This window comes from Balaenoptera borealis (genome assembly GCF_965194805.1).
Source record: "Balaenoptera borealis genome assembly, chromosome: 6".
NCBI lineage: Eukaryota > Metazoa > Chordata > Mammalia > Artiodactyla > Balaenopteridae > Balaenoptera > Balaenoptera borealis.
The window spans coordinates 12,450,864-12,522,952 of NC_138863.1; the positions used below are offsets into that span (position 1 = coordinate 12,450,864).

The window sequence follows — 72,089 nt, forward strand, 5'->3', positions numbered from 1 at the left end:
TAGGTTAAAATTACCTTTAGATTTAAAAACAGAAAATGCCAGGCAAAGCACAACTGAACATGCAATCAAAGAAGTTATTGTTTTACAAGCTGGGAAGCCCACATTCTCGACATTCCTCTCTAAAATACACAAGACCCTTGAGACATCTTTCTGCTGCCTCCCACCTTTTATGTATTTTCAATAAAACCTGAGAGCTCTTTAAAACACACCCCTAGAATATTTACATATAAACAAATAACATTTTCAGATTTTTATCTGTATATACAGATAAGGTTAGGAATAAAATTTTTGGTAAAAATTCAATAAACAATGTTTTTTATTTTTTATGTAATTTTCAAAGGCTACTTTCCATTTACAGTCATTACAAAATATTGGCTATATTTCCCATGTTGCACAATACATCCTTAAGCCCATCTTACACCCAATAGTTTGTACCTCCCTCTCCTCCACCCCTATATCCCCCACTCCGCAGGTGATAACAGCTAGTTTGTTCTCTATATCTGTGAGTCTGTTTCTTTTTTGTTATATTCACTAGTTTGTTGTATTTCTTTAGATTCCACATATAAGTGATATCATATAGTATTTGCCTTTCTCTGTCTGACATCTTTCACTTAGTGTAATGTCCTCCAAGTCCACCCATGTTGCTTCAAATAGCAAAATTTCATTCTTTTTATGGCTAAGTAGTATTCCATTGTGTATGTATATATATATCTCACCTTCTTTATCTTTTCATCTTTTGATGGACACTTAGGTTGTTGCCATATCTTGGCAATTGCGAATAATGCTGCTATGAACATTGCAGTGCATGTATCTTTTTGAATTAGTGTTTTTTGTTTTTTTCAGATATATACCAAGGAGTGGAATTGCTGGGCCATAGGGTAGTTCTATTTTTAGATTTTTGAGAAATCTCCATACTGTTTTCCACAGTGGCTGCACCAATTGACCTTCCCACCAATGGTGTGAAGGATTCTCTTTCCTCCACATCCAAGCTAACATTTCTTATTTGTGTTCTTTTTGATGATAACCATTCTGACAGGTGTGAGGTAATATCTCATTGTGGTTTTGATTTGTATTTCCCTGATGATTAGTGATGTTGGGCATCTTTTCATGTGCCTGTTGGCCATCTACATGTCCTCTTTGGAAAAATGTCTATTAAACTTCTCTGCCCATTTTTTAATCCTTTTTTTTTTTGATGTTGAGTTGTATGAGCTGTTTATATAAGTTAAACGTATTAATCCCTTAACAGTCATATCATTAGCAAATATTTTCTCCCATTCTGTACATTGCCTTTTCATTTTGTAGATATTCTCCTTTGCTGTGCAAAAGCTTTTAAGTTTAATTACGCCCATTTGTTCATTTTTGCTTTTATTTTCTTTACAAGACAAATCCAAAAACATATTGCTATGATTTATGGCAAAGAGTGTTCTGCCTATGTTTTCCTCTAGGAGTTTTATGGTATTCAGTCTTACATTTAGGTCTTTAATCCATTTTTAGTTTATTTTTCTTTATGGTGTTATAGAATGTTCTAATTTTATTCTTTTACATGTAGCTGTGCAGTTTTCCCAGCTCAGCTTATTGAAGAGACTGTCTTTTCTTCATTGTATATTCTTGCCTCCTTTGTCATAGATTAATTGCCCACAAGTATGTGAGTTTATTTCTGGGTGCTCTATTCTGTTCCAGTGATCTATGTGTTTGTTTTTGTACAGTACCATACCGTTTTGATTATTGTAGCTTTGTAGTATAGTCTGAAGTCAGGAAATGTGATTCCTCCAGCTCTGTTCTTCTTTCTTAAGATTGTTTTGCTATTTGGGGTCTTTTGTGTTTCCATACATATTAAAAAATATTTTGTTCTATTTCTGTGAAAAATGCCATTGGTATTTTGATAAGGATTGCATTGACTCTATACATTGCATTGAGTAGTATGGTCATTTTAACAATATTGATTCTTCCAATCCAAGAACATAGTATATCTTTCCATCTGTTTGTGTCATCTTCCATTTCTTTCATCAGTGTCTTATAGTTTTCAGAGTACAGGTCTTTTGCCTCCTTAAGTAGGTTTATTCCTAGGTATTTTATTATTTTTGATGTGATGGTAAATGGGATTTTTCCTTAATTTCTCTTTCTGATCTTTTGGTGGTAGTGTATAGAAATGCAATTAATTGTATATTAATTTTGTATCTGCAACTTCACCTAATTCATTGATGAGATCTCGTAGTTTTCTGGTAGCATCTTGAGGATTTTCTATGTATAGTATCATGTCATCTGCAAACAGTGACTGTTTTACTTCTTCCTTTTCAATTGAGATTCCTTTTATTTCTTTTTCTTCTCTGATTGCATTGGCAAGGACTTCCAAAACTATGTTGAATAAAAGTGGTTAGAGTGGGCATCCTTGTCTTATTCCTGATCTTAGAGGAAATGGTTTCAGCTTTTCACCATTGAGTATGATGTTAGCTGTGAGTTTGTCATATACGGCCTTTATTATGCTGAGTTATGTTCCCTCTATGCCTGCTTTCTGGAGAATTTTTATCATAAATGGGTGTTGAATTTTATCAAAACCTTTTCCTGCATCTATTGAGATGATCATATAGTTTTTATTCTTCAATTTGTTAATGTCATGTATCACATTGATTGATTTGCATATATTGAAGAATCCTTGTATCCCTGGGATAAATCCCACTTGATCATGGTGTATGTCCTTTTAATGTATTGTTGGATTTGGTTTGCTAGTATTTTGTTGAGGATTTTTGCATCTATGTTCATCAGCAATATTGGCTCATAATTTTCTTTTTTGTGATATCTTTGTCTGGTTTTGACATCAGGGTGATGCGGGCCTCATAGAATGAATTTGGAAGCGTTTCTTCTGCAAATTTTTGGAATAGTTTTAGAAGGATATGAGTTAACTCTTCTCTAATTGTTTGTTATAATTCACCTGTGAAGCCATCTGGTCCTGGACTTTTGTTTGTTGGGAATTTTTAAATAATTGATTCAATTTCATTACTGGTAATTGGTCTGTTCATATTTTCTATTTCTTCTTGGTTCAGTCTTGGGAAATTGTACCTTACTAAGAATTTGTCCATTTCTTCTAGGTTGTCCACTTTTTTAGTGTATAGTTGTTTGTAGTAGTCTCTTATGATCCTTTGTATTTCTATGGTGTTGGTTGTAACGTCTCCTTTTTCATTTCTGATTTTATTGATTGGAGCCCTCTCTCTTTTTTTCTTGATACCTCTGGCTAAAGGTTTATAAATTTTGTTCATTTTTTTTCAAAGAAGGAGCTTTTCATTGATCTTTTTATTTGTATTTGTATTTATATTTGAAATGACAAGAAATGGACCTCCAGATTTTCTAGGACCAGAAATTGCCCACTATTTCAAAAAAGAAATCAAGAACAATATGATTTATTATTTACTTAAGGAAAAGATTGAAAAAATTCTATAGATATTGAAAGGTAAGCACATAATAAAGCCTTATGTGTTACATTTTTTTAAGTGAAAAAGTGAAAAATAATTGCTTTGCAGAATGATAAGGTATCCGTGGAATATATTAAAATACAAGCTAATTGGCAGCTAATATAGGTATATCTCAGGGATATACAACTTCATGGTGGCCTTCAGTTCATTGATAAACACAGATACAAAGGTGCAAAATTATGTAAAAATAGAATATGGTAATGATAAGTCAAATAAATGGTATTGCAAAGGGCAATAGGACTTGGGAGGAGAGAATCAATGTGGGCTGCAGAGTTAAACAAAATATTGCTGAATCAATGAATGTGAGCCAGACTAGCTGGGTGGATAGGGTTTACAGTGCAGTGGAATAAAACAAAAACAGGCTTTTCAGGAAAGAGCAAATCTGGAAGGCAGTACCTGACTGGGATTCTGTGACAAAGGCAGATTAGCTGGAGTAGAAGTTTTATGTATCTGAGGAGAGAGACAAAGATCAGTGTAAAGTTTATACTGAACATACAGACTCATGTGTAACCATAATTTCACTTAATTTTTCATGCTACTATCACTTTAAAATTCAATAGAGGAATTTCTTTCTCTGCCTGAGCTTAGATGACAAAGCTAATAAGAAGTCCAGTGGATCTTTAAGTCACCAAACAGATTCTTGATTCAGAAGTCGGAATGTCCAGAGGCATTTAATATACAAAACTACAAACTTGATTGAAAATTAAATTTTATTGCCTCCCCATATTGGGAACTGCAGACAGGGAGCCAAGGGTGGGGATGTGGTCTTCATTGCCTCCACCCTTCCTTCCCCACCTTACTAAGAGCGTTTTCTGATTCCAAGCCCTGCCCCAGCATCAGGGGTGGGGTGGGAACCAGCGGGGAATAGAGACAAGAGATGGGTCTCACTTGACTCTCACTGTTGAGAGATGACTCAGGTTCTCTGGGTCTGGCAGGTGTTCCAAGCTGCCTCTTCCCTTGTAAGTATCTACCTGGGTTGTTTAGAGGCTCCCACAGGAAACATGTGACTGCTGCCATGTTGCAGGCCAGCACTTCCACCTCAATCCTGGTGACTGGCCACCATTCACAGACTCTGTCTGGTTACATCAATCCTCCGGCTGTTCATGGTGTAGGATACTCATTTTTAGAGTTATCAGTAACTCAGACTGGTTCATAACCTTTCTCCCACAAGTCTACATTTCTACAGACCAAAAGAGGCCCCAGGGAGAGTCTTAGGTCTGTGTTAAGTCTCCATTCTTGAGTAAGTTATATATTTAGAATATGTCATAATATCTGACATATTTAAAAACACATCTTACAAGACTTTATTTTAAATGTCATGGTTTTTAGATACTATTGTTGCATCTAAACCTTTGAAAGTGGGAAAAAGAATTCTTAAAAGTTGCATGGGTTCATTATAGCGATCTGAACAGCTCTGTGCCTACGTATTGAGATCATACACACACAAACCCTTGAGGAACATTGATAGTGGTTTTGCCTAATGGATTCAAATTTATATAGAACAAAAGTTCTTAGGGTTTTTGGTGCCGTGGATTCTGCAGTATGGTGAAGCTTACAGACCCAGAAGCCTACAGACTCAGAAAAATGTTTTTAAACACAAAATAAAATACAAATAATTCCAAAGGAAATCAATTTTATTGAAATACAGTTATCAAATTATTAAAAAGTGATATAATAGTGTATGCATTTCTTTATTACATAACAAGAAATAGTGGCAGGTCCAAGAATATTATTTTTTGAAATAGTGGTGAGTGTAAACAGTATTTCAAAATACCTCTAAAACTGAAATGTGATATGTGATATTTGTGATTTCTGTTGGTGACACAGACAAAGGTATTGCAAATACTGCTGTGGTTTGTTTCATAAATTGCTACTTAAATAAAGTGCTAAATTTCAGTAAAAGAATAGGGAAAATAAAGTTTTCTGAATTCCTTCCCCAGTCAAAAGCAATCTATTTGCATTTTGTCACTACCTCTTTCAGTGAAATATTGCTAGTTGCTCTATTGAGGATGGTGAGCCGGTAGAATTCAATGAAAGATATTACCCTTTCCTTGAATCACTCCTTCAATTGATTCCTCCCATCCCTGCTTTTCCCCTGGGAGATTGTCACAGACTTTTTACACCACTCAGCTGGGCCTGGCTTCCCCCATCAGCAAGGTGTGGTCCCTAGCTATTGAAAAATATTACCATTACACAGAAAGGCACTTTATTTTTTCTTAGAATTTCCCTGCACATTGGGTACTCATCCACACTGGCTATGACTTTTGAAACAGCAGGAAGGATTCTATTGAACCAACAGTTTTCCTTTTGCCTAATAAGATGATGATGGCATCACAAATAAAACGCCTCCCCTCCCTCTTGGAAATGAAGGCCTCCTGATGGGATTTCCACTTTGCCTCTTCAGCAGTGTGAAATGACCCAGGGCAAGACTTAATAAGTGGATGTCAGCCACAGAGTAAGCAGAAAAAAATGATAAATGGACCACTGGACCACCTTAACCACGGTGTAGTTTGGCCAAGGACTCTGCATTTGATTCTGTAGTTTTTCTGCGTTAACTATGGTCAGGGAATCCCAAGTAGTTTCAGCCTGAAGCTATTACTTCTAATAATTGAGACTGATGAAAGGTCGTTGTATTCTTACAGCTTAGCTGTGACATGCAATATATCACTTTGCTTCTGTCAAAGAAAATATTACACACTTCACTGGCAAAAGGTTGGATCCTGAGTTTTTCCTCCCCACACTGTCTACAATGTATTTGCTTGAGTTTACCAATAAATTTCACATTTAAAATGTTGCAGAAAATTGCCTGGTGCCAGAATGAGATCATTCAGGTATAAAGCAAATGTGTCGGCATCATCAGGAAATTAATTACATGAAATGATTGACACTTTGCCACCAGAGGGGAAGTGTTACACACAGCCTTGCTCCTTTGAACACAAAGCCATAGATTCCTTGTGAAAAACTGCTTACTGTACTAAAATAGGAAGAATAATTTAGAGTAAAAATCAACAGCTTAGAAAATTGTACATTCATAGGATTACATAGTGGTTATTTTCTTTTCCTACTTATGCTTAAAATATTGGTAGCTGCTGAATTTTTATGTAAGAGCTGGCACCCCAGCCATCAGTGCTTGGGAATTTTTTTTAATTAGCAAGATATTTTATTATTGTTTGGACAAATGAAGAAAATCTGCAATAAAAATAAGTTATTTATGATAGAGGAAATAGCAGATAATAAAATTGAGGACATCTGTACAAAGAGGTATTCAGAGGAAAATTCATTGTGTCAAATTCTGTATAAATTGAACTACCCATACAGAAAAATAGATAATATGTGAACTAAGCCTGTAACCTAAGAATTCTCTCAAGGTCTTAAAGATTTCAAGGAAAACTGACAATAAGGATAACAGTAAAAATAAGCATATTTTTTAAAAAGAGAAATAATTTAATAAATCCTAGAATTATTTACTTATGAAACTTTAGACAGACACCTTAAATTTTAATTGAAAAAATCAGCTAGAAGTAAAAAAAATAATAATAATTTATATAATTAGATGTAGAATGCTATAATGGAAGCTTTCATTTCCTGTTACAAAAGTGGGCTCGGGTGGGCTGCTGGCTATATTCTCCTGAGTCAATTCTGGAGAAACTACAGAAGCTCATGGGACACATGGGTAAGGAAGACTAACAAAAATTGAGGAAAAAAACCCCAGAAAAACATGTTGAGAATCCAGCCTACCAAGAAGCAGTGCCTATAAAGGGAGGACCTTGATGTGTCTGCAGCCAGAGCACAGGGTAATCAGGGGCAGGTCAGAAAGAATAAGTTGGAGCAAAGCTTTTTAGTTCTGCTTTTACTTTTCAATGCATTACCTTGACATCATTGCCACCTGTTCCTTTGCCATGAGAGATGTCGGGACAGCCCAGGCCACTGGTGGTGTTGAGTAGTAGGACTGCAACTGATGAAGGGTCTGGCTTGCTGCTGCCCTCGGACATTCACTTTTCAGTCCTCTTTCTCCAAACCCTCTAACTGGATTTATAGACTAAACAGGAAGCCTCTTTCCAAACTGCTTATTCAAAATAGTTTAAACATGCATCTATGACTAAAAGACTGGTATGTAACAGTTAACATGATTCTTGGGGTCCAGGTCTCTCTGCCCTGGGGCACATCCCCTCCTCTCTCCATATATAAAATGGAGGGGCAGACAAGGGCCTAGCCTTTGGGCTTATCCTAATACATATTTCTAGAAAGAATAACTGGTACTCGCAGCTACTTGTGTACCCAAATTCCTAAGGGTGAATGGATAAATGAACAGTGGTACAGCCAGACAATGGAATATTACTCAGCACTAAAAAGAAATGAGCTATCAGGCCATGAAAAGACATGGAGGAAACCTTAAATGCATGTTACCATGTGAAGGAAATCAATGTGAAAGGCCTACATACTATATGACATTCTGGAAAAGGCAAACCTTGGAGCAGTTGTGGTCATGCGTGGGCTAGGGAAGGGATGAATAGGTGGAACACAGTGGAATTTTAGGGCAATGACACTTTTCTGCACAATACTACAGAATACAAAGAAGTACAAATAAATATATGTGTGATAAAAACAAATGTAGCAAAATGGTAATTGTACAATTTAGTTTGTGGGCATATGGGTGTTCATTCTGAAATTCTTTCAACTTTCCTGTGTGTTGGTAAACTTTCAACATAAAATGTTGCAGGGAGAAGGAGGGCTAATAGAATAGGGCAGAGGAACCATTCCTACCTTTTGTGTGTGTGTGTGGACCTTGTAATAGGTTGGAATCAAATACATGAACCAAATACGAAGGACAATTTTATGTATTAAAATTTTTGTGATTCTTTTAAGATGTATAGTACTTTAATTTTTTAATGAATAAACTATATTTTTAGAGCAGTTTTAGGTTCATAGCAAAATTGAGCCAGAAGTACAAAGAGGTCTTATATATATAACCTTCCCCACTATCAACCAGAGTAATACCTTTGTTACAACTGATGAACCTGAGGTGACACATCACTATCATCGGGGCCATAGTTTACACTAGGGTTCACTCTTGGTGTTGTACCTGTCACTATACAGTTGCCAAAACACCAAAAATGTACAATTAATATTGTATTGTATTGTATACTTGTTTTTATCACACATATATTTATTTGTGTTTCTTATTTTTTAAATGCATTTCAAAGTAAGTTGAAGACTTTAGTGCATGTCATTGTATACATATCATTAGTATACACATCATTAATTAGAACTCAGTGTTTATGGTTATTCTTTTTTCTTTTCAGGTAATATCTATATACAATGAAATATACAAATCTTAAGTGATCATTTGATGACCTGTTAGTAAACAGAACATGACTGTATCTCCAGAGTTCACTGACGCTCTTTCCCAGTAGATCTCCATCTCCATGCTCATAATAAATTTGTTTTGCCTGTTACAGAACTGTATAAAGATGGAATCTCTGAGTGTGTAATTTTTTGTGTAAGACTTCTTTCACTCAGCACACAATTTGTGATTCATCCATGTTAGAGTATATATTAGTGGTTTATGCTTTTTTATTGCCTGTAGAATCCCACTGTAGAAACCCACTGTAGAAACATAGAATAATTTATTTATCCATTCTCCTATTGCTGGACATGTAGGTTATTTCCTTTTTTGAGTTATTATGAATAAAGCTGCAATGAACAATTTTGTGCAAGTTTTTTTTGGGGGGCATATGTTTCTTTGGAATCACTGGGTCATAAGCTAGGTGTTTGTCTACTTTCTGAAGAAGGTAGGAGAGATTTTTCTAAAGTTATAACATTTTATAATGCCATCGACAGTATATGAGAGTTCCAATTGCTACACATTCTTGCCAACATTTAACAGTATCTGTCTTTTGATTTAAGTATTTTATTGGATATATGGTTGTATTGTATTATAGTTTAAATTTGAATTTTCCTGATGTCTAATGATATTCAGTGCTTTTTAATGTACTTATCGTCCACTTGCATATATTATCCTTTGTAAAGCATGTGTTTTAATTTTTCCCATTTTCTATCTGGCAGCTTGTCTTTTTATGATTGTCTTATAGGATTTGTGTGTGTGTGTGTGTGTGTGTGTGTGTGTGTAAAATATATTCTTCTTACCAGACCTAAGTCAGGCATATGAATTGCAAATATTTTCTCACAGTCTATAGCTTGTCTATTCATTTACTTAAAGATGTCTTTTGATGAGTTGAAGATGTTAATTTTTATGAAGTATAATTTATCATATTTTTCTTTCTTGGATTTTGTTTCCGTGTCTTTTAAAAGAAACTTCTTTTGCCTATCCTCAAACCACAAAAATATCTTATGTTTTCCCTTAAAAGCTTTATAGTTTTAGCTTTTATGTTTAGGTCTGGGATGCATCTCCCTTAATCCAACATCCATTAATGTTTGTGGTAATTTAGAGGTTAAGGTTGATTTGAATACCTAGTTGTTCCAGTACCATTTGTTGAAAAGCTTTTCCTTTCCTTTTTGGAATACTTTATCACCGTTATCAAATATTAAATGATTACATAGCATGAATCTATTTCTGGGCTCTCTATTTCATTGATCTAATTGTTGACCTTTTGCCAGTACCACACTGTCTAGATTACTGTATTCTTATAGTAAGTCTTAAACTAATATATAATAAGAGACTTTTGATTCAATTTTTAGTCAAAATAGATATATAGATAAGTAATATGATAATCACATTCACTTAATAGAAATATTTTTTATTACTTAAAACTTGGAGGGGAAATAAAATGGAGAAAAACTGTTAATGAATAAATCAGAGAAAAACACATCACACGAATACAATCAATGCATATCACCACTTTACTTATAATAAAAAGGACTGAGGTAGCACTTCACATATTCCAAAATGGCAGCATTTTAAGTGATTATATTCATTGTTGACTGCATTCATATACAATTAATTTGGGTAACAGATTGGTGTCTTATATCTGGATACAATATTGGAATATGTATATAAAGACTGAAAAAAATAATTTTGTCTTTTGACCCAGTAACTCCATCTTTTGGACTCCTCTCCAGAGGTGGAGAGCAATTCATATGCTCAAACACTCCTGAAATTTCTTTATAATTTTGGTACCTCAACTAATTTCAAATTTCTTTTTGTAATTAAAAAAATCGGGCTTTTGAGAAATGTTCACAGATATAGGGAAATGCTCAATATGTGAAAAAGGCAGGATTAAACATGTATGTTAATTTTCTAAAATGAAACATTTATACATACAGGGCAAAAAAAGTTCTGGGAGGAAATATTTCAAGAATTTGACTATTATTTATTTAATACCCAGTATTTTAGATAGTTAAGATTCAAAGTAAGCTTTGTTATCTACTTTATACTTTTCTGTCCCTTCTGTATTTTATAATGGGTATTTATTTTTATAATTTAGCAAGATAAACCCTCTTTAAAAAGTTAATTGGCATAAGGAGTAACAAAATACTGTGACAACACAGGTCCTCAGAACATGTCTGAAGTATAGAACAGGTAATTACTTACAGATGAAGGAAATAGGGTGCATTGGAAATAGAAAGATCCAGCACTCGAGGGCTTTGCAAGGAAGAGCTTAGTTGGACACATAGGCTCTTGTCTCTTTGGGCTCTTCTACTCTTCAACACTGCCTCTTTAGATAATTTCCAAATAACTAGACCATTCAACCAACTGGGTTGGTCATATCCAGTAACAGTTGGTTAATAGTTCTTCAAAACTCCCTGCTATTCTATTTGACTACACAGAAGAGCAGAAGCTAATGATACCCATACCTACAAATTTGTTTTGTCTTCATATAACGACTTTACCGTGCTTAGCACCTTGTTGCATATAGTCAGAATGTGTATATTTATTTAATGCCATTATATAAGATCTTTGGGGGCTCATGGATAAAGCTAGCACAGGCAGAACCAATAACTAGAACTGTTTCACGAATGACCGGGGTGAGGCACTCCAGCAGCCCCTGGAGCTGCTTCTTGTGTACTGTGCCTGCTCTCGGAGCATCAATCCACCAGCTGGATCTGAAATTTTAGCAGCCTCTTATTGCCAAGCATAATGTAGTAGATGCTGTTGGAGAGAGTAAGAAATAACATTTAATTAAGTATAAATTGTTTTAACAATAAGCATTCACATATAATGCTCTATAACCAAAGCAAATATATATATATATATATTTCTCATCTTTGATTCCTTTTGCATCCGTTGACAGAGTGCCTTGGAGGATGACCCGTATTTTGTCAAGTTAGTGACCTGGACTTATAATTGGGAGAATGGAAAATGCATAAATATATCAGAGACTTTCTTGGAACTGGGCTGGTTTCTATCAGATAGATGTTTTTGTGTTTTAAAAATCCAATTGGTATGCCTGTTTTATAAGCATAAACATGTGCACAATAGCTATAAAATAAGTAAATGTCTTGGGGGAAAGTGCCCAGGGTAGCAGGTTATATGCAAAAGGTAAACAAAATCCAATTTGGCTAACCTCTCCTCATCCCATGGAAGGTACTAATCACAGTAAGACTAGACTGAGGAGAAAACGGATTTGATTTTTCTGTTGCAAAAAAATTTGATCTTAGTTTTAGTGACTGGATAACAATGAGAATATCATGAACAACACACAGTATATAAAACTAGTGAGATCTCATTTATAATTCAACAAACAACTTCTGGTGAAAACATTATTTTATTCTCAAATGCAGAATGGAATATATCAGGCAACATGTCCTTGAGTGACTGTGTTTGTTGAATTGTCTCATGCAAAGTATCATGTATTAAACCCTGTATTAAACCCCTGTGGTTTGAACAGTCAGGCCCCGCTCACCATGTGGAGAACCTGGAGTTATCGCTTTCCTTGGAACGTTCACACGATCACTTGGTGCTGAGATCTTGGCAAAAATCAAAAGGGGTGACCTTCCACACTGACATTCTTTTATATTTTCATCTTATTTTCATGGTGGGGTGGACTTGTTCATTCCTCTTTCATCCCCTGCTAGAGCGTTCCCTGCTCTCCTGATTTTGCAGACAGAGTCTCTCTCCCACTTGATCATACCATCTGTCTCCACATTACAGTTTACTCTGCATGAGTACCAGGTAGCAGGCGCGATTTTGCCCAATAGCAAGTACAGTGGAAAGTCTTTCACAGGCTCCCCACAATCTGTGAACGTATGATCAGTCTAGGATAACACGTTGTGCTAAAAATATACCAGAGAAATGTTCATGTGGTGATAAACAAGGAACCTGACTCAAGGGAGGGATACGTGCCATGTGCCATGAGCTTCTGAAATGTATGCTTCTATGTGCAACCGGATGACGATGGTCTGTCAGTGGGAGACGACAGGATCAGCTAATGTTTGTTTCTTTATTGCAAGTGTTAATGCACATTTAACAGTGTCGGCATCGTGTATTTGGCCTAAAACCCAAACTGTGAGTTAAGTGAGTGGAAATCTAAAAGTATTTGTCACGAGGTGGCTGGTTTGATAAACAGAAATCTGTATAATTTCCAGGATAACTTCTGACACTGCCCCTTGACGTTAAAAGGAACATCACAGTAGGTCTGAAAGAACAACTTTAAGAGAAAGGATTGTGTCTCCTATGTATTATGCTGCATCATTCATCCTTTATTTATCTATACTACCTATTTAATAGAACTTGACATTATTCCTCAAATATTAGATGCATAGACACCTTAGGCACGGTGATTGTCAGTTTATGCAGAGAAGACTTGCGCAGATCTTTTAATATTTCATTTTATTACCGGATACTGGAAACTGATTTTGTGAACTTAGAACTTGTAACTTGCTTTAATTCATCAGATAATCAATATCTATTTTTATTTAATCAGCTAAAATAGACATTATCTTCATGTCATACCTCTTCTCCACCTCTTATTTCCATTTCTGTTTTCTTGGGGAGGATAAGGATGAGCAATTTTCTGTTTTCTTGGATTGGTCAAATGATGGTGTCTGGGCTTTAATAGCACCACACAGACCTGGATCTAAATTCTGGGTCTGCAGTTGGTGCAGCTATTTTTTTTTTCTTTTTTTAAAGAATTTCACTTATTTATTTACGTATTTATTTTTGGCTGTGTTGGGTCTTCGTTTCTGTGCGAGGGCTTTCTCTAGTTGTGGCAAGCGGGGGCCACTCTTCATCGCGGTGCGCGGGCCTCTCACTATCGTGGCCTCTCTTGTTGCGGAGCACAGGCTCCAGACGCACAGGCTCAGTAATTGTGGCTCTTGGGCCTAGTTGCTCTGCGGCATGTGGGATCTTCCCAGACCAGGGCTCGAACCCGCGTCCCCTGCATTGGCAGGCAGACTCTCAACCACTGCGCCACCAGGGAAGCCCCTGGTGCAGCTATTTTAATTCTAACACTAGTCATAAAGCTTCTGAACCCCAGATGGTATATCTGCTCTCCCAGGTGCAGGGGAGCAGTGTGATGTAGTAGAGAGGTAGTACCCTGGTGGTCAGAAGGTTGCTATTCACACGTGGCCTTCTCCTCCGTATCTGTGTGGTTTTGACCACTGATTTAAATTCTTTGTGCCTCACCTATAGAATTTGGAAAATAATATATATTCCATTGTGTTATTGTGCATTAAAATGCCTGGTTCATAAACTTTCTTATTTGAGTTTGTGATCTGTGGATGTGCCTGAACTGGTGGGTGTTTGTGAATCATCTCACATTGTATGCAAGATTCATTATGTTTGTGGACTTCCACAGGAAAGGGGTCCATAGTTTCATCAACGTCCCAGGGCATCCTGTGGCCCTAAACAGTTTGGAAACCATTAACATAGATGCTCCTTATACTTTTACTATGAGTATCATTTTCAAAAAAATCATTAAACCTTCAAAGTGATAATTGCCCTGGATTACATGTGCCTTGGACATTTGCTTCCTTTTATTCTTGCTTCTTCGGTTTTGTTCAATATCTGCTGCCTAGAGAAATACAAATGCCTTCTGTGAACATTATATATACAACATCACCCCCAGGAGACCACAATATGGTCAATCAGATTCCTTTAATGAATTATTTGGCTGTCATGTCAGCATATAATCAGTCTTGCCAATTGAGAGGTAATTGATCATTAACTTATCTAGAAAAATGAAATTGACAGTAACCCATTATATGCCTGACTGATGAAGCCTAGATGTCACCTAAGGTCTCCTCTCTCCCACACCCCACCTCCTAAGAAAAGAGTGGCAAAGTGAGGCAAGTAGCAAAATAGAAGTTTGACTAATTTCTAGAGTACACATTATTTTAATTACTTTCTCTTTAAATTACATTTGGCCTTTAATTGGTTATTTAAACGTGTAGAAGAATGGGGACACTTTGGATCTGTTACTTTTAAATGATTAAATATAAGATTTCTATTAATTTTGTTGTAGTCATTAGAGTGAAGGCTGTGTTGAGGCAACAAAGAGACCCACAAGACAATGATTTCGCAAAACAGAACTTTGTTTTGTGTCTTCTATGGCACAGGGCAGGAAGAACTTCAAGTCATCCCCTGAATGGTAGGGCAGCTCTGACATCCTCAACGTGTAGCTTTCAAGCGAGGCTTCTCATTATCACTTTCAGCAAGCAGAGAAAAAGTGAGGAGAATCCCAGACCAGGCATTTTCTTAGCGGCATAGCTACACCTAACTACCAAAGAAGCAGGAAGACGTGGTATGCCTGAGTAGCTGTGCAGCCAGATCCAGCCTGGTACTCTAGAAGAAAAGAACAGATTTTTGCTTAACAAGTAACTGTTTCTGTTGGATGGGTAGAATTAGGATTTAGACACATGCATCAAAACTGGGCAAAACCAACTGCTTTGGGGACCTGATGAATGAATTCTTTGTTTCTCTTTCTTCTGGAGGCACTCAGTAATCTTGAGTACTGTAAAGTCAAAATACTCTCATTGTCTGAGAAGAATGGGAAAGCCACTTAAGGAAATGAACTGAACGTAGGTTTGGGTTTCAGCAGGGTAGACAGAAGAGGATGACCAGGGTCCAGAGATAAGTCAGCCCCATTTGGACAAGATAGGTGATTATGAAAGATCCAGGCACAAGGTAATAGAGAGGAGAAGAGGGGGCTCTGACAGCAAGCAGTAAGAATATAGGCATGATGCTCAGGGCTGAGGTGTACATTGCTGTAGCTCCTGCAAGATCTCAGAAGGGCAGGCCAGGAAATGGAGCTGAGAACTAGAGCCACTGGCAGAAACTTAGTTCAGGACAGTTATGCCTGGTTGCTGAACCCTGTTACATGGCCACCAAGAATAAAGCAAGAGTCCACTGACTGTAATCAGGTTGAAAAGAAAACCTGGATCAGCTACAGAGGAGTTTAATAAGGTGTGGTCCAGCTAAGCATGTAGGTTCTTGTTAATCCTTATTCCTAGAGGCTTAATGAAGTCCCACAGGCTCAGGTAAGTTATATCGGCAGGCGTCATTGAAATAAACCCAGCTGCAGATTTAAGGAGCTGTGAGAGGCCAAGGAGCTAACCCATCTCAGCTTCTTGAATAAAACAAAGTAAAATTCTAATCTCTGGATTGTTTTGAAGAGTGAATGATTGCTCTCTAGACAGAAAGACAAAGGTTATAAATTAGGAAAAGAATCAAAGTGAAAAAGATTTCTAAGCAATGAATGGTGTTGGAATAACTAGATACTCACATAAAAAAAAAATGAAACTAGACACAGACTTGACACCTTTCATAAAAATAACTCAAAAATGGGCCATAGATCTAAATTTAAAAAGCAAAGCTATAAAACTGCTAGAAGATAACATAAGAGAAAATCTAGATGAACTTGGTTGGGTATGCTGATGACCTTTTAGATACAACACCAAGGGCATGATACATGAAAGAAATAATGGATAAGCTGGACTTCATTAAAATTAAAAACTCTGTTCTCTAAAAGACAGTCTCAAGAGAATGAGAAGGTAAGACACAGACTTGGGGAAAATATTTGCAAAAGGCATATCTGATAAAGGGCTGTTTCCCAAAATATATGAAGACTTCTTAAAACTCAACAAGAAAATTAAAAACCTGATTAATAAATGGGCCAAAGACCTTAATAGACCTCATCAAAGAAGATATAGATAGCAAATAAACATATGAAAAGATGTTCCATGTCATATGTCACCAGGGAAATGCAAATTTAAAAAACTGCAAGATAACACTACACACCTTTTAGAAGAGTCAAAATCCAAAACACTGACAACACCAAATGCTGGTGAGGATGTAGAGAATGGGAACTTAGACTCATTGCTGGTGGGAATGTAAAATGGTAAAGAAGACAGTTTGGCAGTTTCTTACAAAACGAAATGTATTCTTAACATATGATCTAGAAAGTGTGCTTTTTGGTGTTTACCCAAATGAACTCAAAAGCCTATGTCCACACAAAAACCTGCACATGGATGTTTATAGCAGCCTTATTCACAATTGTCAAAAGTTGAAAGTAACCAAGAAGGTGAGCAGGTGAGTGGATAAATGACCAGTGGTACATACATGCTATAGAATATTATTCAGTGCTAAAAAAATGAGCTCTCAAGTCATGAAAAGACATGGAGGAAACAATGCTTTTTACCAACTGAAAGAAGTTGATCTGGAAAGGTTACTTACTGTCTGATTCCATCTATATGCCTTCCTGGAAAAGGTAAAACTATAGAGACATTAAAAAGATGAAAGTCTTCCAGGTGTTAGGGGAAGGGAAGGATTAATAGGCAGGGCACAGGGGATTTTTAGGGGAATAAAAATATTCTGTATGATACCGTCATGGTGGATACACATCATTATACATTTGTGCAAACCCATAGAATATACAAAGCCAATAGTGAACTGTAATGTTAACCATGGCCTTTGGGTGATTATGTTGTATCAACGTAGGCTCATCAGTTGTATCAAATGGAACACTCTGGTTTGGAAGTTTGTAATCAGAGATAATCAGGGAAGTTTTCATTGTTGAAGTTAAAGCAAGTTAAAAAAAAAAAGTAATACAGAGAAAAACAAATAAACAAACCAAAAAACCCATGTGAAGAGAATGACGAGGGGCCCCAGGCAGAAGCCCGCTAAGATTGGCTGCCCGAGCACCTGCTGCCTCCTACCAGGAGTTCTCTTTTACTGCTCTGTTTTGGAATAGAAATTCGATGTACAGCCATCTTCTTACATTCCTGTTACCAAAGCAAGCACAGAGACATTTGTTTACATATTTTTAAACACTAGAGACTATGATAAAGAGACGAGAAAGAAACACACCTGGTCTCACCTCCCCTGTTCTGTTTATACCTGTGAAGATGGCTCCTGGCGACCCCTGCCCCCTGATGCTCACACCCTTGTGTATTTCTCCCCCCCCTTGAACAGGGGCTGGACTTGGGACTTGCTCCAAGTGAATCAAACACAAGCAAAGTGCAGGGCTGAAACTACCAAGGTTAGACTACAAAAGGACTGTGGCATCTGTCCTCAGCTCCCTTTCTCACTCCCTTGCTGCCTTGTTATGGAGGAAGCAGCTGCCGAGCCTTGAGCTGCTCTGTGGAGAGGAACAGGTGGTACGGAGCTGACTTCTACCACCAAGTGCCAATAGCAGAGGGCAGGCTTGGAGTGGACCCTCCCTGCAGCCCCTGCTGACATTTACACAGGCATCCAGTGAAGCCACACCCAGAAACTGAGATAGGAAGTGTTTGCTGTTTTAAGCTGCTAAGTTTCGGGAAATTTTTCTTCACAGTGATAAATGACTAATACACACCTGAAAGGTGTGCATCAGTGATCCTCAAGCAAGGCGGAGTAAGAAATGCCCTGCTTATCCAAAGGTGCAAAGGCAGAGAAAGCTGGTGGCCGAGCAAGATCCACGACCACCTTCTCCAGTGCAGGGCTGTAGCCGGAAGCATCTGTCAAGCCAGGGACCACATCGTCCAGCCTCACCTCCACCCTTCTCACCTAGGTAGGGCCATGTGACTAGTTCTCCCACTGAGACAGGTGTGGGAGTGATGAGGGGCACTTCCAGGCCTTGGGATGGACACTGAAGTGCCATCTCTACCATCTCTCTGTACCTGCTAGGCTGGATCCCCGAAAGAATAGGAAGAAGAGTGCTGACTCTCTCTCAGAGGACAGGAGCATTTGTTCTCGATTGTCATGAATAGAACATCTGTCCCAGACATGAAATGCACTTTGAATGGGTTAAGTCACTAAAATGTTGGAGCTTCTAGTTTTTGTTGTTGCAGCAGCTAGCATTACTCTAAATAATACAGGGATACAGAAGCATAGTTCAAAAAACTTAGATGAGACACCCCCCCACCCCTGCCCCATGGAGGGTGCTCACATATTCAGCAATGTTTAAAGGCCAAGATCAAATGCGATTATATCTCAGAGCGATTCCCATTATCCCAGGTGGGTGTGGCCTCTAGGGTAGGCAAAGAGGGAGGATAATATGACATGGATTAGAGCTGGGGATCTCACTAAGTCCAGCATCGTCAGGAGAGAGAGGAGAAAGTAAAAGCTTTGCGAAGTTCCTGTTTGTATCTTGTTTTCCCCCTCAAAGCTCATGTGAAGTGTTGGAGAATATGGGTGGTTTCGTATTTTGAACTGACTCTCGGAAGACCAGAAAGGTGGGGAGCAGAGAGACACACACAGAGAGAAAGAGACTGAGAGAGAAACAGAGAGACAGAGGGAGACAGAGAAAATGTTTGTAGGGAGACAGAGAGGTAGAGAAAAAAGGGAAGCAAAAGGGGAGATCATAATCTGGGTAAATATTGTTCTATTTTAGCAAGATTGGACATATCATAAACTGTTTCTGGAAAACCCTAAACTTGAGGCAATTAACTTGGGGTACAAAAAGGAGCTTCAAAAGTGTTGAATTCTTTAACATTTTCCACAAAATTTCAATGCTTACACACCCACATGTTTTTCTGGAATTGATGAGCTCTCAAAAGTTGAAGAACTACTTCTCTAAAGTTACTTTGATCATATTATTTGGGACATTTTGATTTAATCTTGTTCTTGCCAATTTTTTTTCACCTCCTTAAAAGTCTTCCTTAAAAGTTATTACCAAAGGGAAATTTTATAAAAGCCAGATGAAAAATGTGTTTTTCAGAGCATGTTTGAACAATGCTTGTTCTGTCTGTCTCCGCGTTGCTTTCTTACATTACAAACTTGATTCAAACAGGAACCATGTCTTTCTTGGAAACCTTCTTTTATCCGAGTACCCCAAACTAGTCCCATGCAGGATAGAGCGTAAAAAAATGTGATTGGTTCTTGCTGATGAAGTGGCTAATCAAGTTCTCCCAGGACTTAATGCAAGTACTAGAAATATAAATTTTGTTTTCTATTCCACTGCCTAGTTAATAAACTCTGACAGACGCGTGTGATTACTTTAGATGCAGGAAGACAAAACGATGGATGAGAGGAAACAACTGATAAGATGGTATTGACTTAAATAAGGAAGTTAATTTTATATGATGGATATATTGTACATAAAAGCAAGAAGTGAATATGATCATTCTTTTATCCGAATGTAAGGTGACCTATATAAAAGGAGGGACAACTATGGTGATTTAAGTCATGTGTTCTGTGCATGTTGCATGTTAATTACATTATCCCTAATCTAGTTTTTGCTCCACTGCCCTGAACATCTTCCACTGTTACCAAGTTGACCTGAGGACGCCCAGAACAAATAGGACTATTGGTATGATTTCACTACCAGATTAATTTGTCTCCTTTCTCCTAGAGTGATTAAATGACACAATTGTTGGTGCTTATCAAGTAAATGATATGAAAATTAACCACTATTATTACTTTAAGATTCTGGAAGAAGATAATAAAAAGGGAAATAAACACCTGGATGGGAATTTTAGTTAAAACCTATGAAAACCAATTAGTTACTAATCATTTTCTATTCGTGGATTTTTTTAAAAGTAACTTTTACAAATGAAAGAATTGTGCCACTCCTTTGTTTTGGTAGGACCAAATTTATGAAGTTGAATGGCTTGGAGCTAAGGGAGACCTAGAGAGATCATGAGGTGCTGGATTTGGAGTTCTGATCTGTCTATACCCAGAACATGATTCGAGATGTTAGCAACATGAATTTAGGTTGATCACGATGCCAGCGGTTCTCTAAGAATCTATTTGTAAAACTTAACACAGAGAAATGATGGGGAAATGGAGAAACCAGGACGATGCGTGTGTGTTTTTTTTTTAACCTTCTGCATGTCAGTAACTAAACTTGACGACTAAAAGAATCACAGTAAAGAGGAAGATCCTGTTTGCACAATAAGCTTTATGAAAGGAAGGGCACCCAGCAGCTCAGCTCTGAGGTGTCGGTACGAAGTGCAACACAGTTGGAGAGAAACACATTTCCTTACCTCTGACAAGAATGCGCCATGAGTCAGCTGGTGCAGAGAGGACTGAAGAAGAGACAGGGCTCCTTGGTATCTTGCATATTTGCACTTGGGGATGCCCTGGGAGACAGCATTCCTGGCAGGGGAGCAGTGAGCACAATGAGATCACCTCCAGCCACATCCTGGCAGAGCACAACCCTCAAGTAGATGGCAGGCAGTGGACGTCCGTAAGAAGGCCAGTTCAGAAGAGCAAGTGGGCAAGTGGGGGATTTCTCCTAAGCATATGTGAAGCACACCAGGGAGTGGGAGAAGCAGGGCAGGCAAGGATGAGATGTCAGATGACTCTCACGGATTGCCCTAGTAACTGACACTTTGTGCTGCCTCAAGGCAGAGGAGCTGGGCTCTGAGATCTCCTCATTTGTTTGTCAAGTCAGCCATTGCCTCAGGATCTCCTGGCACTTGGTGAGCGGGCACAGTAGCTAAGAGAGGTAAGAGAGACTTGAGGGGATCAGAATAGAGCTTTACCAGTGTTTGCACTACCATCTTAACCAGAAACAACTGGGGCTGACCTTGGAGAGAATGATAGAGGTGCTGAGGGCTTGCAAATCTGTGGTCAGGGACTGGTGAATGTATGTGACCCCAGTGTAAGTGTAAATATGGCCTCATTTATATTTGCAGAGTGGTGAGCCTGGATGGGTTACATATCAATCAAAGAATTTCAGAGCTGGAAAGGACCTTTTGGGCCATCTAGTGAGAATTCTCCTTTTCCATTTTGTAGCAAAGATCCCAAAGGACTAAGAAAGATAAATGATTTGCCAAAACTAGTAGCTTACTAGTGACAAAGCCAGGATTAAAATTCATGTTTTCTGCTCTCAGTCCAATTTTTTTTCAAGTATAGATGATAGATTATTATTCTAGACACATTATGATGTGGAAACATTTTATAATTTGAGGATTTGCAATTCTTTCCCTGAAAATGTGTGAAAGAGTCTATGCTCTCCTTCATACAGTGTGATGGAGCTTTGGCACAATGGACTTATGAATCTTATATTTTGTCTTTTTCTGTTCATATTTTATATTATTTAATGTTATCCTGAATATGAACTATTTTAGTATCTATCTATATTTACCACTGTCTAGCACCCTCATTCTGTAGCACCAGCAACTTGAGTTTTACATTTACCTCTTGTCTTGTTAGAAGAAAGAATGCAATGTCCCCTTTTGCCCCTAGGGCTGGCTTTCCTAGAATAAATCCATTTTACTTTTCTGGAAAGTTGGGCAGCCCATCTCTGACTGTCTAGCACATTGGTTTCTTGAGATCTGATAGAGATTGTTACGCAGCTCATCAAGGTTTACTTCCCTCAAAAGCAGAAGGTGGCAGGATGCCTTCTGTAACCTTATCTGAAAGATAGAGAGAAAAAATAATGCTTTAGGGAGTGTTAGGTTGATCATGGAAGATCCTACAATGCAGCTGTGACTTCAAGTATTAAGGCCAATGGGCTGCTCCGTGAGCATAGCAGCTCTGTGCAGTGCAGAGTGATGACAGAGACATGGCCAGGGAGGAAAGTGAGTGGAGGAAGAGCAAAAGTCATCCTACTGAGTAACCCTGACTGCCTCGGGCAGAGCCTCATTCCTCGCAAGGTGTACCTGGCTTTTCCCTGCCCCAGTTATCACGTGGGCAGAGAGGGTGTTCTCCGTGGTGTCCACACTATTCTTAGGCTTGATTCAAAGGGATCATACAGGGTCACAGAAAGTAGGTTTGGATACAGGACACTTATTTGAATTCCAAATCTGTCATTGGCTCTAGGACATTATCATTAATTTAAATATGCCATATATATATATATATATATATATACACTCTGCTAGACTATTTCACACGTTACACATTACACACATGTATATAGATAGATGTACATATTTGATTTGCTGAAAACTGAGAACAATTCGAGTGCTGGAAATTATAATAGAAATCCCTGGGAGTTCCCTGGCGGTCCAGTGGTCCAATGGTTAGGACTCGGTGCATTCACTGCCGTGGCTGGGGTTTGATCCCTGGTCAAGAAATTAAGATCCCGCAAGCCACAGGGCATGGCCAAAAGATAAACAAACAAACAAATAAATAAAATAAAATTGATTGTGGTGATGGCTGCACAACTCTGTATATATACTAAAAACCATTGCATTGTACACTTTACATGGATGAATTGTATATCAATAAAGCAGTTATAAAAAGTCTTTAAAAAAAGAAATTAGAAATCCTAGCTCTCTTTGGTGACAGTGCCAGCCCTCTAAATTTCCCTCTGTAGCTTCTTTGTCCTTCTATTCTCTACCTCTTGGAGCCACACTTTTTTGTACCGGGTGCTGCATTCATTCTCTTCTTTTAGTTGTCTTTTTTCCCCCTTTTAGGCCTGTCACATCTAAGGTCCTCTATTATTACAGTACAGAAAAATGAATTCTCTCCCTAATAATCATCTTGAATCTTCAGCAAAAATTTAGATCCTCAGTACATTCTATTAGGACAGGTTGTTCTATAATACAGCTTAGCATGTGTTTCATAGAAATGAATAAAATTAAATAAAATGTTGGAGCTTGAAGTAGTCACATTCAGTTATCTGGAAAATCCAATTGTGTAGCACACATTGATTCTATGCCATGGCAGATAGATGAGATAGTACTGTAATTGAATTAAAATGTCTACTATTAGTTTAGAAATAATGAGATTTTTAAAAATACCCTTAGAAGAAAATAGAGATATAGAAGAAAATAGAGATATATTCAAGAAGTAAAAGTCAAGAGGAGATTGAGAGAGTGTAGAAGGCAGCGACTTCTTAGTTCAGCCTATGAGACTCGAGTTTGTGGTGAGGTGGCTATTCTGTAACATTCTGACGTGAATACCTTGGACAGCGAACACCAATGTAGGGCAGGCACTTCATTCTCAGCAAGAGAGCCAACTGGAAGGATTTCAGAGAAGTCTTGGGAATGTTGGGATGGTTTATGATAACCTCCAAAGAAATTGAGAAGGTTCCACTTACTTGGTATTTTAGACTGGCCTGGTATTTAAATTGTACTTTCCATCATTTGCAAGAGACCTTTTCTAAACAAATAAACACACAAACAAAAACGAACCACACAAGTCTTTACATACTTTTTCTTTTGCTATGGCTCTAGGAACTAATTTGATTGTTGACAGATTGTCTTCGGTAGCTATACATGTTAGAGTCTTTCTTGCAGTTAATATTAATTGTGCCCTACAATGCTGATAACAATGTAATATGAAAATTCCAATGAATATATATTTAATATAACATATATATATTGAAAAAATACATATATTTTTATATATATGTAATATACATACTGAAAATAACTCAGTAAACATTTAGTAGATGCTCTTTGCCTAAGTCAAGGCTATTTTTCTCTTTCCCCCTAATCACTATTTAGTTTGGGCATCTACTCTTCCTTCATTTCATTCAGAGCCTAGCTTTAAAAGCAGACCCTGACTGGTCTAAGACCAATCCACTGTGGGTTCCAAACACTTGTAGAAAATAAATCAAATTAGTGGGACACATTATCCTGTTAAAATGTTACAGAAAAGGAAATACCAGAGTGTTTCATATAGATTAGGGTAAGGGTAAGAAAATTTCATACAAGTTTTTTTAAACAGTTCTGTATACCTATGTACTGGGCCTTGATGTAAAAACTATTTTCCTTGTCACAGTCAAAGAGTTTGAAAAACATTGGAGTGAACTAATCATCATGGTCCTGTTTCCACTGTGATTTGTTTATTTGTGGATATGCACCAGAATTTTGAACAATGGCCTCTGTGGGGAAGCTTCCTAAGTATTGTCCAGAAGAGTTTGTTCATGGATTATAGGAATCACAGGGTAAGAGACAACCCCATTTCTTTCTCTATATATTTTCATGTGCAGATAAGATAATCCGAAATTGCTACAGCATCTTTGCAAACACAAGATGAGCTGGCTTGTGGAAGAGCGAATCTTCTCAGTAGGACCAAACTGAAAGATGAAATGAACCTGACTTCTTAGTGACGTCAGTGAACTGGCAAGTGTATTCTGATGCCTTCTTACCTCTGAAGTTCTTGTTGTAAGATAATGCAGTTTTGTAACTATTTAAGCTACTTGGCTTTTGGGTTTCAATTTTTTCAGCTGAATAAATCTTAAGTGACATAACTACCATCTTGCACTTCGGTGCAAACATTGAAACTATGCCTAGTTTATTCAGTAAATTATGTGTTAAGTGACTATTATGTGTGAAGTTTTAAGTGCTGAGCATATAGCTGTGAAGAAGATAAATAAGGTGTTTGCCTTGATAAGTTATATTTAAATTATGCTGGCAAGTAATAAATAATGAAACAAATAAATGAATTTAGATTATGATTGATCTTCTAAAGGAAATAAATAGAATGACATGATAGAGTGATTTATTTGGTTAACAAGTGCTTCTTTGAGCAGGATAATAACTTTTCTGAGAAGGAAGGAGCATTAGTGCTGAGACTTGAATGAGAAGTTAGTCATAAGAAGAGTGAGGGAAAGATCATACTAAAAAGAGGGACAATACACATAATAGACTATGTTGTTAGGAGAGTGTAATCACACACTTTTTCTATTTTTAAACATTCAGTTCTGGGAAGTTTGAAATCTTGGTAAGCTTTCTATTGATCCCTTGGTAAGAACTCTAATATCTCCTGTAATGTACATGTCCAGATACTAGAATTACTGGATTATCCCTCACTAGACTAATTATCCCTTACTTTACTGGATTATCCCTTATTAGAATTGAGTCTTATTCTCTGAACAGCCAACTCAGCACCTGGACATTGGCAGGGCTCAGTGTTTGTTGACTAAATGAATTAATGAATGGAAACTCCTAGGGATATTACCCTTCTGATAATGACTGATGGCTTGTGGAAAACTCAAAGACCGTGAGAAGGTTTATTCAGTTTACCATGATCCACTGCTAGGAGAGTGTGTCGTCTAACCACAAAAAAGAACCCACAGGTATGACTATGCTATTTCTCCTTAATGAATCTCACCCAAGTTACATTATTGCATAGAAAAATAGATTGGTAAAACCCATACCAAATGTTAATGATAAATATCACTGGTTTAGGAGATGTTTTTGGTGGTTTATATAAACATGATTTTATTTTTTCTCCATTTCTGATTTGGTATATTTACATATATATTAAAGTTTGAAAGATATCACTTCTGTGTTAGAAAAGGATCTGTGCATTGAGTGTCTCACTAGTTTCTGAAACTACTTCTGGAAGAACTTCTCCTGATTTCCCTTTCTTCTCTCCATTTCTGAATAATTGATTACTCTTAGGAGTCTCCATTGTACATGTAACATGCAATTCTGAGATGACAGTGACTAAGTTTATTGTAGCCTTATATTGGCTTGTGTCCCTCACTAAATTATAAAACATTTCAATCCAAGATGTAGGTTTTATTGTATTTTTACTCCAGGGTATACCATAAGGCCAGGATACACTGAGGTCTCAATAAATCAAAATGAAAAAAAATGAAAATCAAATTCCCTGTAGAATTAAATTGTTTTATTTTTATTCTATTCACTGAACCTCACTATAGGCACTGTGGTTTCTTATCTCCATTATTGCAACAACTTTCTACCTATTTTCCCTGACTCTTCCTCCTCCATCGTTCATAACTCTTTAGTATTATCGTACAGTATAGGAGGGCTTTAGAGTTGGAAGTTTGAATTTTAGCTGTAACACGTATTGACCATGTGATCATTAGCAAATTTCTTAACCTCTCTGAGTCAGAAGATTATGACTTAAGTGGGAATTTTAAAATCTAAATACTTATCAAAATGAAAGGCATATATTGGCTCTGTGATCAGACTATTCCATTTCTTACTTCAAATACTTTACAATTCTCATTGTTACTTAATTTTATGTTTAATCACTCTCATTTCGTATGTCAAAACTCATGATAAAACTTCCGGAGTCCTCTATGTCTTAATTTTCACCTGAGTGAGAGCTTTCCTCATGGGAAGCTCTGTCCTTCTTCAGTTATGCCTGAAACCAAATGGATAAATCTATCAAATTTGGGGATTTAACTGGCAGATCCACCTGGGCAATAGACAAAAACTATGTTCTCCAATCTGACCTTTATCAGTAATGAAAGTGATTTTTGGTCCCTTTTTAAAATTTTTCAGCTTTTTCATATGTGAAGTAGGGAAAAGTATTGGTATTTACTGAAAACTTTTTGAAGATTCTAACAAGAGCTGGACTATTTACTTTTACCTGGAGTGGTGATACATATTTTAGATACTTTATCTTCCCATAGATAATAATTATTTGAAGCACTGTTTAAAAACAAACAAACAGATTCCTTTGTCCCAATTCAGACCTATAAATCAGATTTTCTAAGAGAGGCCCAATAGCCTGTTATTTAAAAGATACTCTAGGGAAGCCCTATTTTCAGGGAAGGTTTAGGAAACACTGAAATATCATATTTAATATGCACACCAAAATGGATCAAAGAAAGGTTCTTATAAGGAAAAAGAATGGAAACTATCAAGAACTGTGAAGGGTCTCAGATTATATACTACTTGCCATCTAACAAGCCCACCTTCTACAGTTTCTTGAGTGCTGGCAGAAAACACAAGACTACTGAGTCAGAGAAAAAAGGCATTTTATTACCCAGAGCAACAGTAGTAGCAAAAGTGTCAGAAATTTTCTTCTGCTGGTTCCTTAAACTTTTATTTGCAGCGAGAGTTACGTGAGGTCTGCAGAGTAGTGGAATATGTCACGGAAGAAACCTGAGCTCGCTCCAGGAGACATTCTCTCTGTCTTCCTAAGCTGTATGCTATATACCCATCCTTGAGGATTGTCTGGAACTAAAACCTCTGATCTTTTTTTTTTTTTTTTTTTTGGGTACACCACATGGCTTGCAGGCAGCTTAGTTCCCCAACCAGGGATTGAACCCAGGCCCTTGGCAGCAAAAGCTCAGAGTCCTAACCACTGGACCGCCAGGGAATTCCAAAACCTTTGCTCTTAAGATGTGTAGAAACACAGGATACCCATAGAGAATTGTCTCCCAACAAGCTGGACTATGATATTTTCAAGCAAGAGGAATAGCTTAAATAAAGGTTTAGAGAGAGGAAAGGATGGAAAATATAAAGACAACAGCAACAAAAGCTTGAGTTTTGCAGGAGACTGAAGAAGGTACAAATCATGTTTAAATTCAGAAATTGAATAATTTATGTACAGAAGTTCTGATGACTGAATTTGGTTCCTACTGCTATGACTTACAACAGAGCAAAAGCTACCCTGGAAGTATAAGACCAAGGTTAGCTACCTTCAAAGTCCATGACCAAAAATGAGTCTCTCTGTTCTCAGGTTTGAGAGACATGTAGGTCTGCATTGATTGCCTGGCAATTCAGTTCATCATACGCAACGTTCCTGAAGCTATATTATTGCATGCAAATTTCAGAAATAAAATTAAAAAATGGAATGGAATCAGAAAATGAGTTAGACCAATAACAATAGAGATATATAATTGCAAAGTTTACCAAATTAAATGTATTAAATCTTAGAAAATAATAACCTTTGAATACCTCCACAATAAAAAACAGACCTCTGGGTCTTATTATATTTCATTTTATTTTCTAGCTGGGCAACAGTAGTATAGATAAATTAGTTAACTTTTTTGTATCTAATTCTCTGAAATTTCTTACTTAGAAACCTAAATGCTTCCAGTTTTGTTTCATTGGTATCTTTCTTTTTCATCGCTGTTTACTTCACATTTTCTTATCTTGCCATATCCTGTGCCAAAAGTATTGCACATACACATTAATACATACCATCTGGAACATCCTTCTTGAGAAGAGAAAGAAGAATGTGAGGGCTGATGGATTCAATACAATCCCTGGCCAACATCTATAACACCTTCTCCCTCCAAAGAGACTTATGGGTTACAGTAGGTCTCCTTAGATTTAATCTGAGTGCCATTCACCCTCTGCCTTTTTCACAATGAAAGAGTTACTCAGACTCAAAAGGATTTCCTGGATATTTCAGGAAGTGGTGAGATTTCCACCAGACCTTTGAAGCTGAATAGCTTCAGAACTGAAGGAAAGTTTTGTCACAATCTGTGAAATGGGAAGATGTAATAGCAAAGAGGCACTGCTCAGCAATAAAGAAGTGATACTGACTGAAGTTTTCTAGCACTAGCAAAGGTTTGAATACTGTTGGATATATCTCATGAAAGATATAATATCTCAATTAGGTATACAAACACATCGTTTTACTTATTTAAATATCTTTTAAAAAGGTAGGTCTTGAAAGGTCTGTTATAAATATGTTTTTATTCCAAAGCACAGATTAAGATTCAAATACAGGTTTGCATATTCCTGATAATGGCAAAAGTAGTAGATTAAGGGTGAGGCCATATAGATTAAATTTAGTAGCTGAGAAAACCTTACGTCAATAAAGGAATTGGCATTATAGAAATGAAAATCTTTGCCCAACATTGAGGATAGACTACTAGATTAACACATATTTTATTCATCAGATAAACCTACACTTCAGTTAATATTTGCATAATTTTTCTTTAATAATTTTACAAATGAATAAAGATATTATCTTTAGTGAGTAACCTTCAGAAGTAAGGAAATATAAAAGAAAGTCTCTTTTTTTTTTCCCACATATTTACTTGGATGTAGTTCCATAAAGTAGTTGAACACACACATTATTATAATAAAGTTAGACTGAAAAAAATGGCACTTCTGAAGTCTGAACATATGCCCCAACCAGTGGCTGCCTGATTAGGAGGGATATTTTGCTGTCTAAAATATGGACTCATTCTACGAAACCTGGTCTTTTGTCGTTTTACCTGCCTTAGATGAGGGTTTAAGTTTTGGCAGGAAGATCCTTTGCTTCATATGTCAGGAATCATCCAAAAGCACTCAAGAATTCCCTCACTGATGAGGCAAGTATGAAAGTAATTGTTACTCTTCCTGGGGACAATCTTAATTGCAGTCATAGACAGTCCCATCTCCCTTCTTGAGAGGTTTGAGAAGGAATGGTTGGGTTGACAAAATGAGACAAGGTGAAGGAAAGCACTCATATCAAGGCAGGCAAAAGATTATTTCTCAGAAAGAAAGAGAATGCGAACAGTGTACCCAATCAATTGATTTCTTGCTCTTACTACCCCGTGTATTTCATCTGTAACAGCAGTTGGCACTAAAGTACCACAAACAAGCATCATGAAGCTTTTTTCATCTAAATTTTATTGCTTGGCTGGCTCATCCCCAGGAAACAAAGACAGTTCACATGAGTTAGCCATTACATTGACATTTGAATTTGGGAGGGAAGAGCCAACTGAGTGTCTCTACTGTGCAGTAAAAGAATTGCGCTGAGGCTATAAACACCCTTCAGCTAATATATGATTTGGGTAGATGTGTTATTTAAATGGAGTGGTCATTTCTCTCCTTCTCCTCTTCCTCCTTTTCCTCCTGCCCCTCCTTCCTCTTCTCTTCCCTCTCCTTCTCTTCCTACTTTTTTCTCTTCTTTGTACTGAAACTTGATGGGAAGCTAGGTATTCAAAACAGTAGTGATCCAATCAGAGAATGCCAGTCTGAATTGATTCCAATAGTGAGAAGCTACATATAGATAGTGGTAATGTCCCATCATGCCAACTTCCTCCCCTTTCTCCTCCTCCCCCTCCCTCTCCTTCTCTCCTCTTCTTTTTCCTCCTTCTCCTCTTCCTTCTACATTTGTCTTCCCTTATCCTTCATCTTCTTCTTTTGCAACAGCACCAAGGTATAACAGTTACAGAGATTATTCAAAGGAGAAAGGGGAAATGTGATTTTTGGAATCCAATTGCTTAAATTTAATTCTGATTCTATTACTTGCTACTTGTGTGACCTCAGACCAGTTATTTAACATCTGTAACCTGCAGGGGCTGAGAGTAACTATCTCATCATATTATGGAAGATTTAAATGCTCTATTATAAGTAAAGTTCTTAATGTGACCCTAGCCATAGAAATGTGGATTACACGTTAACTATCATCGTATTCTGATATTTCTTTCTGTTCTATTTTTTTTTTAATCCTGTATTTCCATTGCCTTCATAACAAGAACTTGGTCTGTTTGATTGTTTCTGCAATCTAATGGGAAAAATAACTTTACAAATATCATCATATCTTTTAGAATACGAGGGAATATTTATTTTGAAGTTGGCATGAGACACATTTCCTCCCTTAGTTAAATTTCTCTATTACACATAAATCCGAAATCTCTCTTATTGTCTAGTAACTATTACAATATGATAGACTGGAATATAGATCAGGAAACAGACATGCCATAAATACATTCAGTGTTTTCAAAGATGATAATTTTAAATGTGAAACTTGTAGAAGAAATGAAATGAAGGAAATATGAAGCTATTAAAATGGAAGAAAGCAGGAAACATTTGGATTTAATTCCATCTTGGACTCATTCCACCAAAGTTCAACATAATGCAAGTCCTGAGTAAATGTGATTGCTCTCCTCTGCCCTTGGTCTTTTAGTCTTCTTTGTACTTTTGCACCGTAGAATTATGTTAATGCCACATATATTTTAAAAGATCATGCCTTAGGCCAGTTAGTAATATTACTTATTCTTTGAGAGGTTTAAAAAAAGGAAGAGAGAAAAACAGGCTTAATTTTAGAGTCTAGATGCATCTGGAGGGTGTTGTTTAAAGCTTCAAAACACAAGAGAGCATTAAAGGGTGTTGTGTTGGCAGGATGCATTTTGATGAACCAACTCTGAACAGGAAAATGCTTTTGTAAAACACTTAAGAATGGTTTTTCCATAAAAAATCCTTTGATCTAGAGTCAAAAATGTGCCCACTAGGAAATGGGCAAAGCCAATAAGGGATGGCTATTGGGAATGAGAATCTACTTGGCAACTGTTACAGGGAACATATTGATGACTTTTATTTTTAACTATTGCTTTGCTTATGAAAAAAAGCAAATTGAGAAAATCAATTAGACAATGGATGGAAGAGTGTCACCTGTTTGAAACCATCAACTGAATTCCATAAGTTTGCATATGCAAATCAAGTATCACTTCAAATCGGAAACTAATTTTCTGAGGGACTGTAGGGAGATTAAAACCACAGTGAGAAAGAATACCCTAGAAGATGAGTACACACTGTAATTCCTAAAATTGGTTAATCTCTGAGTTTTACAAATGTTCAGGAAAAGATTTCCTAACAAAAATTGTAATACTTTCCAAATGACCTCATTTTAGAATGTTTTAAAATATATATCATTTTTACCTGTAAAGCACATAATTATTTGCTTATTTTAAAAATTATCTAGAAATTATACTTAAGATTAAGAAAAACTTAATTGTGAAGTTATTTTATAGCATATAACATATAAAATCATATCAGCTATTAAATGAGATCTAACAACTGTGAACAAATTACATTTAATATTCTTGAAATTACCCAAGTAAGACTATTTGTAATAAATAAATTTATCTTTCACCATGCTGGAATGGTGACAAACTATATGGCAATTTCGTGCAATAAGCAGTTAATGTCAAAAGACGAACATTTATCAAATGTGATAAATGTCAGTATAATAAATACTTCCAGAAATTTCTAGAAGTAATTAATTATCTGTTATATTTTGGGTGTTATGGATATGCTTGTGTGTGCATGTGTGTGAGTGTGTGTGTGCATGCTTGAATGCATTAACTCTACATAAGATAAAAATGGTTAAATGCAAGTGTAAGTTTTAAATGTTTAATTTGCTTTGCTTTGTCTGCTATATATTTTTGTTTTTAGATTGATAAGCATAGACAAATTGATGATTTTTGCTCTGTTCATAAGTAATGTAGCATAAATATATTTTTCCAGTTTTATGAAAGGATTTTCATGTGTTTTGAAAGTGGACTTCAGGATAAAAATCTAATCTTTTAATTAAAGACAAGCAACTAGATTTGGCTATAACTGTAGGATATAATATGTACTTAACTGTGCACATTAAACTATAATCTTATTGCCCTATCTGATCATAAATCTACCCTGGATTCTCCTATAAGCCTCCAAATCCCCATTGCCTTTGCAAACTCTCATTTATAGAAGAATGTGAACTAACTTAAATGATTTTTTCCATAAAAGGAGATGACATGGGAACAAAACACAAAAAATCACATAGTGATTTTATTAACTTTATTGGTGCAATTAATATTACCCTATTTTATGCTGTTTTCTTATCTCTTGACCTAAGAAAATTTAACTCCCGATCAATTGAATCTTTATGACTTTTTTAGTCAAATATTTTTAATAAAATGTCAATTACCCAATCTTGATAATTGACACGTCTGCTATTATCACAGATCCTTCTGTTGAAGGATTAATACAGACATAACGTGACACTGAACACATGAGTATTTGACCATTAGGAAAGCATAATCTTTTGCAATTTTTTCTCCACCTATTTGTCAACTATATCTAATTGATTATCCCCCTGTAACATTTTATTCTGTTTGTGAAACCCTGTTCTTAACCATCTTCCTCTTCCAAGGGCATATAAATTTTGAAATCGATGGCATAGCTTGTATGGCACACATAAAATTGATAGCCTTCCTTTCTGATATTAGCATAATCTGCCAATTTATTATGAACGAGTGAATGACATGCTTGCGATTAGAACTGGTCATGAAAGGTCCCTTGAAAACTTATTGATGGTGTGTGAGACGTGCTTTTTAATTAAAATGTAGGACTGGGTTGCTAGCCAAACACCCTTTTCTCTTTACTCATCACATTTATTGAGTCATGTATTTGTTTATTTATATTATTTTAAATTAACAAGGGTGAGTCAGTGTAGGGTACAGAAGGCATGTCCCAGAGGGGGAAAAAAAAAAACACAAAATAGCATGATCTTTTTTTTTCAGGGTGAGCAAAAGTACATTGCCTGGAAAAATACTGTAAAAAGATATGAACACTAAAAATGATTACTTGGATGAGATAAATTTTTACCAGGATTACGAGTCATTTTATTATTCTCCACTAATGCCAGCTCAATTGTTTCAAGTGAGGTGGGTTTTCTCACTTTCACCCGCTTTTCTTTCACAAAGTTAGAACTTAAGCAAGAGATCCCCAGCCCTGATTGCACAATATCCCTGGGGTTATTGTGATCTCAAAGGATGTTGTGAAATTCTCAAGGCGAAATTAATTGCAACGTGACTTAGTTTTTTCAACTGAAATGTGTACCATAAAGCAGCCCTAAGAGGAGGTTTGGTGGATGAAGAGGGTGGTGAGGAATCCAACAAACGATTACAGGGTGTCAGCACTGCAGGACTCGGGTGGCTGGCCACGACTTCTACTTTCATCCCACAGACATCTGCGGGTGAGGGCACGAGATGAAAAGCTATGCATCTTCTCTGTAATTTATATTGCCACAAAATTCCACCGTGGCCACACTATTCAGTCCCAGAGAGCTCACACGTACTTTTGTTTGCTCAGAAGAGTTTCCAAAAGACATAAGTATGCACTCTTCTTACTGTGAAAGAGGGTCTTGCTGTGAGTTAGGGTCCGTTTTTTTGTTTGATTTGGCTTGTTTGTTTCAGAAGACAGTATCTGACTTCTAGGCACCTCATTTTATTTTTAGGCTTGACAGACCTTGTTTTAAAATCTGTCTTTTCCAGTAACATGAATTGGATATGTTAAGGAATGAGTTCCTCGTATGTAACATGGGCCAGCACCTACCTCCTAGGACTGGTGTGAGAAAAGTGTTTTAAATACTCGGACAAAATGCTGTCTGGATAGAAGAAACTCCACAAAGATCAGGCCTTAGTGGTTTCCTAATTAGAATATCTCAATTAGAGCTGCCATTTCCACTTGCCTTTGCTGCCCTGAGTTTATCTTCTCTCTGGTTTTACTACAAGTTCTAGGTCACTCACAAATGGAGTCACTCTTTCATTTATCAGCTCTAACCACATATTTCATGAGGTTGCTTTGTTTTCATAGAAGGCAAAACCTGGAAAATGTCCTTCAGGGTCAAATAGTTCAACCTCCCCATTTTTATGGCTGAAAGGAACTAACATTCAGTCGAATTTCACAGTTTTCCAATTAATGTTCAGGAACAATTAGTGAAACACGTGATACTAAACTCCTATTCTCTAGAGCAGACCCAGTCTCGGGCCTTTGCTATATCACCCATCACTTCTTTACATAATGATGTTTTTATTTTAAAGACCTATCACTGTACTTATGAATAAGTGAGGGTGGAACTTTGTGAAAACGTAGAACTATTTCTTTAATTGCTGTAACTAAATTTGACATTTGCTTTCACAGTCAGTTATTGTGAAGAGCTGATTTCATACAGCAATAACACAAAATGTCTTTTGACACCACAGTCAGTGAGCTGTAAATTTGCAACTTTAAGATGGGTGCTAAGCAGACAAAGCGAATTGAGTCACTAACAAGACACGAAGTAGATCCAGTTGTAAATAAGACAAACTGAAAAACTAAGGTTTTGCCCCTGGTACCATCTCTGGCTTGTTTTCGGTTTTAGGGAGTGATTAAAAAGAATTAAAAACGATGTTTGTAAACAGAGGAGAATATACTCAACCTTTAGGTGTGATCAGCTAAACATGAATTATTTGGTGGAGGTATTTTATGGAATGATAAGGAGTAGATCAGAGCTATTTTTTTTTTTTTTAAAGAAATTCACGTTCTTTTATTTATTTATTTATTTATTTATGACTGTGTTGAGTCTTCGTTTCTGTGCGAGGGCTTTCTCTAGTTGCGGCAAGTGGGGACCACTCTTCATCGCGGTGCGCGGGCCTCTCACCATCGCGGCCTCTCTTGTTGCGGAGCACAGGCTCCAGACGCGCAGGCTCAGTAATTGCGGCTCATGGGCCCAGTTGCTCCGCGGCATGTGGGATCTTCCCAGACCAGGGCTCGAACCCGCATCCCCTGCATTGGCAGGCAGATTCTCAACCACTGCGCCACCAGGGAAGCCGGATCAGAGCCATTTAATGGAGTGATACTGTTGCTCAGGTGGCCACCGTAGCTGGCATACTGATCTTTATCAAAACCCTTCTGTGTCTCTGTGTCCTGGGTCTTATGAAGAAGAGCAACTTTCTTGTGCTTTATGATTATGTTGCATCATACTTATTATTGACATCAGTTCAATACCCCTGCAAAAATCCAGTTATAAGATGTTACAGTAAAATGAAATCAGCACACAAGTCTCAGTTCAGGAAGAATAGGTAAGTTGTACTCATGCAAGTCAATTCTATTCTTCCTGAAATTTGGCTGCTTGAATTCTTCAGGCTGACTGGATTCCCTATCATAAGATTCCTTGGGTAGCTTTGCATCATTTCCAACAATTGCCCAGATCTTCTGCTCATTTTCCTTCATTTTCTAGATTCATAGATCTGAGTGTATGGCTTATGAATTGTGGTCATGCACTATGGTTTATGACTAAGGATGTAATGATTTTTGACTTTTTTTTTCCATTTGCACAAAATTAAATTACAGTGGCTCTTTCTTCAATTTCTCATTGAGAAAAGATCTTATATGCATTTTTTAAAATTCTGAACTTTAAAAGTACTGACAGTCTACTTAAGTATACTTTGTACAGACCAAACTATAGTGACTTCAAACTTAGTCTCTAGTTTTACAATAAACTGACATGAGTAAAAGATGTCAGCATGTAATGTAGAATATTGCTAAAATCCCTGGGCTCAATGTTTGTTTAGAAGGGAGCCCAGGAGATGAGATGTCTTTTGAAAGACAAATCCTTATATAGTACATCCCATAATATTGTTTCTCTTATGCTCCTGTAAATTTCCCCTTGTGAATTTCAGTCTGTCCTACTTGATATCACCAAACACTTTTTCTTGATGTAAGACTGTGTGGTAGGGAAGGAACATGGACTTTGGCATCAGAATGGCCTGGATCTGATCCTAAGCTCTGCTCAAACTATTTCTGTGACTTTGGACAAGTTATTTAACCTCTTTAAATCTCAGTTACGTAATCTGTGAGGTGGAGACTTGATTCTTACACTTTAGGGCTGCTTAATGTCAAGTAAAAAGATGTTTGTGCAGCACCAAGGGAGAGACACCAAATCAGTTGTAGCACTAGCCCTGTTATATTATTATTATTATTATTATTATTGACGTGGACCATTTTCAAAGTCTTTATTGAATTTGCCACGACATTGCTTATGTTTTATGTCCTGGCCCTTAGGCCGTGAAGCATGTGGGATCCCAGCTCCCTGACCAGGGATTGAACCCGCATCCCCCATATTGGAAGGCAAAGTCTCAACCACTGGACCACCAGGGAAGTCCCCCTGTTAGATTATTGGAAAGTCTATAGCACTAAGATGTACGAACTTGAGTAAATCTTTTTACCATTTTTGGCCTCAAAACATTCATTCAGCTTTTCATTAAATAATAATTTATTGAACAACTCACCCACGGTTATAGAAAAGAATACTAGCAGTAATTAAGGCAGCTATATTTCCTCTTTCTATTAATAGTAGAAAATAAATTTTTAAAAATTTATTTATTTTATAAATAGGGATATAACATGACAAGCACTGGTCTAAGCACTTTACAAATAATACCTCATCCAAATCTCATAGTAACTCTATGAGTAAGGTATTATTCTTCTTATTTACACATGAGGAAGTGACCAGAGGACTTTAGTAATGTGTCTAAGGCTACAAGGCTAGTGGTGGAAACAGAATAGCCTGGCTTCTGAGTCCTTGCTGTTAATCACTATTACACCCATGCTGTTTCTCCATTAAGAAAAATGTTTTAAAAGAAGTAACTGAATCTGATTAGTTCAAATTGTTCTAAGCGATATGAAGGAGATGCACAAAGTGCTATAAAATGAGAACACCAAAATCTGTCAACAAATCACTTCTTAAGACCCTATTTTACTCTATACTCCATGGAGTCCACGATTCCTTGAGTCTCCTTAATTGAGCTCTTCTCACTATTGACGATTCATTACTAATTGGGAATTGAACAACTACCGCTCTGACAACTTACGTGCTGGATTTTCTGCAAAGAAAAAATAAATGGCCTAAGTAATTATTTTTAAATATTATAATGGAAATGTTACATTAATTTAGAAAAACACGGTCCAGTTCATTTCTATTCTTCAAACTCAAAATCTCACTTATAAAAACATTCTCTTTGTAACTGAATGGTACAACACTTTTAAGCAGTTACCCAAAAAAGCTAATCAGACGTGCTGTGACTGTTGCGAACATATTTGGTAGTAAGGCCTTGCCCTAGTCTGATGGAACCAGTGCCAGGAAAGAAATGTCACTCTAGATCGAATCACAAGAAAAGTAGCCAAGGCTGTTTTTTTCATTATCTTGTGAGTTTAAACAGTTATTTTGTTATTGATATGTTAGAGGTGACTTTTAACAGAAAAGAAAATTGATCTTTGACAGAAAGTAAACTCCTTGACAACAAAATACGTGTCTATCTGATTCACTGCCCTATGTACTATGCCTAGAGCAGTACCAGGCACATAGTAGGTGCTCAGTAAGCATCAGTAGAATGTTGAATTTTGAAGAGATATCTTTTTGGTTACATCAATACTAGTCAACCAAAGTAGTCTTAATGGAATGCAGCATGATGTGGTTAAATTTTAGCCACTACTTCAGGATTCTAGTCCAAGCTTTGCCACCAACTTGGTTTGTGATCTGGAGTGAACCACTTCATCTCCCTGTTTCTCTCCTTCCCCAGATATGAAATATCCATCTTACCTCCCAAAATGCAGAGGAAAACATCCTTTTTGTGACTTGTTCTCAATTTTAGCTTGCCAGGGGCTTATAACTTTATTTTTGACTTCAATTAATATCTTTGTCTTGCGGTAGTAGGAAGAGAAACATAATGATGTACAAGCAAAACCAAATATGCCAAAAGAATGCATGCATATTCCCTCTGGAAAGAGTAGTTGAAGGTTTCACATGGTGAGCAAAAAACCCCAACTGATTAACTCTGCCCCTGATTAGAACGCTGACTCACCATATGACTAAACACACATCAGATACTTGTCTTGGGCTAACCCTGGTTGACTCATAATCTGTGGTTTAAGATGAAGATCTGGCTACATTTGATCTTGTCCTTGCAAGAATTTCAGAGAAGATAATACCCCCTGTGCCAGCAGAATCAACTTGACTGCCACAGAGGATGTACCCAGCACCCATTATTCTGATTCGTTGGAGAAGAAGTTACAACAATAGCAATAGGGTGTAAAATATCACTTTCAAATTTGCACCTAGGGCTGCAGAAGCCAACAGAACTTATACTCAGTTGTGTAGCTTTGAAGGAATAATCATCTGAAAGCATAATATACACTTTAAGAAAATAATCTACTTTCCCATAACGTTAGACACAGAAAATGAAATGTCAAAGAGAAATCACTTCTCTTCTGATTTTATAACCACTTTCTACTTCTGATTTTTATACTGCTGCAGACTGTAATATTTAGAAGCAGAAACTGAGCAGAGTTTGGTGTGAAGAATATTTATCTAGAATCAAAACCTGGGGAAGGAAGGCTCCAGCAGAACAACTGAGCAAAGGGAAAAGTCAAACTTTGAGGCAAGCCCAACAAAGCTTTGGCCAAGCACATGGAGAGCCCTGAAGTACATGTGGTCTGTCAAGACTTGTCCCTCAGTGAGTCAAAATGACTGGATTTTGGCAACCCCCCAGAGCTCAATTCCTGGATATGGGCTGCCCCAGGAACGGTGTGACCTCAGGTAGGGGCCCTCTGTTGCTGAGGAGGACCCTGAAGATGCTGACCGCTGGAGACTGATTGTAGTCAACACCATCATAAGCAGGCAACAGTCCTTCTTTGAAGGGAATGTGGGGGATGAGTCTCCCGTACCATGCATATCAAATAGTGAATAATCTTTAAGGAGGAAAAGGCAGAGTATGGCCAAATTTCTATGACCCAAATGTCATCACCTGAGAATAAAAATCCTATTAAATAATTTAGTATGAATGTCGACCTGGGAAGCTGGCATGAACCTTACTTTCTGTAACCGACAAATCTCTTGAGGGCAAGGACTACATCTCTGAACTGTGTGTTTTATTCCAAAATAGATTAAAGAATCATTAAACACTTATCTAGCAGTGAGCTGGCTCTTCTAATTGGCCATTTCTCCATGATAAGGGTATGACCTTATGCCTCCCTTGTTAGAATTTTCTGTAGATGAAAATCTTAACTTTAATGTGTGTGTATACATTAAATACATAGAAATATAATCTAAATATATATAAACATATGTATATGAATTCACACACATATATCACTCACAAATTATAAACTATAATCATTAGTGATGTAATAGCAATATCTCTTTGGAAATCTTTTTCATAGCTTATATCAAGTATCTCAATCATAAGACATAAACTCACTACCCTACTTGCACTTCACTATTTAATTCTTACATGTAATAAACTCTGATTTTCTTAGAGACATGTCAATATACAGGATGTTTTTATCTAAGACATATGAATGGTATCATTAAGTATACAGAATTTTTTTAGAGTCATGAGTACCTAAGTATGATCAAATATCTCTCTTAGTTATTAACATTTTTTCACGGAATTCCTCCATGGCACAGGACAAGGCAGGAATTAAAACACACACACACGTGCACACACACACACACACACACACTTTGACCAAATATTTTCATTGGTTAAATTCCTCTAGAGAAGCTAGACCACTCAAAGCACACTTTTTTTCATCAATTCCTTCCACTCCATTCTCACCACTAATGCCTTAATTTAGGCCTGCGTCAAATCTTGCATGAGCTCTTGTCAGACCTTCCTAATTTATTTCCACATCTTCAGTCATACTACATTACTACCATTTTTTTACACTACGAGCAATAGTCTTTCTAAAACACAAAGCTGAACATTTTTTTTAATAGATCTTTATTGGAGTATAATTGCTTAACAATACTGTGTTAGTTTCTGTTGCACAACAGAGTGAATCAGCCATATGCATACACATGTCCCCATATCCCCTCCCTCTTGAGCCTCCCTCCCATCCTCCCTATCCCACCTCTCTAGGTCATTGCAAAGCACCCAGATGATCTCCCTGTGCTATGCTGCTGCTTCCCACCAGCCAACTGTTTCACATTCGGTAGTGTATATATGTCGATGCTACTCTCACTTCGCCCCAGCTTCGCCCTCCCACCCCATGTCCTCAAGTCCATTCTCTATGTCCACCTCTTTATTCCTGCCCTGCAACTACCTAACACCATATACAAAAATAAACTCCAAATGGATTAAAGACTTAAATGAACATTTCTTTTTTTTTGCCTTTTGCCTTTCTATAGCTTCCCATTGCCACAGAAGTCACTTTCAAACTTTGAGAAACAACTCCTTTCACTAAAGACAAAAAAATCTTTAGAACAGACCTTTTGCAAAGGCAGATATGCACACAGGCATGGGCACACGTGTACTGTATTCGATATGCTATAAAAATAGATAAAATGAGAAATAATCCAGAAGAGAAAAATAAATGAAATTAGGTGTTCTACTATGTCTTACATGTTCCTTTTTATACATTTAATTTTGCTGCTTAAACAAAGGAAAAAAAAATTTCCCTGATCATTTGTAGTTATAAGCTGAGATTCGTTCAGGTCTCCAGCCACATTCTTAGAACTTGAATAGTCCAAAAATTAGTTTAAAGGGGTCTCAGACTATGAGTGCAACCCAGATTACTGGAAGAGTAAAAAGTATATCTCTCTGGAAGAACCCCTTTAATCCCAGGCTTCAGATATTTCTCAGATAATGTTCCAAGGAAGAGGAGCCACTCACATTCAAGAAGCACTGAACAAGTAAGGAAACATGGCATAATAAAGAAGAAATACCAGAGACAATTTACATAGATCTGCAAAATTTTGGATAGTAGATAATTAGACACAGATTGTGAATTGACAATATTTGACAGTTTAAAGAGATAAAATAAGAGCTTTAAAATACAGATGTGAAAAAAAAATTACATTTCCAAATAACAAATAGAACTTCTGGAAACTGGCAACAACAATATTTAAAATTAAAAATGTAATGAATGTGTTTAATAGCATATTGCACAAAGTTGAAGAGAACACTGTTGAACTGAAATGAATATATAAGGAATTTATCTAAAATGCAACAACTCTAAACTTAAACAGAGATTCATAAATGTGGCACCTAAAATAAATAAGATATTTGAAAACTGCATTAAAAGACAAGGCAGATATTGCAAAGTGTTTGAGCTACAGCTAGAGTTTTAGAAGGCTAGCAGAGAAAGGGATTACAAAATATCCAAAGAGGTAATGGCATAGAATTGTCTTGAATTGATCGTAGGCACAGATTTACATAGTGATGAAGCCTAACAAACACCAAGCAGGATGAAGAAAAATCAATTTTCCCCTAGACACTTCAAAGCTGCATAACGCAAAAGGCATAGAGGAGATCTTAAATGGCATACAGGCACTTACAAAGGAAAGGTAATTATACTGACGTTCGACCTCCCATAGGCAACATATAAAATTGGAAGATGGCTTTAATAATTGAAGAGAAAAGGGCTTCCCTGGTGGCACAGTGGTTGAGAATCTGCCTGCTAATTCAGGGGACACAGGTTTGAGCCCTGGTCTGGGAAGATTCCACATGCCGCGGAGCAACTGGGCCCGTGAGCCACAACTACTGAGCCTGCGCGTCTGGAGCCTGTGCTCCGCAACAAGAGAGGCCGCGATAGTGAGAGGCCCGCGCACCGCGATGAAGAGTGGCCCCCGCTTGCCGCAACTAGAGAAAGCCCTTGCATAGAAACGAAGACCCAACACAGCCAAAAATAAATAAATATAAATAAATAAATAAATAAAAATTTAAAAAAAAGAGAAAAGAAATGTCTGCTTTGAATATTGTTCTCCCCTAAATCTTTCAAAAGCAAGGGCAAAGTTAAGACATTTTCAGAAAAAACAAAAACAAAACCCAAGACAACTAACAGAGTTTGTAACCAGCAGGTTGACACCAAAGGAAATTCTGAGGCTTGTACCTTAAACCAGGAAAAGTAATTCTAGATGAAAAGTCTGCAGTACGAGAATGAATGAAGGGAAATAATTAAATATATGGGTACATGTAAATAAACTTTGACAGTATAAAGCTCTAATAATAATGCATGCATAATGATTTACACATATAAGTGGAGATTAAAACAAGAAGATAATACTAAAATATGTGACAACATTAGCATATTTATGAGTTGCATAAGTGGAGTTAAATTGTTCTAAGTTTCTGCTATTGTTTGGGAGTAGGATAAGAGTACTGATTTACTATAAACATCAATAAATTTAAGTGTTAAGGTATCTCAGGTAATCATTAAAGGTAGAGCACATATTTTACAAGACAGTGGACAGAAAAAATGGAAAAAGTAAAAAATACTCTTAAATCAAAAGGAAGTAAAAAAGAAAAGTATAGTTTGTATAGAAAAGGTGATAAAAGTAGCAAAAGATAATATGGTACAAATAGACACACACATATTTGCATATATATTTGTGCATGTATGTGTGTTTGTGTGAATATATATTGTAAATAAATAAATATATTTTTGATAAATATATATATTTTCAATAACGTTAAATGAACTAAATGGTACCACTTAACATAATATTTTCAGACTTGAGTAATAACAATCCTTCTTCAAAATATCAGTGCAAAGGTGATGTTTATAAGACATTTATTTTAAATATAAAGATATTAAACAGTAGAAAGTAACAAAATGAGAACAGATATAGGAGGGAAATTCTAATCAAAAGAAATCTGATAAAACATTATAAATATTTTTTTAAACTTTAAATATTATGAGGTAAAGAGAATCACTTCACAAAGATGTTATGTGATAGATGAGAAGTATATAACAATTTTTAATTTAAACAAAACAAAAAAAAGATTCAAAATATTTAAAGGCAAAAATTTACATAACTTTAATGACAAATGAACTAATGCATAATTATTGAAGATATCCAGATGCCTTTTTCAGTAACTGATCATTAGCGTAGTCAAAAAAAAAAAAAAAGCACTAAGGATATAAAGTTATACAATATTTAAGTAAAGTTAACAAGCTTCATCTAATAGAGATATATATATAGAATGCTTTACCCAACATTTGCAGTATACATATTCTTTTCAAGCACACACACAGAATATTAATAAGCACAGACCATATGGACCATAGACAGGACCATAAAACACATTTCAACAAGTTCCAAAGGATAGCTATTATACAGAATATATTCTCTTACTTTCCCAAACATATATGAACTATCCTTCCACTGAAAATCTACATCATCTTGTGCTTTTGTTTTGCAATTACAATTCGTCTTGTTTTATATTATTTAATTCTGCATTTCTCTCATCATCATTTTTTTCACCTATCCCCTGCCCTACTTCTTAGATTGTGAACTTTCTGTTGTTAGGGTCTATGTTTTTCTCATGTTGGCATTCCTGTTAATTCCTAATACAGTGCTTGGTACTCAGTCAAGGCAGTAAATAATGTGTATTTGTCTAATTTAATTTAAGTTTTGTAGGATGAACAACCACAGCCAGATCTATGTCTGTAGAACTCTGTGTAGTCAGTTATTCTCAGCATTTCTGTGAGAGAGGAGACATTTGGGTACCAGAAGACCAATGATATTTATAGTATGAGCTTTGAGATTTCTGACTCTACTGTTGCCTAAATATATCTCATCAGGACATGTTGGTTTTGTTCTTATCTCCTTTAGTTACCTGAAGTGTAATATATATAACCTCCTTACAAAAACGATTTCTGTAATTCTAGTGTTTGGAGGACATTACAATCACTAATTTAGCTGAATTAATAGTATAAGATGTTTAAGGTAATACCCCAGAAAAAAAGAAAAGGATGTATATTTCATATTTGTTTATAGTAGATAGTGTCTGAGATCCAATTCACAACAAATTTCATGGCTACATCATAAATATCTCTAAATAGGATAGCTAAATGAAATATTTCAAAGATACAGCAAAGTATAGAGTATAACAATTTGTCAAATCATAGCTTATTTCAATATTAGCATCACATATTTTGACGCCAACAGATATCACAGATGTAGCAGAAGACCATGATTTGTCCTCACCCATCAAATAAGGTCTCTTTGTTAGAAACTCTGACTCTGTTTTAACTACAGGAATCTAAATAATACTACTGTAATACACCCTGGAACTATAACACGTTATTAAAAGCTATAATAGATCAAAAAATCTTCCTTAGCCTAAGGAGAGTGTTAGATATCTATTTAATATACTTAAAAAGCCCATTGCTTGATTGTGACCATTCATATATTTTTTAAAATCACCAGCCTCTATCTAAATACTCACCCTCTTATTTTGGGGGAAATATGTCTATAATTTAATTATAGAACTGTAAGAATGTAAAGATCAAGAAAATGTTTGGAGAGTTGGCTGTGAACACAGTACTCAATTTCATATATTGGAGATGACGTTATTAAAGCTCAATAAATAATATGCTCTCTGTATGTGTCAAATTGGGTATGTAAAAGGGTAGAGCTATGCCCATGGAAAAAGTATATACATAATTTACTAAAAGTGAAATAGGCTTGCACTAATCTTATTTTCCACATCACAGTCATTTGCTTTTAGCATATTGTGTCACACATCATAACTAGCACTCATCTCTGAAACCCTAATGGAAGATCACGACCATGCCAGGGAATAAAGAAAATTAAAAATTCATTGCAGCCCATCAAGGCTAAAACTGTTCCAAAAACGTCTGTCTCACAGAGGTGGAGTGTAGAATGGTGGGTGGGTGGTTGCTGGTGGCTGGAGAGTAGGGGAAATGGGGAACTAGATGTTGATCAAAGGGTACAAACTTATAAGACGAAGAAGTTCTGGGGCCTCTACCATATAGTATGGTGACTATGGTAAATAATACTGTATTGTAGACTTGAAATCTGTAAGGATAGTAAGTCTTATATCTTCTCACCACACACACAAAAGGTAACTATGTGAGGTGATAGAAGTGTTCGTTAATTTGATTGTAGTAGTCATTTCACAATGTATACGCATATCAAATCATCACATTATACAGCATATATATATATATATACAATTTTTATTTGTCAGTTATCACTCGATAAAACTGAGGATTTTTTTTCCTGAATCCAAGAGAGGAAAGTATAAAAATAAAAGCAAGAATTATATAAATAAAAATCTCATACACAATAAAGAAAATTAACAAATTCAAATGTCAGTTCTTTGAAAATATTAAACTGATATATTCTTACTTCCTTTTTAAAAAAAAAATTATTTATTTAATTTATTATTTTTGCGTTGGGTCTTCGTTGCTGTGCGCGGGCTTTCTCTAGTTGTGGCAAGCAGGTGCCACTCTTCGTCGCAGTGTGCCGGCTTCTCTTGTCGGTGGTGGCTTCTCTTGTCTCAGAGCACAGGCTCTAGGCACGTGGGTTCAGTAGTTGTGGCTCGCAGGCTCAGTAGTTGTGGCTCACGGGCTCTAGAGTGCAGGCTCAGTAGTTGTGGCTCACTGGGTTAGTTGCTCCGTGGCATGTGGGATCTTCCCAGACCAGGGCTCGAACCCATGTCCCCTGCATTGGCAGGCGGATTCTTAACCACTGCGCCACCAGGGAAGCCCAAGCTGATATATTCCTTAGCAAGACATTTAAAAAAACAAAGAGAGAGAGACACTTCTATTTCACAAAAGAGTGACAGAAATAAAAATAAGAATATCACCTCAGAATCTACAGGCACTTAAAGAAAAATCAGTTCTATTACCTGACAAGATGGATAAAGCCCACCATCTCTCACTGCACACTGCTTGAGGACTCTAAAAAGTAAACATAGGAGGCAGATGGAAGAGATCTGGATTGAAGAGATTGAAGGGATTGAAGCTAAAACTCAGAGGATGACTAATACAGCAGTGATGAGTCTCATATTTATTCCCCTACCCTTTTTTCCCATTTTTGACTGGAGAACCAGTTAACAGCCCCATTACAATACCTGTGGACAGCATTATCTTTGAGAAGAGCTCAACTTTTGGCCAGAGAACTAAGAAAAAGAGATCTTCAAGATGGTGAGTGGAGGGTTTATGTCCTGCTTACCTGTAGTTTTTCATTTTCATTTTATGAGTAGATCACAGTTAATTTACCCATTTCAACAATGGCTGACATTTGGGTTGGTTTTGGCTTGGAGTCTTGCAACGATGGCATGACAACTATTTGCATATCTTTCTTGGGACACAAGTGTGCTAATTTCTCTAGGGTGATGTTGCTGAGTTCTGAAATTTACTAGATTCTAAGGACTTTCTACACCATATTAATTAAGAATTATATTTACATTTTTGGTTTTCATTATGACTTTGCATAAAGGACAAATTTTGGATCTCATACTCAGTGACCAAATTATCTACTCTCATTTTAGATAATTGTTAGTTCAGTTATGATATATTATTTTGTCAGAATAGCAAGCATATTTACCTAACAAAGAGTACAAAAGGCTGCACACTAACACTTTTAACTTTGGGATACTCACAATATACTTTTGTTGTTACTAACACTACATATGAGAGGTTTCTTTTTCTTTTAAACATGGCTCTGTGTGTGTATGTGTGTGTGTGTGTGTGTGTGTGTGTGTGGTAGAGACAGAGAGAGTTACTTTGGAATAAAATTTTTAAAAAGTTCTAGTTTATTTCAAAATTGAGAAATAACTCTTCATGCCAAATGTTGATGCTACTTTGCCTGCCATTAAATGACTCTTTTATCCACCGGGTGGTGTTTCTAGAGTTTAACCTCAGAATATAATGGAAATTAATTATCCTTTACTTGTTTTTATGGTGTTAAATTATTATCAATCATCACTCACTTATTTCCTAAAATTTTTAGAATAACCCTATTATTTTTATGTTTTTTTAACTCTCAAATGGTATGAGATCTCTTGTGATCATTTTTAAAGTTAGTTATGCCTAATTTTAGAAATACAAAGTACCATTTGTACAGAATTATATTTGAGATAAAACAAAAAAAAATACCAGCTTTTTCAATGCTTGAGGATAGAAGAAATGTGTAGTGTAAATTCTTAATTGGATATCAACAAACTACATGGTTCATGCACTCTATTTTATGATACATTAAAATATTTTATGTCAAGTATAAATTTATTATCAATGTAGTTCTCACATCTATATTCATGATTAATTTTAAGATATTATGCACACAAGTCTGAATACTTCTTGACTCTGTGTTTCATTTAGGTGTGTTAAGTTATTGTTGGGAATTTTCCCTTGAGAATGTTACGCTGATAGGCAGTTTCAGCTCTGTGTATTCTTCATTCTGCTGCTGATGTGTCTCCCCCAAAATCTGCCATTTCACTTTAAATACTAAATGACAGATTACCTCTTTGTAACTCAGAAGCAGCTTAAAGTCTGGCTCATGTTTTACTGAAATAAACAACATACCAACTTTTATCACATATTATGAAATCCAGGAATTGGTGTTTTTTGCCCTGTAGCATTTCTTTCTCACCCACTCATGTTCCCTTCAACATCCTCCTTCAACTTTCCAAATTATAGATGGCAACAGATCAAGGAAAATGGCACTGTTTATATAGCAACACTCCTTTAGGCATAATCATCATTCAGTTACTAATTCACATAAAATAACAGGTCCAAAAAGAACTGAGACCAGGCCACCACAAGGCAGTAATAAAGGCAGAATCATCTGAGAGATGTGAAAAGGGGCAGAGAGTGTGAAATTGATGGAGAAGAAGCAAAGCACACATTGAAATCAGATGACATTTTTAAAAGACTATCTGTTTTACTTACTGTGATTCAACAGACAGTGATCAGATGGGCCCTTCCTCACTCTTCAGACTTGTCTTCCCCTCACTAACTTTGACCTGCTATATCAGTTTCTCAAAAGAAGCCAAACTCTCCCTGCATCAGGACAATCACATACGATGTTCTTCGTACATGGATTTCTCTCCTCACCACTCTTCACATTGGGTCTTGTTCCTACCTTCCTAGTATCAATTTAAGTGCACTTCTTCAGGGCATCGTGTCTCACTACCCAATCTAAAGTAGTGCTTGCCAATATTATTGCTCACAGTACCTTTTTGTTTTCATTTGTAGAACTTACCGCATTTTGAGATCATGTTTTAATTTGTTTACCTTTAGAGTAAATGAAATCACCAGAATCACTGTACCTACCACCTATACTTGGCTCTACTTTCCTTGACCACTTAGTGATATGCTCTATTTTCATTTTATTGATTGTTTTGAAAATTCATAGAAAAGATTTAAAAGGAAAACATTCACTCACAAGTTTAACATTCATGTATAACTAAATATTTTACAACATTGTTAAGGAGAAAAAAATTAGAGACAATCCCAGTGTCATCAGTGGATAATATATAAAACAATTGTAGTGCATTCATATAAAATACAACAATTAAAATTGGATATACAAATGTGCTATTGCCATATATATGTATTTATATGAATAGTTTTAAAAGCAATTCTTGTTTTCTTATAACCTTGCTAATACTAGGTTATAATTTTTAATTTTTGCCAAACTAGTGCATCTCAAATGGTATCTAATTTTTTAATACATGTTACCTTGATCACTAGTGAAGTTGAGACTCTTGTTATATAATTTTTTTCACATATTTATATACTTAATTTTATTGATTTGTAGGCATCTGTTATATGTTGATTATTAATTGATTTTACTTAGCAAACATTTTTCCCTTTCAATGTATATACATTAAACTATTTTCAGCTCCAAAATTTATTTTCAGTTAGATATGGAATATATATTCTCTTTAGTGATGAAAAGAAGGTGGGATCTGATCCAGACCAAGATTTTTATGCACAGGATAAATTGGTCACCCATGACTCTGCTCTTTTCCACTTAGATGACTGATGAATATCCTTCTCAGGTCTTTTTGAATAATTCTGCCCCTCAGAAGGGACACGGTCTAATTGCTTATTTCCAGTAGATTTTCTTGGAATATACCTTTGTTGTGATGTGGCTTCTTCCTCCCACTTTTTTTCTCTGTTCCTCTCTCTGGGACTCTAAGCAGGGGAAACACACGCCAAACCTCATTTCTTTACCTGTTATATATTGAATGTTTGCTCCTATTCTGTTTATTCTTGAGTTGTTCAGGTGACACCCATCCTTCAAAGTGCCTTCTGGTAGGAAGAAGAATCTGTGATAATTTCCTACCACCATCCACACTCCTCAACTCCCTGTCCCACTCTTTCCAAAGTCTAGTGTTTCAACTTAGCGATGGGAAAGGTGGGGCGGGGGAATGTGAGAAAATAGAGCCATGACTGCAGAGTCAAGAATAATCAAAGGGGAACAGATAATATCTGCTCAGGTTTCTGCTTGCCATAACTCATGGACTTTGAGTGAGGGACAGAGAAGAGAGAGAAAGAAATGTCTCTTCTTTTCTTTTGTATGGTGCTTTTTTTTAAATTAAATAAAACACATTGTCATATTTTTCTGAAGTCTATATGATCTCTCAGTCATGTTCTATCTGCCTGATAATTAGCATCAATTCTTTTCAAATTATAGTTGTAGACAGTCTTGATGGCACTTATCCTTTTTATGACCCTACTGGCATTTTAGAGAGGTTAGGAGAGGCTGCAATTGGAACTGCTATTCACATGTCATCTTGTACCCTGAGTAGTCAATATCTCAATGACAATTCTACCTTGCTTATAGCCTTTAGATATATGACACCCAAGGCAAAATAATAGGAAATGAAGCTGTGTCTTGGGTGATAAAATATAATTTCTTTCTCTCTTTTAAAGGTTCACTAAATAAGGTAGAATTTGCACCTCATAATACAGTGAAGTGTCTTAATAAAATTCATAAGAATAGTAAAATAAACAAGACATTGAGATTTCTGAATCAATTAGATGTTTCCCTGGCCATCTTCTCTGATGGGCTTCTGCTTTTTGCAGTGTGCAAGTGCTGATGTAGAAAAATTGTAAAACTGACTGGGGAGTAAAAATCAGCACATTGAAAAAGGGCAGCACAGAGTCAGTGATGTAGAAACAGGGAAAAAGCTGCTCAGCTGAGGCTGCAGTACTTGGAAATGGCTTCATCAAGCTGTTAAGAATTAGTCTAGATCCTAGAGGAAGAGAAAGGTTTGGGAAAGTCTACTGTATGAAGAGAGAGTAAGAAGCGGATGTTCAAGAACCCTGAGCCTGCCAAGACACTTGGAAGAACAACATAACTAGTAAATATCTATCTCAGCAATTGTTGTAAATAAAAAAGCACAATAAATAAAATAGTTATGTATTACTTTCCCCCAGCAAAATTATTCACAGTTGATATAGATGTTTCCTTTGTAGCCTTATTTTACTCTTAGAACATCATGAACATCTCAAATGATTTTCTACAAGATGATATTTTAAGGTAGCGTTGAAGAATGCATTATTTAACAAAGCAATAAGTTATTACTAAATATTTTACACGTTAGCAATTTCTGTATTATCAAAGTGATTCACCGAACACACATATACAAATGTCTTTTGTATATGTATATATGTTTGTATGGGTGAATGTGTTGAGGGAATTCTGGAATTTCTCTCTTGCTTCATGGATCCATTAACTTCATTTCCAAAAATTCATCTTTAGGAACTGCTTTGTATAAGGATACAGATGTATCTGTGTTTGGTTGCTTTTTCTTTTTTTTAATTAATTAATTAATTGGCTGTGTTGGGTCTTCATTTCTGTACGAGGGCTTTCTCTAGTTGCGGCAAGCGGGGGCCACTCTTCATCGCGGTGCGTGGGCCTCTCACTGTCGCGGCCTCTCTTGTTGCGGAGCACAGGCTCCAGACGCGCAGGCTCAGTAGTTGTGGCTCACGGGCCCAGTTGCTCCGCGGCATGTGGGATCTTCCCAGACCAGGGCTCGAACCCGTGTCCCCTGCATTGGCAGGCAGATTCTCAACCACTGCGCCACCAGGGAAGCCCCTTGGTTGCTTTTTGAACCTTGTTTATAACGACTAAAACATAACTAATCTGAATAACCAAAATGAGGGGATAGACAATAAACAATGATACATTCATATAGTAAAATACCGTGAAAGCATTAAAATTATGATATACATGTGTATCCTTGTTATATTAAATATAATAACAGATTTCAAAAGAATATATAAGGTATAAACCTATTTGGAAATAAAATGTGTGTGTACATAAACTTTAGAGAAATATTTAGAAAGACATACAATAATATGTTAAGATAAATTATTTATAGTTTATAGGACTTCAAATAATTTTTTAAAAGTCTTACTTGTTCTGTATCTGAATATCCAATTATTCTCCTCTGTATTTGTTTAAGTATGAGGGAACAAATTGTTAAAAAAGCACAATTAAAAAACAAAAGCACAATTAAAAAAAAATATATAGCTTATGTGTGTGTGTGTGTGTATGTGTGTGTGTGTACGTTAATCTTTTAATATCTGGGAGCAAAAGTTCTTTCTCATTATTCTTTTACAGAACTTTCCTGGCTTTTCACACCTTAGTTTTTAATATAAAATTTATATAATTTTGTCATTTTCTGAAAGTCCATCGCTATCTTTATTGGAATTTAAAAAATGGAAAAAGTATTTACTCACACACATATTCTCTGTATAATTCATGTACATTTCTTATTAAATTTATTTCTCTGGCATTTTTACTTTATAATATTCATATTTATTACATATGATTTATATTTTATGTGTATATATAATACATGTTTATTTATTTTGAAGTTAATAATCATATTAAATTCTGTTGTTATTTCTAACAGCTTTTCAGTTGATTTCCTTCAGCTTCTACTTTGAAAAGTCTGTCAAGAAAAACTGATGACTTTTGACTTCTCCTCTACAATAGTTATATGTCCTAATTATTTTCTTTACCTTCTTACATTGATTCTGGTTATAAAACAAGGCTAGCTAATGTCAGTTTGGGTGATACAATTATTTTTTCCTGACTTTAATGGAAATATCTATTCTATTACTTTGAAAATTTTATATTGTTTAGTGGAAGACAATTAATAGTAAACATGTTAAATTTCTATCCTTTGATTACTATTTATTTTGTTTATTTGTGCTTGGGTTTTTTTAATAATCAGAACAGAATTTTCAGGTGTTAAAATTATGTTTTTGGCATCTGTTGAAATAATTCAGTATTTTTTTGTGTGCTATCTATCAAGTATGACTCTTTTAAAGCTTCATTCATTGCTTATCTCAATTAACAGTAGCAACTTAATGCTATAGCTTAATTTATCTTGAAAGCATTTTTTAAAGTTTTAGCAATTCACTCTTTTTCAATTGAAAAGTAAATGGTTACCATGGTTAGAAAATCTATTCAAGCAAGATTTAATTGTACTAGTAGTGTTAATGCCAACCTAGCTTATTGTATTGATTTACTAGGGCTACTGTAATAAAGTTTCAGAGACTGGGTGGCCTAAACAACAGAAAGTTACTTTCTCACAGTAAATTTATTGTCTCTCTGGAGGCTGGAAGTCCAAAATCAGGTTGTAGGTAGGGCCATCTTCTCTTTGAAGACTCTAGGGAAGGACCTGTTTCTAACCTCTCTTCTAGTTTTCAGTAGGTAGTTCATTGGCTTGTAACAGCATCACTCCTATCTTCCCATGGAGTTGTGTCCATGTGCAAGTCTCAGCCTAAATTTTCTGTTTTATAAAAAGAAGGGTCCACCCTAATAACTTCATTTTAACTTGATTACCTCTGCAAGACCCTATCTCCAAAAAGATCACATTCTAAGGGACTGGATTCAAATATATCTTTTTCAAAGGATACAATTTAACCCATGACATTTATTTCTCATTTCATAAAATATTGTTTTATATTAGATAAGATGTTATTTTTTAATAATATAAACCAGTAACATGAGTAATTTTTCAAATAACAAGAGATATCTTTGGTTCTGTGAAACTTTTCTGAGTAAAGTACCATGAAATTCATCCAACTTCCTACCCAAACTTCTTGCCATATGAAGTACTGTCTTCTTGGGAGGCAGTAACATTAAAGAAGCATGATTGGATTATCTGATACTCAACTATCAGTAAATGAAACCTATCTGTAATCTAGAATTTCATTTAACACTCAAGTTTATCATGCTTTGGGCAGTAACTTTTTTGTGTATATTAAAAATTGTCTTCTCATATTTTTTGTGGTAGTTAGGATAGCAGTCCACTTGAAAAGAGGTTTTACGTGGTGTATACATTTTCTAATTTTTTTCCTTGTTAGTTATGCAGTGAATACAATTCCCACTTCTGAGCTGGAACTGTATCGTACCTGTTATTCACCCATTTCAAGTGTACTGCATTTCGTGCACAGGAAGAGGTGTATAAATGTTTGTTAAATGAATACACAAAAGAAACAGATAAATTGATCAACAAAGAACTACTGTATAGCACAGGGAACTCTAGTCAGTACTCTGTAATAACCTATATGGGAAAAGAATCTGAAAAAGAATAGGTATGTGTATATGTATAATTGAATTACTTTGCTGTACACCTGAAACTAACACAACACTGTAAATCAACTATATTCCAATATAAAATAAAAATTTTTAAAAAGAAGTAAATGAATTGACAGTAGTAAGAAGCCATACATTTTATCTATTTCATGCTTTAATTTATAGAACTGGCTTTAATTCTAATGATGCATCTTATTACTACAATTAAAAAAAACTGGTTTGTGTTTTTCTTTGAAAACATTTTTCTTAATGTGGATATTCCATCAATCATTTATTTATCGTTTTGCAGTCACTGTGATTGAATATCTCCTTTGTAGTGGGTAGTATTCTACGTGTTGAGGGCAAGGTAATGAATACAGTGAACTAATTCCTGGATCATGCAGATGAAAATAGTAGAGGAAGATGTTTAAAATCAGCTATATATATATATATATATATATATATATATATATATATATATATATATATATATTGCACTTAGATGTTAATAAGAGAGTCCCTCATATCTTATGGCCCCATATGATATAACACTATGTTTCTTTAACAGAGTTTCCCAAAGATTTTGCGTATTACCACTTTGTAAAACAAATGAGAGATAACAGTGTAACAAATTGCATGAAAGTTCCAATCAGCTAACCCCCATGAAGCATCAACTCCTCCTTGCACAGTTTGTGGTTTATTGCCCCACCCCATGCACAACAGAGATAATACTGTGGTTAGCCAAACACAATGAGGAGAGAGCAAGAAGCATGAACCTAAAGCCACTGATTTGCTTAGGGACTTGATTTAATTTGCTGTCATGTCTCCTGTTGCAAGACTCCCACATATGAAAGGAAAGTGGACTAATGCACTTCTTCAGAATGCTGCAATTATGGGATCATACAACTCACAAAGATTCAAAGTCTTCAACACAACCTTAGTTTTGGTCAATTTATTTAGTAAATAATACAGATATGGATGCTTTATTTCAGATCCATTAGTTAGAATAGGATTTGGACCTCCAGATTATATAATGAGTTTACTTCTAACTATAGGGGACTTGATCCAACTCTTCTCTTAAGAAAGGCATTAAAACTTCTGCATCGTATTGGTTATAATTATGTTAATCCCCTCTCCAAAGTAAGTCTTTCTTCCCAATAATTCCTTAAGAAGTCATGTTATATTTAGGTAACGGTAAGTCATTAGATTTGGCCCATTTCCCTTGGCTTTTTCTTCTAATGTGGAACTGTTCTGGAAAGAGCATGAAAACCTTGGAGTTTAAATCCAATCAGACTTTTCATCTGCAGAAGACAGAAATAACTCCCACGCTCCAGGGTTGTTGTAATGATCAAATATGTTTTCACATCTTAGAAAAGCCATTATCATTCAACATTTTAGCTAACATTTATTGAGTCTGTACAATATTCTAGGCCCTGTTCAAATTGCTTTACATGTATCGTTCTATTCAAATCCCCCAATAACCCTATGAAACAGGTACTATTATTATCCTCATTTTCAGATGGAGGAACTTTGGCACACAATTATTATGGAAGGGGTCAGAATAAGAACACAGGCAGTCAGATACTAGGGCCAATGGTCTAGGTTGTCACTGGCACATGCAATAAGGGGAGGCAATCAGCTGTCAGGGAATTTGAGATCAGTTTCGAGAAGGCAGCAGCCTGAATGGGTAGACACAGTCAAGGTAATAAGGGGAGAGAAAGGGGATGTGCCTATAAAGGGTGGCAGTTAAGCTACCACATGGCATGGGTGGCACCATGTTCTTAATTAGTCCAACCAGACGGGCACACAATTTACCATGAATTCAGTGCTTCATTGTGAGACCAGAATATAGTTCTCAGGCCATAGCTGAGGAAACAGGTGAGGAGTGGAGTCCCAACTTTGGCAGAAAGAAACAAAGATTGCAAGTCTAATATAAATTGAGCCCAAGGAAAATGGGGAAAGAACAAAATCTGGGTAGGGAAAAGAATGGGATTCAGCTACTGCTAGAGGGATGCCAAGAAGAGATTGTCCTAGGACCTGGAGGACTGAACCCTTTCTTTGGCTTAACTACTCTTCTTCACATGTGCTGATGATCACAGAAGCCTCAGTATTTAAGCCATGACTTCCATCATGGTCAAAAGCTTAGGTTCTAGGAGGACATCTTCCAGGTTCAACAGAAGAAAACACTAGACTCTGGTCTGTTGTTAATGGTCATGATGATTTGTATACGGTGGAGAGCAAACATCTTCATAACTGCATTAAGGTACTAGGGCTACCATAACATGGTACCACAGACTGGGTGCCTTAAACAACAGAAATATATTTTCTCACAGTCTTGGAGGCTAGAAGTCCAAGACCAAGGAGTTCAAAAGGTTGGTTTCTTCTGAGGCCTCTCTCCTAGGTTTATGGATGGCCTCCTTCTCCCTGTCTTCACGTGGTCTTCCTTCCATGTGTGTCTCTTAATCTCTTCTTCTTTTTTTTTTTTTTTAACATCTTTATTGGAGTAAAATTGCTTTACAATGGTATGTTAGTTTCTGCTTTATAACAAAGTGAATCAGCTATACATATACATATATCCTCATATCTCCTCCTTCTTGCGTCTCCCTCCCACCGTCCCTATCCCACCCCTCTAGGTGGTCAAAAACCACTGAGCGGATCTCCCAGTGCTATGCGGCTGCTTCCCACTAGCTATCTATTTTATATTTGATAGTGTATATATGTCCATGCCACTCTCACTTTGTCCCAGCTTACCCTTCCCCCTCCCCGTGTCCTCAAGTCCATTCTCTACATCTACGTCTTTAATCCTGCCCTGCCCCTAGGTTCTTCAGAAGTACTTTTTTTTTTTTTTAGATTCCATATATATGTGTTAGTATACAGTATTTGTTTTTCTCTTTCAGACTTACTTCACTCTGTATGACAGACTCTAGGTTCATCCACCTCACTACAAATAACTCAATTTCATTTCTTTTTATGGCTGAGTAATATTCCATTCTACATATGTGCCACATCTTCTTTACCCATTCATCTGTTTTTGGGCACTTAGGTTGCTTCCATGTCCTGGCTATTGTAAATAGAGCTGCAATGAACATTGTGGTACATGACTCTTTTTGAATTATGGTTTTCTCAGGGTATATGCCCAGTAGTGGCATTGCTGGGTTGTATGGTAGTTCTATTTTTAGTTTTTTAGGGAACCTCCATACCATTCTCCATAGTGGCTGTATCAGTTTACATTCTCACCAACAGTGCAAGAGGGTTCCCTTTTCTCCACACCCTCTCCAGCATTTATTGTTTTTAGATGTTTTGATGATGGCCATTCTGACAGGTGTGAGGTGTTACCTCATTGTAGTTTTGATTTGCATATCTCTAATGATTAATGATGTTGAGCATTCTTTCATGTGTTTGTTGGCAATCTGTATATCTTCTTTGGAGAAATGTCTATTTAGGTCTTCTGCCCATTTTTGGATTGGGCTGTTTGTTTTTTGGATATTGAGCTGCATGAGCTGCTTGTAAATTTTGGAGATTAATCCTTTGTCAGTTGCTTCATTGGCAAATATTTTCTACCATTCTGAGAGTTGTCTTTTATTCTTGTTTATGGTTTCCTTTGCTGTGCAAAAGCTTTTAAGTTTTATTAGGTCCATATTGTTTATTGCTTTTATTTCCATTTCTCTAGGAGGTGGGTCAAAAGGATCTTGTTGTGACTTCTATCATAGAGCGTTCTGCCTACGTTTTTCTCTAAGAGTTTGGTAGTGTCTGGCCTTACATTTAGGTCCTTAATCCATTTTGAGCTTATTTTTGTGTATGCTGTTGGGGAGTGTTCTAATTTCATTCTTTTACATGTAGCTGTCCAGTTTTTCCAGCACCACTTATTGAAGAGGCTGTCTTTTCTCCATTGTATATTCTTGCCTCCTTTATCAAAAATAAGGTGACCAAATGTGTGTGGGTTTATCTCTGGGCTTTCTATCCTGTTCCATTGATCTATATTTCTGTTTTTGTGTCAGTACCATACTGTCTTGATTACTGTAGCTTTGTAGTATAGTCTGAAGTCAGGGAGTCTGATTCCTCCAGCTCTATTTTACTTTCTCAAGATTGCTTTGGCTATTCGGGGTCTTTTGTGCTTCCATACAAATTGTGAAATTTTTTTCTACTTCTGTGAAAAATGCCATTGGTAGTTTGATAAGGATTGCATTGAATCTGTAGATTGCTTTGGGTAGTATAGTCATTTTCACAATGTTGATTCTTCCAATCCAAGAACATAGTATATCTCTCCATCTGTTTGTATCATCTTTAATTTCTTTCATCAGTGTCATAGTTTTGTGCATACAGGACTTTTGTCTCCTTAAGCAAGTTTATTCCTAGGTATTTTATTCTTTTTGTTGCAATGGTAAATGGGAGTGTTTCCTTAACTTCTCTTTCAGATTTTTCATCATTAGTGTATAGGAATGCAAGAGATTTCTGTGCATTAATTTTGTATCCTGCTACTTTTCCAAATTCATTGATTAGCTCTAGTAGTTTTCTGGTAGAGTCTTTAGGATTCTCTATGTATAGTATCATGTCATCTGCAAACAGTGACAGCTTTACTTCTTCTTTTCCGGTTTGGATTCCTTTTATTTCTTTTTCTTCTCTGACTGTTGTGGCTCAAGCTTCCAAAACTATGTTGAATGATAGTGGTGAGAGTGGGCAATCTTGTCTTGTTCCTGATCTTAGTGGAAATGGTTTCAGTTTTTCACCATTGAGAATGATGTTGGCTGTGGGTTTGTCATATATGGCCTTTATTATGTTGAGGTAAGTTCCCTGTATGCCTCCTTTTTGGAGGGTTTTTATCATAAATGGGTGTTGAATTTTGTTGAAAGCTTTTTCTGCATCTATTGAGATGATCATATGGTTTTTATCCTTCAATTTGTTAATGGTGTATTACATTGATTGATTTGCATATATTGAAGAATCCTTGCATTCCTGGGATAAACCCCACTTGATCATGGTGTATGATCCTTTTAATATGCTGTTGGATTCTGTTTGCTAGTATTTTGTTGAGGATTTTTGCATCTATGTTCATCAGTGATATTGGCCTGTCGTTTTCTTTCTTTGTGACATCTTTGTCTTGTTTTAGTATAAGGGTGATGGTGGCCTCATAGAATGAGTTTGGAAGTGTTCCTCCCTCTGCTATATATTGGAAGAGTTTGAGAAGGATAGGTGTTAGCTCTTCTCTAAATGTTTGATAGAATTCGCCTGTGAAGCCATCTGGTCCTGGGCTTTTATTTGTTGGAAGATTTTTAATCACAGTCCCAATTTCAGTGCTTGTGATTAGTCAGTTTATGTTTTCTATTTCTTCCTGGTTCAGTCTCAGAAGGTTGTGCTTTTCTAAGAATTTTTCCATTTCTTCCAGGTTGTCCATATTATTGGCATATAGTTGCTTGTAATAATCTCTCATGATCGTTTGTATTTCTGCAGTGTCAGTTGTTACTTCTCCTTTTTCATTTCTAATTCTATTGATTTCAGTCTTCTCTCTTTTTTTCTTGATGAGTCTGGCTAATGGTTTATCAATTTTTTTTTTATCTTCTCTAAGAACCAGCTTTTAGTTTTATTGATCTTTGTTATTGTTTCCTTCATTTCTTTTTCATTTATCTCTGATCTAATCTTTATGATTCCTTTCCTTCTGCTAATTTTTTTTTGCTCTTCTCTCTAATTGCTTTAGTTGTAAAGTTAGGTTGTTTATTTGGAATGTTTCTTGCTTCTTGAGGTAGGATTGTATTGCTATAAACTTTCCTCTTAGAACTGCTTTTTCTGCATCCCATAAGTTTTGGGTCATCGTGTTTTCATTGTCATTTGTTTCTAGGTATTTTTTGATTTCCTCTTTGATTTCTTCAGTGATCTCTTGGTTATTTAGTAGCATATTGTTTAGCCTCAATGTGTTTGTATTTTTTACAGATTTTTTCCTGTAATTGATATCAAGTCTCATAGCATTGTGGTCAGAAAGATACCTGATACAATTTCAGTTTTCTTAAATTTACCAAGGCTTGATTTGTGACCCAAGATATGATCTATCCTGGAGAATGTTCCATGAGCACTTGAGAAGAAAGTGTATTTTGTTGTTTTTGAATGGAATGTCCTACAAATATCAATTAAGTCCATCATGTTTAATGTATCATTTAAAGGTTGTATTTCCTTATTTATTTTCATTTTGGATGATCTGTCCATTGGTGAAAGTGGGGTTTCAATGTCCCCTACTATGATTGTGTTACTGTCGATTTCCCCTTTTATGGCTGTTAGCATTTGCCTTATGTATTGAGGTGCTCCTATGTTGGGTGCATAAATATTTACAATTGTTATATCTTCTTCTTGGATTGATCCCTTGATCATTATGTAGTGTCCTTGTTTGTCTCTTGTAATAGTTTTTATTTTAAAGTCTATTTTGTCTGATATGAGATTTGCTACTCCAGCTTTCTTTTGATTTCCATTTGCATGGAATATCCTTTTCCATCCCCTCACTTTCAGTCTGTATGTGTCCCTAGCTCTGAAGTGGGTTTCTTGTAGACAGCATATATACAGGTCTTGTTTTGGCATCCATTCAGCCAGTCTATGTCTTTTGGTTGGAGCATTGAATCCATTTACATTTAAGGTAATTATCAATATGTGTGTTCCTATTACCATTTTCTTAATTGTTTTGGGTTTGTTACTGTAGGTCTTTTCCTTCTCAGTGTTTCCTGCCTAGAGAAGTTCCTTTAGCATTTGTTGTAAAGCTGGTTTGGCGTTGCTGAATTCTCTTAACTTTTCTTTTCTGTAAATGTTTTAATTTCTTTGTCAAATCTGAATGAGATCCTTGCTGGGTAGAGTAATCTTGGTTGTAGGTTTTTCCCTTTCATCACTTAAATATGTCCTGCCACTCTCTTCTGGCTTGCAGAGTTTCTACTGAAAGGTCAGCTGTTAACCTTATGGGGATTCCCTTGTATGCTATTTGTTGTTTTCCCTCACTGCTTTTAATATTTTTTCTTTGTGTTTAATTTTTGATAGTTTGATTAATATGTGTCTTGGTGTGTTTATCCTTGGATTTATCCTGTATGGGACTCTCTGTGCTTCCTGGATTTGATTAACTATTTCCTTTCCCATATTAGGGAAATTTCAACTATATTCTCTTCAAATATTTTCTCAGTCCCTTTCTTTTTCTATTTTTCTTCTGGGACCACTTTAATTTGAATGTTGGTGCATTTAATGTCATTCCAGAGGTCTCTGAGACTGTCCTCAATTCTTTCCATTATTTTTTCTTATTCTGCTCTGCAGTAGTTATTTCTACTATTTTGTCTTCTAGGTCACTTATCTATTCTTCTGCCTCAGTTATTCTGCTGTTGATTCCTTCTAGGGAGTTTTTTATTTCATTTATTGTGTTGTTCATCATTGTTTGTTTGCTCTTTAGTTCTTCTAGGTCCTTGTTAAACATTTCTTGTATTATCTCCATTCTATTTCCAAGATTTGGATCACCTTTACTATCATTACTCTGAATTCTTTTTCAGGTAGACTGCCTATTTCCTCTTCATTTGTTTGGTCTGGTGGGTTTTTACCTTGCTCCTTCATCTCTTGTGTGTTTCTCTGTCTTCTCATTTTGCTTAATTTACTGTGTTTGGGGTCTCCTTTTCTCAGGCTGCAGGTTCATAGTTCCCGTTTTTTTGGTGTCTGCCCCCAGTGGCTAAGGTTAGTCCAGTGGGTTGTGTAGGCTTCCTGGTGGAGAAGACTAGTGCCTGTGTTCTGGTGGATGAGGCTGGATCTTGTCTTTCTGGTGGGCAGGACCGCATCTGGTGGTGTGTTTTGGGGTGTCTGTGACCTTATTATGATTTTAGGCAGCCTCTCTGCTAATGTGTGGGGTTGTGTTCTTATCTTGCCAGTAGTTTAGCATAGGGTGTCCAGCACTGTAGCTTGCTGGTCCTTGAGTGGTGCTGGGTCTTAGCATTGAGATGGAGATCTCTGGGTGGGCTTTCACCATTTGATATTACGTGGAGCCGAGAGTTCTCTGGTCAACCAATGTCCTGAACTCGGCTCTCCCACCTGAGAGGCACAGACCTGACCCCCGGCCAGAATACCAAGACCGTGTCAGCCACACTGCTAATGTTGGAGGGTCTCCTGCAGAGGTGGGGGGGTAGCTGTGGCTCACCGCGGGGACAAGGACACTGGCAGTAGAAGTTCTGGGAAGTACTCCTTGGCATGAGCCCTCCCTGAGTCTGCCATTAGCCCCACCAAAGAGACTTTTAAGTTCTTCTTATGAAGACACCTGTCATCTTTGAAGAAAGTCTACCTTAATGGCATCATTATAAATTAATTACCTATTTAAAGGTTCTATCTCCAAATATAGTCACTTTGAGGTGCTGGGATTTAGTATACCAAAATATACATTTTACAGGGACAAAATTCAGCCCATAACAACATCTGATGCAAGTCTGTTGATGAGTAGGTAAGAGAGATATCTCTTACACCATTGTTTCACAAACCCCTGAGACTCTGAAAGGATTAGGCCATATAAATACCATTAATCATGTAATCATCTCTTCTGTGGATAAGAATTTATAGTCCTAAATGATGTAGTATCATGACATCTTTTTTCAAGATGGTTTCCAGTACAATTTCAAATATCACTCAGGGTAGAGGACAATGTATTTCTGAGATTATTCACTTTAAACAAAACATTTTTAGAACTATTGTGGAGCCAGCTTTATAGGATGCAAAGATAGATACAGCCACGCATGCATGTTTTAGGAAAACTTTCAACAGGAGATTTCATTCACCATCCTCTTATCCTTAGATACTTCTGTTCTGAGGTCAGAGAAATCAGATGGAAATGATCAAGGCAAAGACAATTATTGAAAATGAAAATGCATTTGTGTTAGTGGCCCTGAAAATGTCTTTAGTCCTTCTGATTGGTAGATGTGCATGGTAACATCACTTCGAAGCTTGCTTGTTAAAACTTAACTCTTTTCCGTTAAAGAACAAATAACTTCTACCTTTCAAAACAGATTTCCTAAAAAGAAAGAATAAACCTTCAGTGTTTGGGCTGGAGGACAGGACATAAGGTATCTCAAAATAAGTTTTGAAAAATTTACCACATTTTGGTTTTCATCAATTCCAAGTATAACTTACCAGGCATTCTCTTCAGCTTATGTTTAAGCCCATGTGTATCTCAATGGAAATCCAATCCATATGTTTCTGGTTCATTTACACTTAGCTCATCAAAATATTGTTTTGCAAGAGCTATTTGAAGTCCAAAAAAGCTTTGAAAGCTTTTTTTCTTAGAAACAGGAAATCAGTTTTTGCCAAGTGTAAACAAACACATTCCCCTACTCCCTGTACTCATATTTTAATTGGAAATTTAGAAGACAGAAGGTTAGAGAACTCTCTAAACCTGTCCAAAAGCAAATCCATCCTCTATATGGTATGACACTGAAATGTGTTCCTATTTTCTTTACCTTCATTTTAAGTGCCCTTTTTTTGTAAATTTCTCTATAAGTGGTCTACTGTTTTAAATTAAGATTTTCTATTTTACTTTAATTTTAATTGAATATTTTTATAATAATTTTCTTAAAAGAAATCATTTCTGCTAGGAGAATATTGTGTGTAAGCTTTTGCCTGGTAGAATTTCAAATAAAATTGTACCACTTAGGTTTTTCTCATAACCCTGTGAGTCAGATTGGAAAAATAACCCTGCTTGGGGTGCTTGTCTTAGGTAAGTGACCACAATGATGCCACACTTAGTCATATTATTGTTCTGCTTATATTCTCTCAAGAGTCAGTCAAGGCATAGTGAACATCTCCAAGCCATCAACCTGGTGTGATGAGACCCAGGAATTTGAACTCAAATAGAAGGCACCCAGAACCATCAGCCTATTCTAAGGACCCTGAATTGTGCACGTGTGCCCTGTTATTATTTGACTTTCAGAAATATAATCTCTGAGCTTCACCAATAGTAATTTGGGAAAAGGTCACTATCTGTCCATCTTCGTGAATATTTAAGGTAAGCCTAGAAGTAGATCCACCTGAATGTGCCAGTACCAAGGACTGGTCAAGTGGGATGGTGACTCACACCAGGTGCTGATTAAGTAAGTGAGTAACTGAGAGCCAGAGCAGGAGCACCAGAGACCAAGTGCAGACTCTGACCCTGAAAAATGGCTAGGGTCAAAACCAAAGATTGAGTAAAGGGCCTGAATCAATAGATGAAGCTGAAAGTAAGCAATCATATTCTCATATTCAAAATGCAGGAGTGGAAAGTGAAAAGGTGGGAAAGGAGGCTGAAATGAAGCAACAAGATTTAAGACTTTTTCCATGAACAGTCTAGGATGGTAAAGGAGGATCATTCCTTTACTGGTGGAGGCCATATGGCATGTGGATGGGTTACCCTGGTTTAAAATGTGGGCAGGTAATCCATGTGGGTCAGATGTTTACATTTTCTCCTAAGTGAGCCAAATGTAGCTTCTCCTACCAGCCTCATAAGAACCTCTTATGTTGGATATAGTAGGAGGTTCAGGGAGGAGAGACTGTGGTGCTGGAGTATAATTCAACATCCTGGCCAAGGCTCAAATCAAAACCCAGTAATCAGCTATTTTGAGGATTTTTAGGGATTTATGTAGAAACATACTAATGAAATAGGAACACCATACCATGCATAAGATCCAAATTCTACATATTATTAACCTGACACCTATAACATTTGATAGAATAGCTGATGAATTAGGTTGTACCTGATGCTTGTTGAGATGCCTATAAGGACATACTCAGGAAAAAAAAGATGTCGAATTGTGTATGGTGATAGCATTATTTGTTTTTAGTAAATATGTTAATCAAATGAAAGCTGTACTTAATCTTCGTTGCCAAAGTAGCTGAGAAAATAATGCTTTGTGGAATAGTGACACATCAAGAAGGAATGGCCCCATGACTGGGTTCAGGGTGTGCCCAGATGCTCAGACCAAGCCAGGTGTTTACTAACTCCAAGGGTTGGAAGGACCTTAGACGTTATGAAATTCAATACTGCTCCAATGCATGATTACCCCCTACATTATCTAGACTTCATTTTCACAATTTCACAGGGACGGATGTAGTTTCTCCTGATGTAGGTCACTCTGAGGGAACCAAATTGTTAGACAGTTTTTTCTTGCTCTGATTAAATAATATCTCACTCTGACTACCCTGCATTGATCCTGGGTTTGTCCTTTTTTAGTTCTAAACAGAGCAAGTCCACAAAAAGAGAACTAGTCTTGTTTTTTGTTTTTTCCCCTTTGCTTATATTCAGCTTTTCAGATTTTGGAGATCCTGTCACAAGTCTTTAATTTCTTCCCAGTTCCTTCAATATTTCTTCATGTTTCCTAATTGTTTCTAATCTCCTTCTCATCTGGCCACTCTCCTGGATTAGACATGCTCCATTTGCTCCTGTAATCTGCCCAGCAATCCATGGTACTCTCCCAATTTATATAACTTCCAAGAATTCCTCCCACACCAGGGATGGTTTGGGATTGGGCCAGATTTTCTTCTAATCTCATAATCCAAGTTCTTTGCAACAGAATTCCAGGTCTGACCCAATCTATACTGATTCTTAAGAAGAAACAATATGTCACATTTTCACCACCGTAGCTTGTTTGCCCCATCTGCAACATATGCCCAGCTTTAAAGTTCTGTGACTCACGGTTCACAGTGAAGAAAACCCTCTCAAATCAACTTGTAATGGTGCTTTGGAGACTCATATTACTGCTTAGAGTCACATGTCACCCTGATGGTAGAGACAAAGTTTAATTATAAATCCATTAAATAGTAGCATTGAATGAATGGTGATGCAATAATTCTACCCTTAAATTACTGTATGTCCAGATGTGTTCCTCCTCTGTTCAATGTGTTTTGGACAAGCTATGAATGGGTCAGAATATCTTCTCATTATCACATTTTCAAACTAATTATGTTAGACTCTTACTTTCTTATTTATGCAGGAATGGGAGATTGAAGTTTTTTGCAATAACACGTGAAGACAGGGCTTGATTAGCCTCTCGGAATCTAGCAAATGCCATCCGAGGATGCTTGCAAGTAACTTTTCAATTGGTTGTATGGCTTGTTTATTTTCTCTTCTTTTATTTTCCAACTGTGCTCAGAAGATATTCTTCATGGAGGTCTGGTAACATGCCAAATTCAGAAGTCATTGTGCAGCATTTTTGGTCACTTGTTGAAGGAAAGAAATTTATAATACTTCAATTTTATTATTTAAAAACATAAACAAAACATTTCCACCACTCCTTCTGTATCTCTTCTCTTCATTTCCTCTATCTGTTTTTTTTTGTTGTTGTTGTTGTTGTTATTAAGTTATTTGCTCTCCCTTGCATGAAAATAGTTAAGTTTGTCATGAGAAATTTTCCTTGGAAAGTGATGTGTTTCTTTTAACAATCACCATGTCATCATTTACTCCAAGGACCGTTGGCTCAAATGGCAGAGTGACCTTAAGAGTAACTTAGGATTGGTCTCACTGCAAATTCTGTTTTCTGTAAAATTTACAACATATGATTGAAAGTTTCTCTGAAACACACTTCTATTTTAAAATCAAGTATCTTTTCTTAAAAGAATTCTTGAAACAGATTAATGGTGACTTCATAACACTCATGATTGGGGCCAAAATAAAGACAAATGTCTTACTTGAATAAAATTTGAATTGATCCTAAAAAATTATAGAAAGGACCAAGACTCAATCTGGAAAGGATTTAAGAAGACTTGGTTTATATTTAAGAAAATTATTATTATTGGTGCCTTTCATCTCTCTCTTGTTCGTTCCTCTCTCTCTCTTTGCTTTTGTACTTGGTTTCTTCCACCCCTTCCTAAGAAGCCGACAAAACCATGAGGATATAGGGAAAAATACTAAAGTATACCACAGATGTTAAAAAAGAAACCATGTTTTGCATTTGAGACAAGATTCTATTCAAGTCCTTTGAAAACATGCATTTTAAGTCTGGCTCTTTTCCAAGAATTGAGGGAAGATTAAAGTAATATATATATATAGTGAGTATAAAATATGGAGCTAAGGAGAGGGTGACACTTGGCTGTAATCAGACATTGGGCTTCGACATCTGACCTTAAATTTCCTGCTTAAAACCAAAAACCTCTGTGCTCTTTACAGACCAAAAAAGTAGGGGAGTTCCTTTATTTAAATTAAAAACCTGTGTTTTGTTAAATGTTTCTTGGGGCTTCAACTTCTCTGGGGATATACAGGTTTGAGATTCTTTCTGTTTGTTTCCAAAAATATATTAATTTGGGTGTTGCATTTTATATAAATTTTCAATATGTGACAAAATCATTAGATCTCAAAATTGCATTTGTTCTATAAAATTTGTCCTGATTCCACTAAGCCTTACATTAAGAGGACATCATTCAAATCTGCCAATACAAAAAGGAGCAAGTAGGCAGAAACTGATTTTTTGAAAGGGTTGGGAGAGGAAAGAAAATTGAAGAGGGAGGGGCTTTGTTTAAAGATGGCAAATTGAACATATACATTTAGTTAAATTCTCTCCCCAAAACCTTCTAAAATAATACAAAAATATATTAACAACAAAAGGTATAAAATTACAAGCATAAAAAGAGGGGAAAGGAGATAATAGAACAGGTGTTTACATTCTAGAAAGCAGATGGATGAGTGGTAAAAGGCCAGGGAAAAGAGATACTAAGTCAGCAGGAAGGAAATGTTCTAAAGAGTCTTCAAAAGATCAGGTGACTCTGGAAATAGGAAAGAAGGTGTGGTTAAAAATAATTGGGTTAATTTCTATTTAAGAAGCAGGATCCCTCTTCCCTCTCTGATGCCTTCTCTCACTCTGAGTGGTGACACACATGCCCTTTACTTATTGACAGAACATTTCTGAAAAAGGGTCTCAGCTTTTAAAGATTTATGAGATTTGATTGGATCCACCTGGATAATCAAGGATACACTTTTCCATCTCAAGGTCCTTAAATGTTAATGTCCCATAAGATAACAAATTCACAGGTCCCAAGAATTAGGACATGGACATCTTTGGGGGGTTGTTATTCTGCCTACCACAAGGGTTTAAGAAAAGGATTATTTTTAGAAGGATGCAGTAATCCAGAAAAGGAATCCTATTTGCCTAAAATAAGCACTAAGGAGAGGAGGCAAAAGGACTGACTTTGGAAATATTTTGAAGGTAGTGTAGACATTACTAGATGATAGACTGGCTATGGAGAATGTGGGAGATGGAACGTTCAGATATAATGCACAGACTTCCATGTTGGGTCAGTGACTGGTGGAGCTGTTCCTTAATAATCAGGATCAAAGGAAGAAGAACAAGGTTGAGGAAAGATGAAAATAGTTTCAGACATGAAATGAGTAAGGGGCCAGGAAGACCTTTTGGTAAAAAGTTCAAGACAAATCTCTGTTGGATTTGAGATTTTGGAATTATTAGCCAAGGTATATGAAGTCGTGTTATTAGATACAATCACCCATGAACAATGTGTAGAGAAAGAATGGAAGAATTTAGAGCAGGACTCAGAGATACATTTATATTTAAAAGACAGGCAGAGTAAAGGAGAGTGTGAAAAGACTAAAGAGTTGAGGAAGGTTAAGATGGAAAACCAGGAAACCAAGAGTGAAGAGGACAGTGAGATCCTGATGAATGTTGATTCTTGGAGGGTTAATGTTCATGTGCTATAATATTGGGTATGTTATTTATCTTAGAAAAAGAACATAATATTCAATCAAATTAGATAATGTAAATATGTCATTAACACAGATTGCCCCATAGCTAAGAAATAAGCATTTATAATTTGTTCCAGATGTTCCAACTTTTTTATGCCTATTTGCTTGTCTTCAGTAAGAAAGACCTTTTCTAGTCTTCTTACTGATTTTCTAAATAGTTTTGTAAAAAGTTGTTTTCTTCTGTACTCTTTTCTCATTTAAAACAGACATAGGAATAGATTTGTGCTAAGGACATTTAAAAATGTGCAAATTGTATGAGAAATTTGTCTGTAAGAATTCAAATCTGTAGACTGGAAGACATAGTGGAAAATTTATGTCTACTGGCTTGCATAATTTTCACTTTTGTCTCTTCCAAATGAGCCAAATTTTAAATTTCTTTCCCTAAATTACATGCCAAATCACATTAGGATGCATTTACTTACTTCCCCTATTTTTAAAACCAACTGGATAATCATTGCAGGTAGTGATCGTTCCTTGGGGCCAACACTGTGCTGAGAACCATGTCAACTACTTCATGGAACTGGGTCTAGGGTTATGGCTAAGGATGCTGATACATTTTGGGACTAAACCTGATACAACATTTCTTTTCAAGTGGCTTGCGTACATGATCAAATATGAATATAAAAGGTAGCAAGGCATTGCAATCAAAAGCCAGCTAGTATCTAATTTTTTTTCCCTTACAACAGTGAAATTTAAATTAAATTGAATTGTTAAAGGGCCTATGTTGAAACATTTCAAACAATAATTTATTTCCCAAATGATGAATGGCGTTATTTCTAAATATATTCTGATGCAGAAGCCCAGCCTAGTAGTAAGTTAATGTATGATTTCTCATTTTAGTAATTAAACTATTTTAAGTGGCAGACATAAAATGTGTTAGATTTTGTCAAAAGACTTTTCCTATCTAAAACAGTACTATACATTTTTTTCAATGAAGAAAGAAAATTCCGCTTAGCTGAAACTCTTCTGTAAAGTTACATTGATTCTCTAGAAAAGCTAACAATCCTGATATTTAAAATTTGGAAATCAAATGGGTAATACTGAAATACCTCAGATAAAGTAGTCAGCAAGGGCACATATGCAATTGCCTTGATATTAAATGGTAATGCACCTATTTATTGTGCATTCTTAGATGCATTCTTGAAGTTGTTAGATGCATTCTAACAAATGCATTAGATGCATTTGTTAGATGCATTCTTGAAATTGTCATTGCATTCAAAAATCTCCTTGGGATTTTGAAGACTATTTTCTCAGTGACTATTATCAAGTGCTTGGTATCTTGTTATGCTACCAACATTTCACAAACTTTTGTTACCTTTGACCCAAGCTCCTTATCCACATTTGAAAGTTACCTAAATGAAATGAATGCCTGAACATTACAATGTACAGCCTCTTCTACATTGGGATTAACACTTCTGTGTGAGGAGTTACCTTCATTTCCTTAAAAACCAGAAGATCATTGTTTGGGAAGGGAGGTGAATATGAAGTTAAAAGTTGTAGCTGCCCTAACACCATAACTTTGACAATTTTAATTATGAAATTTCTGTTGCTGCTCTTCTCTCTACTGAAAATCCAGAAAAATTAAGGAAACACAACTGAGAAGGAGAGATCATTGACAAAGATTATAGTCTCAAAGATATCCTGGACAAAGTTTTCAGCTCTGTCATCTGGGAAACTCTGTTTTAGAATAAGCCTAAAGTTACTGTATGCTTATTGCTGTGTAGATTTGTTCTGGAAATAGTATTTCAGCATCTCCAAGATTTTCAGCCTTTAGAGTTGGCCTGGCTCAGTGCCTCCCCAGTATATTGTGGATGATCAGTAAATCAGTGTATAGTTGGGTGGCTGCGGAATAGAGATAACTGAGCAGTAATAAGTCGACCAATCATGGGTTGTCTCCTTGAAACCCAGTTGAGAGGAAGTGGATTTGATCAGGACATTAATCTAAAAGAAACAGCTTTGCTAAGAAGCTGTAGATACAACATTTTTGGAAAATCAGTCATGTACAAAGGAAAAATATACACAGCCTCAAGAAGGGACTAGAAAGAAAAGGTATTGCTATTTACTGTCTATTCTGTAGAGACAACTAGGCACTTTTATATGCTATTATCACATTTAATTCCTAAAATCCTATGAGATGAATCTTATTATCTCTGTATTACAGATCTGAGACTGTGTCTCGGAAAAATATCTAATGAACAGACTTATGTCACTAAAAATCATGAGGGTAAAGTTTAAATCCTGACATCTGATGATAAAGCCAATGTTTCTTGCATTAGATGATATAATCTTCCTAGTAAGAAAGACACATGATTTTCTTCTGCTGTTCCCATAAAGGGCTATTTGATTATATCTGTAGGTAACATCATTCTCAGATTTTGGCATATATATAATCTTACAAACCCAGTATATTTTTCAAAATATGACCTCTTGTAGTCTTCAAATCCTAGAAAGAACATGTTACTATAAGCATTGAAAAGCTGAAAGCATTTCATCCAAAATCAGGACCAAGACAAGGATATCCACTCTCACCACTTTCATTCAACATAGTATTGGAAGTCCTAGCCACAGCAATCAGAGAAGAAAAAGAAATAAAAAGAATCCAGATTGCAAAGGAGGAAGTAAAACTGTTACTGTTTGTAGATGACACACTACTATACATAGAAAATCCTGAAGATGCCACCAGAAAACTACTAGATCTTGTCAATGAATTTGGTAAAATTGCAGGATACAAAATTAATATACAGAAATCAGTTGCATTTCTATACACTAAGAATGAACTATGAGAAAGAAAAATTAAGGAGACAATCCCATTACCATCACAACAAAAAGAATAATATGTCTAAGAATAAGCCTACTTAAGACAGTGAAAGACCTGTACTCAGAAAACTATAAGACACTGATGAAACAAGTTGAAGATGACACAAACAGATGGAAAGATATACTGTGTTCTTGGATTGGAAGAATTAATATTGTTAAAATGACTATACTACCTAAGTCAATCTACAGATTCAATGCAATCTCTATCAAAATACCAGTG

At 36.2% G+C, this 72,089-nt stretch overlaps 2 long non-coding RNA genes across 2 annotated transcripts; one reads left to right on the forward strand and one right to left on the reverse strand.

Annotated features, from left to right (window-relative positions):
* Positions 1–10,309: 10,309 nt before the first annotated feature.
* On the reverse strand, positions 10,310–14,109 carry LOC309630726. The gene is made up of 2 exons (XR_014245908.1): positions 12,332–14,109; positions 10,310–11,577 (listed from the first exon to the last, which is right to left on the reverse strand). It is a non-coding gene; the product is annotated as an uncharacterized lncRNA (long non-coding RNA).
* Positions 14,110–23,567: 9,458 nt separating this feature from the next.
* Positions 23,568–56,262, forward strand: LOC309630727. Its single transcript, XR_014245909.1, has 2 exons — positions 23,568–34,197; positions 46,844–56,262. It is a non-coding gene; the product is annotated as an uncharacterized lncRNA (long non-coding RNA).
* Positions 56,263–72,089: the final 15,827 nt, after the last annotated feature.